At 43.2% G+C, this 70,134-nt stretch overlaps 5 protein-coding genes across 16 annotated transcripts; 3 read left to right on the forward strand and 2 right to left on the reverse strand.

The window, feature by feature from the left end:
• The first annotated feature begins 11,974 nt into the window (after positions 1 to 11,974).
• On the forward strand, positions 11,975 to 16,354 carry LOC123082366 (serine/threonine-protein kinase prp4). The gene is made up of 12 exons (XM_044504711.1): positions 11,975 to 12,523; positions 13,387 to 13,478; positions 13,563 to 13,729; positions 13,838 to 14,031; positions 14,117 to 14,185; positions 14,376 to 14,448; positions 14,536 to 14,692; positions 14,789 to 15,080; positions 15,250 to 15,364; positions 15,466 to 15,629; positions 15,783 to 15,857; positions 15,942 to 16,354. The coding sequence occupies exons 1-12, from the start codon at positions 12,032 to 12,034 to the stop codon at positions 16,128 to 16,130; spliced, it is 2,079 nt and encodes a 692-aa protein (XP_044360646.1). The 5' UTR covers positions 11,975 to 12,031; the 3' UTR covers positions 16,131 to 16,354.
• An 802-nt stretch (positions 16,355 to 17,156) lies between these two features.
• LOC123087118 (homologous-pairing protein 2 homolog) lies at positions 17,157 to 19,913 on the forward strand. The gene is made up of 6 exons (XM_044509018.1): positions 17,157 to 17,347; positions 17,519 to 17,544; positions 18,672 to 18,939; positions 19,029 to 19,099; positions 19,186 to 19,374; positions 19,571 to 19,913. Exons 1-6 carry the CDS (start codon positions 17,320 to 17,322, stop codon positions 19,670 to 19,672), a joined length of 684 nt encoding a protein of 227 aa, XP_044364953.1. The 5' UTR covers positions 17,157 to 17,319; the 3' UTR covers positions 19,673 to 19,913.
• Positions 19,914 to 19,942: 29 nt separating this feature from the next.
• LOC123087117 (uncharacterized) lies at positions 19,943 to 21,329 on the reverse strand. The gene has a single exon (XM_044509017.1). It carries the CDS (start codon positions 21,198 to 21,200, stop codon positions 20,136 to 20,138), a length of 1,065 nt encoding a protein of 354 aa, XP_044364952.1. The 5' UTR covers positions 21,201 to 21,329; the 3' UTR covers positions 19,943 to 20,135.
• Positions 21,330 to 22,089: 760 nt separating this feature from the next.
• On the reverse strand, positions 22,090 to 44,878 carry LOC123087119 (uncharacterized). Of its 9 annotated transcripts, none has more exons than XR_006441256.1 (31): positions 42,423 to 42,530; positions 42,116 to 42,300; positions 40,092 to 41,593; positions 39,209 to 39,325; positions 39,034 to 39,093; positions 38,842 to 38,886; positions 37,877 to 38,530; positions 37,634 to 37,774; positions 37,394 to 37,528; positions 37,063 to 37,276; positions 36,846 to 36,941; positions 35,329 to 35,602; positions 35,157 to 35,221; positions 34,745 to 34,843; positions 34,297 to 34,616; positions 34,015 to 34,185; positions 33,792 to 33,911; positions 33,389 to 33,520; positions 33,171 to 33,274; positions 32,850 to 33,039; positions 31,822 to 32,743; positions 31,680 to 31,729; positions 31,210 to 31,281; positions 28,960 to 29,046; positions 27,191 to 28,737; positions 25,567 to 27,127; positions 24,758 to 24,814; positions 24,519 to 24,681; positions 24,250 to 24,309; positions 22,780 to 22,876; positions 22,090 to 22,694 (listed from the first exon to the last, which is right to left on the reverse strand). XR_006441256.1 is itself a non-coding variant. In XM_044509023.1 (24 exons), exons 3-9 carry the CDS (start codon positions 43,185 to 43,187, stop codon positions 37,964 to 37,966), a joined length of 1,395 nt encoding a protein of 464 aa, XP_044364958.1. In that variant the 5' UTR covers position 43,188; positions 44,625 to 44,675; positions 44,818 to 44,877; the 3' UTR covers positions 32,439 to 32,743; positions 32,850 to 33,039; positions 33,171 to 33,274; positions 33,389 to 33,520; positions 33,792 to 33,911; positions 34,015 to 34,185; positions 34,297 to 34,616; positions 34,745 to 34,843; positions 35,157 to 35,221; positions 35,329 to 35,602; positions 36,703 to 36,746; positions 36,846 to 36,941; positions 37,063 to 37,276; positions 37,394 to 37,528; positions 37,634 to 37,774; positions 37,877 to 37,963. The 9 variants fall into 9 exon arrangements, 7 of the variants coding, with proteins under 7 accessions (XP_044364958.1, XP_044364955.1, XP_044364956.1 ...); XR_006441255.1 differs by having other exon boundaries at positions 35,329 to 36,746; XM_044509023.1 differs by lacking the exons at positions 22,090 to 22,694; positions 22,780 to 22,876; positions 24,250 to 24,309; ... (6 more) ...; positions 31,680 to 31,729; positions 40,092 to 41,593 and adding exons at positions 36,703 to 36,746; positions 43,074 to 43,188; positions 44,625 to 44,675; positions 44,818 to 44,877 and having other exon boundaries at positions 32,439 to 32,743; positions 42,423 to 42,729.
• Positions 22,534 to 27,953, forward strand: LOC123087121 (sodium/potassium/calcium exchanger 1). 4 transcript variants are annotated; one of them, XM_044509026.1, is made up of 6 exons: positions 22,534 to 22,811; positions 23,017 to 23,088; positions 23,711 to 23,782; positions 24,105 to 24,296; positions 24,389 to 27,472; positions 27,731 to 27,953. In XM_044509026.1, exons 4-5 carry the CDS (start codon positions 24,198 to 24,200, stop codon positions 25,286 to 25,288), a joined length of 999 nt encoding a protein of 332 aa, XP_044364961.1. In that variant the 5' UTR covers positions 22,534 to 22,811; positions 23,017 to 23,088; positions 23,711 to 23,782; positions 24,105 to 24,197; the 3' UTR covers positions 25,289 to 27,472; positions 27,731 to 27,953. The 4 variants fall into 4 exon arrangements, with proteins under 4 accessions (XP_044364961.1, XP_044364964.1, XP_044364963.1 ...); XM_044509029.1 differs by having other exon boundaries at positions 23,017 to 23,782; positions 24,395 to 27,472; XM_044509028.1 differs by lacking the exon at positions 27,731 to 27,953 and adding an exon at positions 27,562 to 27,591 and having other exon boundaries at positions 23,017 to 23,782.
• Positions 44,879 to 70,134: the final 25,256 nt, after the last annotated feature.

Below are 70,134 nucleotides of genomic sequence, written 5' to 3' on the forward strand. Positions count from 1 at the left end.
ATATGTTTCTCATATATGGAGGTGACAAAGAGCTCATCATAAAAGGTTACATTGATGCAAGCTTTGACACTGATCCGGACGATTCCAAATCGCAAACCGTATACGTGTTTACATTAAACGGTGGAGCTGTAAGTTGGTGCAGTTCTAAACAAAGCGTTGTAGCGGGATCTACATGTGAAGCGGAGTACATAGCTGCTTCGGAAGCAGCAAATGAAGGAGTCTGGATGAAGGAGTTCATATCCGATCTAGGTGTCATACCTAGTGCAGCGGGTCCAATGAAAATCTTTTGTGACAATACTGGTGCAATTGCCTTGGCAAAGGAATCCAGATTTCACAAGAGAACCAAGCACATCAAGAGAAGCTTCAATTCCATCCGGGATCTAGTCTAGGTGGGAGACATAGAGATTTGCAAGATACATACGGATCTGAATGTTGCAGACCCGTTGACTAAGCCTCTTCCACGAGCAAAACATGATCAGCACCAAGGCTCCATGGGTGTTAGAACCATTACTGTGTAATCTAGATTATTGACTCTAGTGCAAGTGGGAGACTGAAGGAAATATGCCCTAGAGGCAATAATAAAGTTATTATTTATTTCCTTATATCATGATAAATGTTTATTATTCATGCTAGAATTGTATTAACCGGAAACATAATACATGTGTGAATACATAGACAAACAGAGTGTCACTAGTATGCCTCTACTTGACTAGCTCGTTAATCAAAGATGGTTATGTTTCCTAACCATGAACAAAGAGTTGTTATTTGATTAACGGGATCACATCATTAGGTGAATGATTTGATTTACATGACCCATTCCATTAGCTTAGCACTCGATCGTTTAGTATGTTGCTATTGCTTTCTTCATGACTTATACATGTTCCTATGACTATGAGATTATGCAACTCCCGTTTGCCGGAGGAACACTTTATGTGATACCAAACGTCACAACGTAAATGGGTGATTATAAAGGTGCTCTACAGGTGTCTCCAAAGGTACATGTTGGGTTGGCGTATTTCGAGATTAGGATTTCTCACTCCGATTGTCGGAGAGGTATCTTTGGGCCCTCTCGGTAATACACATCACATAAGCCTTGCAAGCATTGCAACTAATGAGTTAGTTGCGAGATGATGTATTACGGAACGAGTAAAGAGACTTGCCGGTAACGAGATTGAACTAGGTATTGAGATACCAACGATCGAATCTCGGGCAAGTAACATACCGATGACAAAGGGAACAATGTATGTTGTTATGCGGTCTGACCGATAAAGATCTTCGTAGAATATGTAGGAGCCAATATGAGCATCCAGGTTCCGCTATTGGTTATTGACCGGAGACGTGTCTCGGTCATGTCTACATTGTTCTCGAACCCGTAGGGTCCGCACGCTTAAGGTTTCGATGACAGTTATATTATGAGTTTATGAGTTTTGATGTACCAAAGTTAGTTCTGAGTCCCGGATGTGATCACGGACATGACGAGGAGTCTCGAAATGGTCGAGACATAAAGATTGATATATTGGACGGCTATATTCGGACACCGGAAGTGTTCCGGGTGATTTCGGAGAAAACCGGAGAGCCGGAGGGTTACCGGAACCCCCGGGGAGAAGTAATGGGCCATATGGGCCTTAGTGGAGAGAGAGAGGGGCAGCCAGAGGTGGGCTGCGCGCCTCCTCCCCCCTGGTCCGAATTGGACTAGGAGAGGGGGGCGGCGCCCCCCCCCTTTCCCTCTCCCTCCCCACTTCTTTCCCCCTCCTAGTAGGAGTAGGACTCCTACTAGGAGGAGGACTCCTCCTGGCGCGCCTATAGGGGCCGGCCGGCCTCCTCCCCTTGCTCCTTTATATACGGGGACAGGGGGGCACCCCTAGACACACAAGTTGATCCGTGTGATCATATTCTTAGCCGTGTGCGGTGCCCCCCTCCACCATAGTCCTCGATAATATTGTAGCGGTGCTTAGGCGAAGCCCTGCGACGGTAGTGCATCAAGATCGTCACCACGCCGTCGTGCTGACAGAACTCTTCCCCGACACTTTGCTGGATCGGAGTCCGGGGATCGTCATCGAGCTGAACGTGTGCTAGAACTCGGAGGTGCCGTAGTTTCGGTGCTTGATCGGTCGGGCCGTGGAGACGTACGACTACATCAACCAAACTCTTCCGTTGTCGATCTACAAGGGTACGTAGATCACACTCTCCCCTCTCGTTGCTATGCATCACCATGATCTTTCGTGTGCGTAGGATTTTTTTTTGAAATTACTACGTTCCCCAACAGTTTGGAGTCCGGTCAGCTCTCCTTCTTTACCCCATGACAGGCTCGTCTCTTTCCAGGAGGTGAGCCGCATGGGGGGTCCGGATCGGAACTTGGGGGCTGCGACCCATTCAGGGTCGTGCGGCTCGGTGATGTAAAACCACCCCGATTGCCACCCCTTTAGGGACTCCACGAAGGAGCTCTCGAGCCATAGAACGTTGGGCATCTTGCCCACCATGGCGCCTCCGCACTCCGCCTGGGTGCCGCGCACCACCTTCGGCTTGACATTGAAAGTCTTGAGCCATAGGCCGAAATGGGGGCGGATGCATAAGAAAACCTCGCACACGACGATAAACGTCGAGATATTGAGGACAAAGTTCGGGGCCAGATCGTGGAAATCCAGGCCATAGTAGAACATGAGCCCCCGTACAAATGGGTGGAGAGGGAAGACCAGTCCGCGGAGGAAATGGGGGAGGAACACCACCCTCTCATGGGGCCTAGGGGTGGGGATGAGCTGCCCCTCTTCGAGAAGCCGGTGCGCAATGTTGTTAGACAAGTATCCGACCTTCCTCGGTTTTTTGATGTGTCCCTCCGTGACGGAGGAGACCATCCACTTGCCTCCCGCTCCAGACATGACTGGAGAAGGTTGAGGTGGGGTGTGCGGACTTGGACGCTGGAGCTCGAGTGCGCGGAAATGGATAGGCAAAGGAGGAAGAAGGCGTGGATGAAAAGGTGGATCCTTATCCCCTTATATGGGTGGACGCGACTATGCACCCCCACCAGCCTGGTAAAACTCGCTTATCTCTTAAGCGCCGTAATCAATGGCGCGGTTGGGTTACCCACACCCGTATTGATGAGAATCCCGGAATAAGGGGACACGATCTCTGCTTTGACAAGACGTGCCAAAGAAACCGCCTCGCTAAACGCGCTGAGGTGGGACAGTAAAACGATTCAAATAAAGACTTGGCCGTGGTGTGATGTCATGCTACGGAATACGTCAGCAGATTAGATTTGTGTAAATATTATTCTCTCTATGGCAATATGTGGAAACTTATTTTGCAGAGTCGGACACTACCTTTGTGTTCAAAATCTTCTATGAAGTACTTGGAGGAGGAACCCGCCTTGCAATGCCGAAGACAATCTGCGCGCCGGACTCGTCGTCATTGAAGCCTGGTTCAGGGGCTACTGAGGGAGTCCTGGATTAGGGGGTGTCCGAATAGCCGGACTATACCTTCGGCCGGACTCCTGGACTATGAAGATACAAGATTGAAGACTTCGTCCCGTGTCCGGAAGGGACTTTCCTTGGCGTGGAAGGCAAGCTTGGTGATACGGATATGTAGATCTCCTACCATTGTAACTGACTCTGTGTAACCCTAGCCCTCTCCGGTGTCTATATAAACCGGAAGGTCTTAGTCCGTAGGACGAACAACAATCATACCATAGGCTAGCTTCTAGGGTTTAGCCTCTCTGATCTCGTGGTAGATCTACTCTTGTACTACCCATATCATCAATATTAATCAAGCAGGACGTAGGGTTTTACCTCCATCAAGAGGGCCCGAACCTGGGTAAAACATTGTGTCCCCTGCCTCCTGTTACCATTCGCCTAGACGCACAGTTCGGGACCCCCTACCCGAGATCCACCGGTTTTGACACTGATGGTGTTTGACAAGGCGGGTCAGACAACTCCAAAATAAACTCAACCGGCTTCGTTCCCTGTCCATTGGTCATGGCCCATCGGAGGAGGAACAAAGCATAGTTATAAAGTTAAGGGAGGCACTGCATCTAGAAGAGGTGTGGTACCGCCAGCGGTCACGTGTACCTTGGCTACGGGAGGGAGATCGCAACACAAGTTATTTTCAGGCCCAAGCCAGTCAGCGCAGGAGGATGAACAAAATTCAAGGACTCAGACGATCTGATGGATTGGTTTGTGTGGATGAGAACGAGGATAAGGAATAAGTACAACAGTTCTACCAGAACTTGTACCAGTCTGAAGGTTTTCATTATCCAAGCGAGTTACTAGCTCATGTTCCCACCAAAATCTCAGATGCTATGAACATGGAGCTCACTAAACCCTACACTACAGAAGAGGTCAAAACTGCGCTATTCCAGATGGCTCCTTCAAAAGCTCCTGGTGTAGATGGGTTCACGGCGGGGTTTTATCAGCGACATTGGGATCTTCTCGGTGGAGAAGTTACTAATGCAGTTCTGGAATTTCTAAATGGCGGGGAGTTAGCTTCTGGCCTGAATGACACCTCCATTACTATAATCCCAAAGGTAAAACATCCTCGGTCCATTTCTCAGTATCGTCCAATTGCATTATGTCCTGTCTTGTATAAGATTGCGAGCAAAGCAATTACAAACCGTCTACGGTGCATAATGGATGAGGTTATCAGTGAGGAACAAAGCGCTTTTGTACCGGGGCGTCTTATTACTGATAATGTGCTTGTGGCATACGAGAGTGTGCACACAATGCAGAGGAGGAAAAAAGGAATAATTATTCTTGTGCGGTCAAGTTAGATATGATGAAAGCTTATGACCGTGTCGAGTGGCACTACCTCGAGGCAATTCTGTCCAAGCTGGGTTTTAGCATTGTCTTTGTCAGGCTGATCATGAAATGTGTATCTTCAGTTCGCTTTTCGGTTCGAGTTAATGGCGAGCTCCTGCCTTTCTTTACCCCTTCAAGAGGGCTTCGCTAGGGTGACCTTGCATCGCCATATCTATTTCTTATATGTGCGGAAGGCTTTTCCTCCTTATTGAAATTCTACAATGGAGGTATTATTGACAGAGGTCTGAGAGTAAGCTATAGATCACCGTGGATCTCTCATCTGCTCTTTGCAGACGACAGTCTCATTTTTATTGATGCAATAGATCAGAGTGCCCTCAGACTTAATGAGATCTTGAGAATCTATGGTGATGCCTCTGGACAGCGAGTAAATCAGGACAAAAGTTCTATCTTCTTCAGTACAAATATTTCTGACCAGGTGAAGCAAGGTATGAAAACATCGTTGAATATCCAAGTGGAAGCGTTCAATGAGAAATATCTAGGGTTACCAACGGCTGTGGGTCGCATCACAAGTGGTACTTTCGATCATACCAGTGAAAGATCTCGTGGCCATATGCAAGGGTGGTCAGAAAAGTTGCTTGCATGCGCTAGGCGTGAAACTCTTATTAAGTCAATAGCTCAAGCTATTCCAACCTACCCGATGAGTACATTCTTGTTCACAAAAAAGGTAAACAAGAGTCTGACCTCCCCTATGGCGAAATATTTGTGGAGCAGCTCTCTTGATAAGAAATTGATGCATTGATTGTCATGGGAGGAGATGACTAAACCAAAGTGCATGGGCGGAATGGGTTTTAGAGACCTACATTTGTTCAATCTTGCAATGCTAGGCAAACATGGGTGGCGGTTCATGACTAATCCCAACTCCTTGTGTGCAAGGGTTTTGAAAGGGCGATACTTCCCGGATGCAGATTTCATGCAAGCGTCGGTTCCAAGATCAGCATCGGCTACTTGGAAGGCCATCATTGCGGGACGAAAGGCTCTAAGTGTGGGGCTGATCGCACGGGTGGGAGATGGAACCACTATTTATGTGTGGCACCAAAAATGGATACAAGGCACTATCTCCATGATCCCGATCTCGAGAACATCTAATACAAACATCGAGAGAGTTTCCGAGCTCATCGATTCAGAGAATTGGTCCTGGAGACAAGATGTTGTTAGGGCAACCTTCATTGCCCCCGATGCAGATGCCATTCCTAATATCCCTATCTGGCGGGGGGTGGTGAGGACTCCTTTGCTTGGGCTTTCGAAAAAGCTGGTAACTACACTGTCAAGACGGCGTACCGAGCTCTCATGACTCAAAACGAGCGCTTGGCTCGAGAGGAAGGGACGGCTACCCAGACCACAGGGAACGATCAACAGTTGTGGAAGGCTTTATGGAAGCTCAATGTTATACCCAAAATGCGGGTCTTTTGGTGGAGAGTTCTCCATGGCATTCTCCCAGATGAAAGTACTCTCAAATATCATCATATTGCAATCATAGATCGATGCAAAGTATGCATGGCTATGAGTGAGGATTTGCAGCATGCACTGATACACTGCGCGCATGCTCGATGCTTTTGGGAAGGAGCGTATGCGTGGTTCGGTCTCCGGCTACCGCGACTCCACCCAGATTCATGGGCGCATGATATCATATGTGACACGAGGTTTTCTGATGATGACCGTGCAAAAATTACAACAATTATGTGGTCAATCTGACACTCCCGAAACCGCATCAAGCATGGGGAAGAAGGGCGTGATCCGGCAGCCACTATCCGATCTACTAAGGAGGCTATTGCACTCCTGAACCTTCCGCGCGAGGTAGCTGAGACCCTGCCAGGATTTGGATGGCGGCCACCTGAGGGAGAAGTGGTTAAAATCACCACAGATGGTGCGCTTAACTTTGAAGACGGTCGAGGTGGAGCAGGAGGGGTTGCTCGCTAGGTCAGGGCTCTACTAGGCTCCTGGTGCAAGCCTTACACGGGGATCTTGAATCCTCGTATCATCGAAGCTTTTTCACTGCGAGATGGAGTTCTGCTTGCTACCTTAAGGGGACTCTCGCATGTGATCATGGAAGTGGATTGCATGGAGCTGGTGATGCTCTGGAAAACCCGCCACAATTCTCGTTCAGTTGTGGCCCCTATCTTGCTAGAAATAGGAGAGCTTAGCAATAGTTTTACTTTATTTAATGTTCAACATGTAAACCGGTCGGCAAATCTTCCTACGCATCTCTGTGCTAAACATGCATGCACACTGAATGTAACAGATTGCTGGCTAGAGGACACTCCTAGCTTCCTTGTGACCAGTCTATTGGCTGATTGTCCGGAAAATGCTTTTCTCTGAATAAAGCTCTCTGAATTTGCCCACAAAAAAGGGAGGGCTTCCTCCACGACACGTTGGCGTCCCGCTAGCCAGACAAAAGGAAGAAGTGAGGGGGCCATTTGAGCAAGATTGACACCATCTATCCGCCAGTCAGTCAAGAAAAAGTGACCTAGCTAGAGTCATCTCCCAAGGTACACTTCAAGGATGATAAGAACACTCCACCGCCTCCGGAGAATCATTGGAAGCCTGGACCAAGGCTTGTCGTCGGCGATTCTGTCCATCCATCGCCAATGCATCCGTAGGGTCTGGCACATGAAACTTATACTACAGTCGAATGATTGTGCTCAATTGTGTAGTGAGTGTCCTAGTCATATTGAAATTGACTAATCCTTCCGTTCTTGCTAAACAGATTTATCCCAGTGCCTTCCATTCTCAAAGCGCCGCTAAATCATCACGCGCGATGACTGTAGTAACTACACACCCCATAACCGTTGTCAAGAACTGTATCAGCTTTTTTTGTTTCTTTCAGAAGAGTATGGACTTCTCAAGAGGGTGAAACTGAGCTCGGGAAGGAAGGTGATGCGCATGTGTGTATATATAAACAAAGACTATGTACTAACAAGAAGATGTCAAGGTAGATGGTAGTGTAGTGTTTGGTAGATGGAGTGGGATGAATATGCATTGGTAACGATTGACGGGGGCCACGGAGTTAGGGACCACCAATTAAGCAGGCAGTGAACAAAAAATGTGCTTCTTCATTTTTGTTCTTTCCGGAAACCGCTTCAAAGCTAATGTTCATGATTCAAAAGGAAAAATGTCGTCGAGGCATTTGTAGCTCCACTCACACGATGCAATTCCACATGTGTATATGTAAATGTATTGCTTTATATTTTCGTTGAGCAAAGAAAGGTTGTAATTATATGGTTATATCCGAAAACATATATTATGGATGGCCTAAAGCACTCGTGGTATGGCTATGAACGTGATTCTTCGAAGCCAAAGTAGAGTGTGGTTCGGAATCGGGGTTGAACTCTGAATGCTGCCTGATCTAGTCTGTTCCGAACCTCCTCATATACAAATGCGACCCCAACCTTTTTTATTTGCGTGATTTGGTTGGCTAAGTTTAACCTAAGAGGAAAATTAGTCATCGTGCTCATGCTCGTGGTGATAATATATCTACAAAGCATAAAATATTGATTGTTACTAGTGGATCGTTGTAATTGGCTAGCTCACATGACTTGCAAACTTATTACACTCGAAGGATTGTGCTCAATTGTGTGGTAAGTGTCCTAGTCATGTTCAAATTGACTGGACCTTCCTTTCCTGCTAAATAGATGTATCCCAGTGCCTTCCATTCTCAAAGCTCCGTTGACTCATAACATGTGATGACTTTAGCAAGTACTCATATCACATCATCCGCAAAAAAGAAGTACTCATATCCCATAACCGTGGCTGAGAACTATATCGGTTTTTGTGTTTCTTTCCAAAGAGTATGAACTTCTCAAGAGGGTGAAAGTGAGCTGAGGAATGAAGGTGATGCACACGTGTGTGTGTGTATATAGACGATAACTATGTATTGACAAGAAGATGTCACAGTAGATGGCAGTGTAGTACTTTGGTGGATGAAGTGACATGAATATGCATTGGTGATGAGGGACACGAAGATAGGGACCATAGCAGGCAGTGAACGGAAAATGCGCTTCTTCGTCTATGTTCTCTCTGGAAACCACTTTAAGGCTAACTTTTGATTCAAAAGCAAAAATTTCTTGGAGGCAGTTCTAGCTCCACGCACACGATGCAATGCCACGTGTGTATACCTAAATGTACTACTTTCTACTTTCATTGAGAAAAGAAAGGTTGTAATTATATGGTGAGATCCGAAAACATATCTTGTGGATGGCCTAAAACACTCGTGGTATGGCTATGAACGTGAGTCCCCGAACCCAAAGTAGAGTGTGGTTCAGAATCGGGGTTGAACTCTGAACGCTGTCGTCCTTCATGTTTGAACGCCTGTTCAGAATCGCCTTCGTAGTCCCCCCCCCCCCCCCCCCCTCGATGCCCCAACCAACCTAAAAGCACCCACGATCACCGGCGTGCACCATTCCTGAGTCTGCTCGAGCTTCGTCCGACGGCATCACATCCTATAGCCGCCCCTCCCGTCCACCCCACCAAACCCTATCCCCAGCAGTCGCCATGCATGGGTAGCGGAGAGGGCCTTGTCTCGCCGCGCTCAGCCTCCAGGCGCCACTGCCGGCCACCCGGTGATGACGCAGACGAGGCCTCCTCCCTGAAGCGCCATAAGTGTAGCCATCATTGTCATCACCACCGCCACAGCCACGGTCAAAGCCACGGGGATAGGGGAGATCAGCAGGCGGGCTCACGACCGTGGATGTCGGCGACGAAGCCGAGGGAGGGCGAGGTAGAGGAGGGTGAAATACTAGCCGTCGCCGCCTCAACGGGACCGGATGCCGACTTCGGCAAGGCGGGGTCGGTGTTCGGCGGTCTGGCACCTGCTCCGGTCTGCTTCGAACCCCCGTCCTTTGCGTCTCCATTTGGTATAGGTTATTTTCATTACCATTTTCCACTGATCCATGATAAGTTGTTGATTTATTGTGTGAATTTTGTTGGAGCTGGTGCGATGTTTTTTTTTCTTTTTTGTATGTTGTTGGCACACACAACATTATTTGGTACAATGGCAGAGGATTTACAAATTAACAAATAAAATCTGGTTTTAGTAACTTCTATAGGAAGGCGCGTTGTTAGCCAATAAGTGAAACTGAGTATTACATGGCGATTCCATTAATTTATTCAAAGTTCCAGTAGTGCTTATTTGGTTACTTGGAAGCACATATATTATACACCGGCACAAAAAGCAGCAGCTATTGTTTAGTTTCCTCTGAGATAATAAATCAAGGACAGCTTACTCTGATCTACGCATTTTGCTGCACAATAAAAAAGGAATATTGATGTACTACACTGCAGTAGAGCAAAGTTTATTTTTGAATATTGTAGTTCGACATTTTTTTTGACGGTATTATGCTCACAATCCTCGTGGGCAATGTCCCTTTAAAGATGCCTTTTCGTCCCTTATTTTTGTCTTTAAGTATAGACCATAAATATTAGTTGCTCTTAAATTATCACCCTTCACCAAATTTCTCAACTACACTGTGACACATACATGTGAGATTTTTTTTGTTGAAACTTTTGAAGCTTCAAAGCTAAAAATCAGATAAATGAAGTACATTTGACATGGTGTAAAAAATTAAAAAATTCCTTTGAGTTTCTTGCAAGAAGTACGTAAAGGTATTGTTCATGTGTTCATGAGTAATTTTCTATTGCATTTATGGGTTTGACTAGGTTTGTTTATTCACCACACATGTGTGACGCTCGACACCACAAATTTTTAATGAAAAATCCGAAAGTATAGAACTCACCTCTTCTTGCTTGTGAGAATTCACACCTACCTTACCTAACCACACTACAGCATTTCATACATAGTTGGGAGCCCATGTTATTTATTTATACGCCACTCCTTCCAATCTTCATTGCCTTGATTCCACAAATCTATGTTTTTTGCATGGCAATAACTCGTGTAATGAATACATGAATAATGAACTCTACAAAGTAATATCAAGAAGTTTAGGATAGGAGAAAACTCCTTTTTAATGATAAATTCTTGTCTAGCAGTATAGTAGTCAAATGTTCAGTGGGAGGAGGAGGAGTAGGAAAATACAAGTTTAATAAAGTACAAGTTTCATCAACGAAAGATATCACGAGGGATGACTCAACATGAAGATGTGCTAGTTTAGGGGATTGTCGTGGATGGAACGTAATGCACATAACACTACAGTTACCCTCTATACATCGTGACAACTTGCAACTTTGTAAGCATGAGGTTTCATAGTGTTTCATATATTAAACATAAATTCCATTATTGCATATGTTAAGTTGATAATTTTTTTGACATCGATGTATACTCAACAAGAGACAAATGTAACTGAAATAAACCCGGAACACTATATACAAATGAACACCCCCGGCCTTTACTCTATGATTTTGTTGCTTAACTGCAACCTAAGAGAAAATTGATCAGCGCGCTCATGCTCATGGTGATCCTATATTTACATAACACGGGATGATTGAGTGTCAGTGGTGGATCAAAGTAAAATGGCTAGCTGGCACATGAAATGCAAACTTGCTGCACTCGAAAGAGGAGTGCGCTCAATTGTATGGTGCGTGTCACAGTCATGTTCAAACTTACTTCGACTTCATCCATCGCTCAATAGTTTTATCCCGGTGCCTTCTATTCTCAAAGCTTTGTTAACCATCACATGCGATGACTTTACGAAGCATAAATCTCTTCTCATATCCCATAACAGTTGTTGAGACCTATATCAAAATTCTCGTTTCTTCGGAAGAGTATGAACTTCTCAAGAGGGTGAAAGTAAGATGAGGAAGGAAGGTGATGCATATATGTGTTTATATAGACGCTAACTGCGACAAGAAGATGTCATGGTAGATAATATTGTAGTACTTGGGTTGATGAGATGACATGAATACGCATTGGTGACGAGGGCCACACAGACAGGGACCATAAATCAAGCAGGCAGAACGAGAAATGCGCTCTTCATTCATGTTCTCCCAGAAAATAAGTTTTTCATGATTCGAAAGCAAAATGATGGTGAGGCGTTTGCAGCTCCACTCAGACGATGTAATTCCACATGTGTATACTAAATGTACCGCTTTCTACTTTCATTGATTGAGCAAAAAAGAGTTATAATTATATGATATGGCAAACATAACCTGTGGATGGCCTAAAGCACTCATGGTATGGCTATGAACGTGCATCCCCGAAGTCAAAGTAGAGCGTGCCTCGGAATCGGGGTTGAACTCTGAAGGGCATCGTCTCCGCTCACGCTGCCGCCCTGATGTTCGAACGTTCGTTCAGAATCGCCTTCGTGGTTCCCCCTCGGCGACCTCGCCCCAACCGACCCAGAACACCCGCCGTCACCGGCGCGCACCGTTCCCGAGTCCGATCGAGCTTCGTTCCAAGGCATCGCCCGTATAGCCGCCAAACCCTAACCCCAGCCCGCTCCCGCGGTCGCAAACTCGCAATGGGCATCGAAGACGGGCCGATCTCGCCGCGCTCCACCTCCAGGCGCCACCGCCGGCCGCCCGGCGACGACGCCTCCTCCCCGAAGCGCCAGAAGCGCAGCCATCATCGTCACCGCCACCGCCACGGCCACGGGGACAGGGGAGACCAGGAGTCGGGCTCGCGGCCGCGGGTGTCGGGGGCGAGGCCGGGGGAGCGCGAGGTAGAGAATGGTGAGATAGTAGACGACGCCACCGCCGCCTCCAGGGGACCAGATGCCGACTTGGGCAAGGCGGGGTCGGTGTTCGGCCGTCTGGCACCTGCTCCGGTCTGTTCCGAACCCCCGCCCTTTGCGTTCCCGTTCGGTATAGGTTATTTTCGTTACCCTTTTCCATTGATCCATAATTAGTTGCTGATTTATCGTTTGAATTTTGCTGGAGCTAGTTGGCAGAGGATTTGCAGATCAACAGAATAAAATCTGGTTTTAACTTGAGAAGTCAAGCCTCTTAGTTTTGTTAGCTGTTAAGTGAAACTAAGTATTACATGGCAATCCATTAATAATTTATCAAAAGTTCTAGTGTTTACTTGGTTATTCAGAAGCACGTTTATTAACCACTGGCACAAAAAGCAGCAGCTATTGTTTAGCTCCCTCTGAGATAATATCAAGGACAGCTTACTCTGTTCTATGCTTTGCTGCACACAACAAAAGGAATTAAAGAGTTTCGTATCTCTGCCTTGAAGTAATTTTGTTCAAACAATCAAACACCCTGGGAAAAGCTAAAATAAGTATTTTAATTTATTTATTTGTAATAATCAAAAACAAACATAAGCTTTTAAATATTATTCTTATAGGTTTCTGATGAAGGAACTATTCTTTGTTACCTATTTATTATATATTCTAATAACTGACAAGATTATTTGCATACTCTTGAGATGTAAGCTGTTTAACCATTACATAGATTTCACTTGATAAGTAGTGCAATAAACTGGGTCAAGCTTACTCACATAGAGCTGCAGGCTTTCCCACATAGTCTAGTGTTTCATGTTTTTCTGGTCATGTTTTTATTTTACAAAAAGGTGTTTCATGTTTTTCTGGTCATGTTTTTATTTTACAAAAAGGCTTTTAGTCATGCTTGCTTTTCTACTTTTTGGTGAATTCCTGAACTCACTTTGAAACTGATTTAACTGTAGGGATGTGATGACAAATTTGATGCAAACGAGAAGTGTAGAGAGGCCAACCACAAAAGAAAGAGATCTGAGGAAATCAAGGAAGAATCTTGCAAGTAAGGTTTCTCATATATGGTTAACTCATTCTCATGTTATATGTTCTAATTTATCTTTTAATTAATGTTGTGTGATGGTGTCAGGGAGGAAGATCAAGGTGACTTCGAAAACTTTGCAAAGCAAGAAGAAGATGATCTTAAAAAAACTAAGGAGGAAGCAAGAAAGAGGATGGATGCTATTCTGGAGAAGCACCGGCAACTCCAGTTTCAGAAGGAACACCAGGGACCTGTGCCTTGCCATGATAGTACAGGTAACCTGTTTTTATTAAAAACTGAACCATATTCTGTGTGACATATTCTTTTGTTATGTAAAAGTTAAGTTTAAACATATTTTAGTAACTGAGCTTCGTCATTGGCAGAAGTAACATCACTGGATAGAGATGCTGCTACCACTGAAGTAAAAGATGCCAATTCAGTCACTGTAATTGTTGATGAAAAATCCTACACTATGGGGAAGACTCCTCCTATCCAGCCTAACATTTCAATCAACTCGGGGATATCTGGTGATCAAAGGACGGCATGTGTTTCAGGAGTTCAAGAGGGCATTCCCATGGTAATAAATCCTTTTGATGCAGTTGATTGTTCACTTACCATTTTCTCAGCTAGGGTTCTCACTTGACATCTTTGAAATTTTACAGGGTGAAAGATCTTCAGATATACTTTGCGATGATATTTTTGGAGTATCTCCTATTAGAGTTCAGAAATCGGTATGTTTTCTATTATTCTTCAACTGAACTATTATTTCTACTGAAATTTCTTACTTCAATGTTTTGCTATGTTCTTTTTGCTCAGAACAATCTTGGTAATCCACTGGCAGTTTTATCTTTTACTCTATTGGTAGGAAGCTCTCGGCAGTATATTATTTTCTGCACACCTATTGATTGTTGTGTTGTGTAGGGTAATCTAGAAGGTATGCATGTGAGAAAAAATTCGCTTCGTGACAACTGGGATGATGAGCATGGATATTACAGTAAGCTCTATCAATCTTTCCTTTCCATTTCATTGTCTACTTTTCAGTTACTCCTTTATAATTCAAGTTTTTTTGCATTTTATACAGAGTACCACTTAGGGGAAGTGCTAGATGGCCATTACAGAATTACAGCAGGCTCTGGGAAGGGAGTTTTCTCAACAGTTGTCCAGGCAAAGGATCTAAAAGCTGGGGAAAATGATCCTGAAGAAGTAGCTATCAAAATTATCTGCAATGAAAAAGAAAGGTAAGCTGAGTTCATTACAACTTCTTCCCTTTTGAGGTCATATATGCAATAGGGAAAATAACATTTGACCCTGTAAATTGCATTTTGATTGTACAGGTACAAATCTGGTAAGAGGGAGGTTTCTGTATTGGAAAAGTTGTCAAGTGCAGATTGTGAAGACAAACGACACTGTGTCCGGTTTATTTCTAGTCTCATGTATCGGGATCATCTCTGTTTAGTTCTTGAATCCCTTCATATGAATCTTCGTGAGGTTATAAAGAAATTTGGTCGTGATATAGGGCTGAAGCTTACTGCTGTAAGGACGTACTCAAAACAGCTTTTCATCGCGCTGAAGCACCTAAAGGATTGCAGTATCCTCCATTGTGATATTAAACCAGATAATATACTGGTATGTCCACTTTCCAAGTATCTTAATTATCTTCGGTAGAGCTTGTAGTTGCAGAACTTTTTTTAAGCTTTAAGAAAAACCTAAAAAATGACTTACAGACCAAATGGTTACCCCTTGTGTTAATTGTATGCTGGAATATACAAGTTTCTCTAGCTGCATCATTTTGTAGGTAAATGGGTCTAAAAACTTGTTGAAACTGTGTGATTTTGGTAGTGCTTTGCCTGCCGGAATAAATGATATCACACCAATTCTTGTGAGCCGCTTCTACCGAGCACCTGAGATAAGTAAGTTGTTTACTTGACGTGTACAATCATTTCATTAGATTTTCTTTAAGTTTATTTTTTTTACCTGCATGCTAACATAGTAATTTGTTATCCTCCTGCAGTTCTTGGATTGCCGTACGATCATTCATTGGATATGTGGTCAGTTGGCTGTTGCCTATATGAACTTTACACAGGAAAAATCTTATTTCCTGGGGGGACGAACAATGGCATGCTTTGGCTTCACATGCAATTGAAGGGTCCATTCCCTAAGAAGATGCTTCGAAAGGTGAGATATGATGATGATATATTAGTTCATACGATGTACTTATCTCTTCTGTGTATTCTAGTGAACAAAACAAAAATCTATTGTAGTTTTTGTGTTCATGTTCGTATTACCTAGTCTTCCCTCTAACAGAATTGAATGTTCCGAATTATACAGGGAGCCTTTACAACTCAACACTTCGACCAGGACCTTAATTTCCATGCCACTGATGAGAATCTGATGAAGAAGAAGGTATGCTGATTATTCCTTGATGAACTGATGATATACTGTGCTCTAGTGTTTTCTGAAAATTGAATCGACGCTTTTTTCTGGCAGGCGGTGAATAAATTGTGCATGAACGTTAAACCAAGTGGTGTTGGTCGCAAAATATCAAGCTTACCAGGCGAGGATCAGAAAATGCTGTCCAGGTTTAAAGATCTCCTGGAAAAAATGTTTGTGCTAGATCCACAGGAGAGGCTCACTGTGTCACAAGCGCTTAGCCATCCATTTATCACTGGCAAGTGAAATAAAGACAAACATACTTCTCACTTGTAACATATTGAGATTAGCTTCATTTTTCTGAACTAAATTACATGCCTAACCGACGTGCGGCTATGCCATTTCGTTGTTGAGGTTTTAGCTTTGAGATGTTTGATACCAGAACGAAGCATGGGAGAGATGGCTATATTGTCTTGAGCCACTCCTGTAATGGCAGGTGTATTTGGTAACTGTTATTATTATACTATATATTAGCCTCAAAGATGCAGGGTTTCTTGTGTTTCACACTGTTTGATAGTATAAGTGAAACAAAAACACGCAAAGTAATCTGTCGTATGAACAGATACATCTTGTTTGTCATCCATATTCAGTTACTTATGCGGAAGTTTCTTGAAATTGCACTTAATGTGAATGTGTTCGTTTTGTGATTAAGCCCTACTTGTGTGCGTCAAATGCTTGATGCTCCCTTTGTTCCTAAATATAAGCATTTTTTTAGAGATTTCAATATGAACTACACATACGGAGCAAAATGAGTGAATCTACGCTCTGAAATAAGTTTATATACATCCGTATGTAGTTCAATATTGTTGAATCTCTAAAAGGTCTTATATAAAATGAGTGAATCTACGCTCTAAAATAAGTCTATATACTCACTCCGTTCGAAAAAACTTGTCTTAAGCTTGTCCCTTAAATGGATGTATTTGGCACTAACTTGGTGCTAGATATATTCATTTAAGGGACAAACTTTTTTGGACGGAAGGAGTACGTCGTAGTTCGTATTGTAATCTCTAAAAGGGCTTATAATTCAGAAACGGAGGGAGTATATCTTTTTTTTCCAAACATAGCATATCAACATCGTATTGCGTCTGGTCGAGGCAACGGGCCTTTCCCAGTCTCGTGGTGTTGAGCCTTCCTAGAATTCCGCTATCTGTGGGCTTTTATGGCGCCAGCAAAGGGGACACGGCCCACGCCCGTGCCGCGCACCGCGCACGCCGGGGGTTTTGGCGGGAAACCCACACGTCACTAAGCGCTGCGGGCCCGCGGTGTCAGTGACCCACATCACAGTGGAGGCCAGACCCTTCTCCCCCCTTCCCGTCTTCTCCCCCCGTTTTCCCCACCTCCTTTTCCCCTTCGTCTCGCTCAAACCGCGAACAGCATCGACTCGGCGGCGGCGGGCGGCGGCGAAGCAGGCGGAGGAAGCGCCGGAGAGCACGCAATGCCGCCTAAATCGGACAGCGTCGAAGGTAACGCCCCTAGTCTCTCCAGCCCCCACATCCAGCCCCACCCCCAAGCTCCCGATTTGACCTCCCCCCGCTCGATTCCGCCCCCAATTCCACCAGTCGTTTGCTCAGTCTTGTGTGTGGGCGTATCCGACCGTCCTGTTTCTGACCTTCTTGTCTCGGTTTCCTGTGCAGGAATCGTCCTCAACTTCGTCAACGAGGTAACGACCCCCCTCCGTCAAAACCCTCGAACCCAGATTGCCTGCCTCCGCTTAGGGGGTCAACCTTGCGCTTGCCGCCGCGCTTGCAGGGCAAGCGTTGGTGTTTTGTCCCGTGTCGGAATGTTTGTGAACTTTAGCAGGGATGCGTCGTTCTGTAGTCTGTACCAAACGATGCTAGGTAGGTTCTACCTCAGTACCTGTTAAACATCTTCAATGTTAGGAGCGTGTATTGGCTTACCCTCCTTTTGGCGGGACAAGCGGCATATGAAGGCGATGATTAGTCGTGGGGAGGTTCGTCGTGACAGCATGCTGTTTGTTTTTTTATGCTGGCTGTCATCTGTAGTTGCTTTGTGAGAGGCGACTTGAACAATTCTGAGCTATGTTAAAAAAAACATAGTTGTCAGTCCAGATAATCGGTCTATGCGCATTCCATTACTTTGTTTATCGTAGGGTTGACAGAATCCAAAGGACTGAAGCTGTTTCATTCTTCAGTTCACACCTGTCTTTGGAATTTTGGTGGTGGTTCCTAAGATTGAATAGTTGTCTCAACTCAAGAAAATGTTTCTTTTCAGCGTGTCTTGCATTCTGGTCTGCGGATGTTTTGATGTAGTCAACAATACTTCATTAACTTCTGTCTTGAACTGTCTCCCATCTGCTTAACTATACTCTCCATAGAAGTATCCGTCTGTGATTTTGTATGACAAGTATCCTCTAAGGCTGATTGTGACTGGAAGTCAAGTGCTTACAAATGGATACACTAGTATTTCCAGATAAATTTTGCACTCTTCAGTTCAGGCTGTTTTTATATAAGCAGTATAGGTTATTTTATTTTGGTATCTTAAAGGTGTTGCGATTATATGCACCTGAAGCATTACTGTATTACCGCATGAGTTATCATTATCATCGTTAGTTTCACGCTGATGTTTCCTTTCAGACACTGTTCTTACATCAGTTTGGTTAGAACCAATCATCATGCAAAGTTAGAACATTATTTGTAAAAGAAGTTGTATACTGTGCGTGAACTTTATGCAAAATATCAAGAGATGATTTAAGATTATTCCGTCTTCGCTCCAGTCTTTACCATACTAGGCAATAATGATGAGTGGACTATTGCTATGATTATGCAGCAAAATAGGCCATTGAATTCTCAGAATGTGGCTGATGCACTACAGAAGTTTAGTCTTAAGAAGACTGCAGTGCAAAAAGGACTGGATGCATTGGCTGACAGTGGTCAAATATCCTTCAAGGAGTATGGCAAGCAGAAAATCTACCTTGCTCGGCAAGACCAGTTCGACATTCCAAATGGGGAGGAACTTGAGGAGATGAAGAAAGCAAATAGCAAACTACAGGAAGAACTCGCAGAACAAAAGAAAATTACTAGTGAGGTCGAATCTGGTAAGCTCTGTTTGGTGCCATGGTCTTTGTGCTCTTTCTCAATGCAGTAAGCAACTATTAGTGGTAGCTAAGTACAAATCCTATCGCAGAGATAAAGGGTCTACAGTCAAACTTGACACTGGAAGAGATTAGGTCAAAGGAGGCCAGATTACAAAGTGAGGTATGTGTGCATGTTAATATGCTTCTTAGTGCACATGAGTGTGTTTGTTCAACCAAGTTTTAGCGGCAGAGCTCATGTTTATGCAGGTCCAGGAAATGGAAGAAAAATTAAAGAAATTGCAGAGTGGTGTGATCTTGGTGAAACCTGAAGACAAGAAGATAATTGAGGAGACCTTCTCTGAGAAAGCTAACCAGTGGAGAAAGCGAAAGAGGATGTTCAAGGAGCTATGGGATAACATCACTGAGAATAGCCCCAAAGACCAGAAGGAATTTAAGGTTCTTGTTTCCCCTTCTTGTTTTGCCTTTGACACTTGATTAATGGATATATGTTTTTTTCTATTTGGGCACTTGAATGGCCGGCTGTAACTGGTAGTTGTTTAGTTCATTTGTTCTCACCGCCTCTTGTGAGTTAACTTTCTATTGCTGTCACCCTGCTAGCCATCGTATTGCTGAATAATATTTGTGTGTGCAGGAAGAACTTGGTCTTGAGTATGATGAAGATGTCGATGTGAACTTCCAACCGTACAGTGAAATGCTGGCGAGTCTCAACAAAAGGAGAAAAGTTTCTCGCTGAGGATGTAGAGGGGCATGGGAGTATCTCAGATCAGATGTATGTTATCAGCCAAACAGCTCCATGATTTTGCTAGTTTCTTAGTCAGGGTGTTGTAGTTTGTCCAAACAGATGGTCTGCTCCGAGAACTCTAGCTGGTAGCGTCAGTAGTAGTTTATCTGAGGTTTGCAACATGTTTTGAACCAGTTGTGTAATATAACTTTTTCACCATCTTAAATTATATCGAGGAGCCTATAACTGACAACATCAGCTCATGGTTTTTGCTCTCTGTTCTTCGGTGAAAAATCGGAATCATATTAATATTTATTTACTCTCCCAATTCTCTATTTACATCGCATACACAAAATTTAGTAATGAATGATCTGCAATATATAGCTGCAAAAGTCCAACTGCTATCAATCAATACAACTAAATCAAGAAACCATCTCTGCTATAGGCATATGACTGCAGCTAATCTGCTACTCTGCTAGAGTCTTCTGTTGGTCCTGACTGAAGCCGGCCTGCTCCTGGGCGTATCCTGCTCTTCTCCACGTTTCTTCTCCGGCAGATCCTCTCCATCTGATTCTGAGCTGTAGTTCCGAACATGTCCAATCCTCTCGAAGGTCTTGCGATCGGCTAGATCCTCGCCGCCGTGGAAAGCCTCATCGTCGTCGGCATGCGCCCTTCCTGGGTTCCTCCTGTGCCTGTCGTCGGTGCTGCCGGACCCTGCTCGCGAGAGCTCTATGGCAGCCTTGGCTGCGGCCGCCGCCGTGGCCGCCGATTCAAACGCGGCCTGCGCCGCCTCTTCCACGTCTTTGAACGTCAGCTTCGTGGCGGCCTTGTCTCCCTCCGGCTCGTCGGCCCGCGGCGTCGCGTGCCGCCGCTCGTCGTCGTCGTCGTCGTCGAGCCTCTTCTTCCTGTGGCCATGGCCATGGCCATGGTGGGAGCGGCCGGCCGGATCCTCGTATGAGTCGGCGGCGTGGCCGTGAAGGCGCACGGGGATGTCCTTGTCGGCGCCGATCTCGAGGAGCACCATCTGGCGGCTCTCGAGGCTGGGCAGGGCCGTGGAGAGCCGCTGCACGAGCTTGGCGTTGACGCCGCAGCCGGCGCGGAGCTCGGCTGCGGCCGACGCGAAGCCCCGGCCGAACCTGGCGGCGAGGAGGGCGCGGGCCTCCTGCAGCTCGGGCAGGTCCCCGCAGCGCGCCGCCGCGTAGCAGAGCCCCGCCGCGGCCTCCCGCAGCTCGTCGGGGCAGCCCCGGTGCGCGTCGTCGAGCAGCGCGGAGCGGTCGGCGAGGAGCGCGCAGTAGGCGTCGAGCAGGAGGAGGGCGTCGAGCGTGTCCCGCTCCCGGATGACCTGCTCGGCGCGGAGCAGGGCGCGGTCCGGGTGGCCCTGCCGCAGCAGCTGCTCCACGTCCCCCCGCGCCTGCGCGCACCGCACCTCCCGGTGCGCCCGCACCACGGCGATCCGCTTCGTGGCGAGGTGCAGGAGGGACTTGAGGCGCGCCGTCTGCTTGGTGGTTCGGCCCAGCAGCACGTCCAGCGTCCTCCCCATCGCCGGCCGAGTCGAGTCGGTCGGCGAGCGAAGCTCCGGTGGCCTGAGAGCTGACGGTTTGGAGGATGGCCGGAGCGGGGGGTGCGTGGTGATGAGGCGGTTTTGCGTCGGTGTTTTATACCCCCGTGCGGCGCGGGGTGGCGGGGGGAAAAGGTGTGAGTCGGAAGGAGAAGATTAATTAATTCGGACGCGGGAAGGATCGGACGGCCAGGAAGGAGGAGGTGAGGTGATCGGCGGTTGCTTGCGGGGATGGTTTGCTTTGTGGCCAAGGCGTTGTCGAGGGCGGCGAGGCCGACGTGCATTCAGACGCCCTCCTTTCCCGGTCGACTGAGTCGACGCGTGTGCTCACGAGCGAGCTGAGACCGTTTCCGCTCGTTCGGCCGGGCCGCACTGGGCCAGAAGGACCAACGACACGGACCGATCGGCCGTGCGACCGGAGAAGGGTCCATCCGCACGTACGATCATCCTCAGGAAGTGGCGTGCGTGGTGCGTTCTTCTTCTTCTTCTCTGTTGATGGGCAACCAACCGTGACTTCGTGGTTTTGGGGGCGTTTGCGGGGAAAACGACGGCGGGTGGAGACGTGAACCGGTTCCAGGGGATAGCCAGATGTTCCAGGTGGGTAGAGTCCGTCAAGGATTTTGCACATCATTTGCTGCTGCTGTGCTTCCGTTCGTACGGACCACAGCACTGTCTTGGTCCGTGCTGTTATGCCTGAGCGAAGAACGTTTCGCCTAGATAGATTGGGACCGACGCCGACGGGACCCCGGTTGCTACGGCGAAGGCGTGTGTTTTTCCTCCCGGGCATGCATCTTTGTCTTGTGTTCATGGCTTTACATCCATGGCCGTTTCCGCGGCTAACAACAACCAAAATGTCGTGCCATATATTTCAGGAAAGAAAAGTAGTTGCAAATCGTATTCTCATTTCAAACGTTCATAGCTTTAGTATTGTTATTACTAGTAGGGTTCAAAGTATGGCAAAAGCTTTCCTACAAAAGAAAAAAAATCTTTCGCAAAAGCTAGCGAGAACTACACCTAGTCTGGCTCGGGAATGGCTATAGATCAATCGACTGACACAACAAAGAGGTCAGTCGATTGGTACAAATGTGATCAAACCGGCAAAGCAGAACAAAATCGACTGACAGAAGAAAGAGGTCAGTCAGATTTTCTTTCTGTTTCTGTTTCAGTTTAGCCCAACCGAAAACAACAAGCTGAGGCCTTTCTGTTTCTGTCCCGGGCCTGACCCGGTAAGCTAAAGATCCTTTCTCTGCCTGTTTTCTGTATTTAGCCCAGAAAAAGAAAACGGGCCTGGACCCGGTAAGCTAAATAAGTAACACGTCACTAGGTCTTCCTCCTCCCGACTCCCACACAGCCGCCATGGGAGGGGAACCATACCTCAGATATTCTGCTTTCTTCTGAGACTTCTGATGAAGTTTCCCAGACAATTGTTCCTCTAAGCATACTTCTCCTCCAATCCCCAGGGTTTCTTTGTCAGATCTGGAAGCAAAAATGGATGATCCCCAAATTGAGACCCAGATCTCAGATCTGTCAGCAGGAAGAACAAAACCAAAAAGGAAGAAACCTGGTGATAAAAGTCCTTGTGGTCAGGCAAAGGTATGTGATATACTCCATTTCGTATGCAAGTTTTCATTTCATTTTGTTGAATTTTTTGCATTGTTCTGCAAAAAAAATAGACAAACCATAAGAAGACACAGATGATCAGAAGTAACAAGAAACAAAAACAAGATGCATCATGAAGCTAAAAAAGTGGAGATGATTTACAGCAGTACTGACACATTCAGTTAATTTGCAATTTCAGGTACCTAAAATTGCACATCATTCTCAGCGGCAAGAATACATGTATATTGGAGATACAAGTCATGACAACAAGGTAAAAAGGCACAAAATTTTTATAAGACTGCTATTAATGGATGTTGTCAAAGCAATTTGCATACAAAAAATTGCAGTAGAACAAAAAGTTTTAGTACTGCATCATCACAGTTCAAGAACCTAAAAATTGCACATCTATATTTGCATACTAACAGAACTGAATTTGCAGTTGCATTTCATAAAGCATCATCACACTTCAAGAACCTAAAAATTGCACATCTATATATTGCAATTTCAGCAGCAAGAATACATAAATTTTATAAGACATCTATTAATGGATGCTGTCAAAACAATTTGCATACAAAAATTGCAGGCATGCAAAAATTTCGCACAGGATCTATATTTGCATACTAACATAACTAAATTTGCAGTTGCATTTTAAAAAACATCATCACAGTTCAAACTGCTCATGCTTTATAAAAAGAAAATACAAATGATTTCGTCATTGCTCAAACATTGAGTTAATTTGCATTTTCACGAATCTAAAATTGCACATCATTCTCAACAGCAACAATATTTACAGATTGCAGATAGAAGTCATGACAACAAGGTAAAAGACATCCGAACTTAATAACACTTTTATTTAAGAATGTTGTTAAACAATTTGCATGCCAAAATTGCAGGTGCTCAAAATTTTGAATCAGGGCAACACACACATGCAGCCACATATACAAACGTTCAATGAGATTTCTGAGGTTAGTTTGTGTATTTTCCTATAATTGTCTGTTTGATGAGAGAACGAAATAACAAATTGATAGTTAGTGACAGGATGCATTTTGACACTACCCCAAAGCATATAAATCCAAAAGCATTTCATTGAAAAAGTTCACAAAGACTAGAATCACCAGGAGCAACAGACACTATTTTATTTGATATGTTTGAGACTGAAAATACACAAAACTAGAAGAAAAGCAAATTTCATACAAAAAACATCACTACCATTTGATAAAAGATATTTTAGGTTAAGTTTCAAGAAATAACATTTATGCATAGACAACATTCTTTTGTTTCTTGCAGGAATCAGATTTGTTCATCCTAGGAAAGCAAAAAATGCATACAAGCAATATCATGCTAGAACCACCAAGAGCATGACAGTCTTACACATAGCTAATGCAACAAATGACAGTAATGAGTCATCTACAAAGTGATAACATGGCAATACCTATAACAAGTTTCACATCATTCTTGACTGCTGGCATAAGCTCTGAGGTATGTTGAACTACTGCAACCAAAAGTTTCTAAAATGTTAGAAATTAACTTACATACATTAGTAAATAGAATCTGACACAAAAAAACTTAAGTTTCAGCATCAAGCAGCAGGACCAAGTGCAGGCAACAATGGGCAACAACTTAAGTTTCAGCATCAAGCAGCAGGACCAAGTGCAGGCAACAATGGGCAGCAACTTAATGATTGGTTACAATATTCTTTACCTTTAGACCAAGAGCATGAAGATGACGATGATGGTAACAACAATGAAGAAGCAAATGTCAGTGAGAGTGAATCTGATGGTGAGCATGAAGATGATTATGATGGTAATAATGAAGGTGAAGCAACTCGCAGTGAGACTGAATCTGATGGTGAGCATGAATTTAACTGCAACAATGATGCAAATGAAGATTACGTAGAGTGCAATAGTGATCAAAATGAAACTGATGTAGAGGAACAATACCTGGAACAAATTATGTTATCATCTAATCAGTTGCTTGAGGAACAACATCATTCAGAACTGCAACAGTTGGAACAAAGATGGAATCATCACGATTCAGTGTTTGAGGTACAAATGATAACAACTGATCAACAAGTGAGAGCAACGAGCTCTGAAGCAGCTTTGCAAGGCCCTGATTATGCAGAAACCACTGCTACAGATGGCACTAGTGGAAGCGATGATTCAGAGTTTGAAAAGGAACAGAAAGAAGATCAGGAACAAGAAACAGAAATTTATGAAGTGGATGGCAGTGGTGGTTTTGAACAGTCAGATGAACAGGATCAGGATGAGAGTACTGGTGCATCAGGTGTGGAAAAAATGGCAGGTACTAATAAGGAGCAGAACAAAGTTGAAGAAAAATTATCTCAGGAAGATATAGAATACTTCCTTGAGAATGACAGCATAGAAAAGGCAATAAAATTGAGCCAAGAAGATGAAAAAAGGCACATGCCAAGTCTTGGAATGACATTTGAAAGTGATGCTCATGCACACTGATTCTATAATGAATATTCAGCTATTGCTGGGTTTTCAATTCAGAAAGCTGCGAACTATCATTGCCAGAAGAAAGATGCACACAACAACAAAGTGACAAGGCTTACTATGAAGTGCAATAGATCTGGTAAACCTAGGATAAGGACAAAACCAACAGCAGCAGGAGGAAAAAGGAGAAAATATAAGACTGAGAAGAATGCACCCACTGAACTAGAAAATACTACTAACAGAAGAAGGAACTATACCATTAAAACAGGGTGTCAAGCTCAGATGGTTGTTACCTGGAAATTTGATATATCACAGTGGATGGTGACAAGGCTTATCATTGAGCACAACCATGATCTGCATCCTCCAGGCGAAGTCAGGTTCCTCAGGTCACACAAATTCATCACTGATCAAGAAAAGGAATTAACCAGAACTTGCAAACGAGTGAACATACCAACAAGAAAAATAATGGCAATAATGGCATTCTTTCGAGGAAGAGGGCTTTCTTCGTTGCCATACACAGCAAAACAGATTAGCAACATGGGCACGAAAATGAGAATAGATAATGGCTTGAATGACATGATGCAAGTTGTCTCATTCTTTGAACAGAAAAAATCAGAAGATCCTCTGTTTTACTACTCATTCAAAACAGATCCAGCTAAGAATGTCATGCATATATTTTGGGCAGATGGTACAGGTATAAGGAACTATCAGCAATATGGTGATTTCCTAAGTTTTGACACAACTTACAAAACAAACAAGTACAATCTGAAGTTTGCTCCATTTGTGGGTGTAAATGGACATGGAGACAACTGCCTCTTTGCATGTGGTTTCATACAAGATGAGAAGAAGGAAACTTTTGAGTGGTTATACAAAACTTTTCTGAAGTGCATGGGAGGGAAAGCTCCAAAATCTGTATAACAGATCAAGATGTAGCAATGAAAAAGGCAGTGCCTAAGTGTTTCCCTAATTGCACGCACAGGAACTGTTTGTTTCACATTCTAAAAAAAGCGCAAAACAAAGCAAGAAGAACATTTGCAAGGAATCAGCATTTGAACGCTCAATTTCATGACATAATCCTAAACTCACAAACAGTTGAGGAGTTTGAGCAGCTCTGGCCACAAATGACAGAGGAGTACAAAGTTCAACATATCGAGTACTTCGGAATTATGTGGAAAAACAGAAAGAGATTTGTACCTGCGTTCTTCAAGAATGACTTTTTCCCATTCATCCAATCAACAGCAAGAAGTGAAGGAACAAATGTTGTATTCAAAGCAAATGTAGGGTCAAGTCACAGTGTGATTGCTTTCATGACAGAGTTTGACAGGATATCACAAAGTATTGAAGAAAAAAGAAAAGAAAATGATTCAGTAACAAGGAGAACATCTCCAACTATGTGGAGTGACTGGGCATTGGAAAAACAAGCTGCAGAACTATATAACAGAGGCATATTCTACAAATTTCAGCAATAGTTGATGAATTCAACAAAATTTCACATGATGGAAGTGGAAAAGAACAAACAATATGAGGTGTACAAATCACCAACTCAAGCACTCCTTGACTATAACCCGAGAACATTCACAGTGATTGTTGACACAGAGTCAGAAACTATTTCATATGTGTGTGGGAAATTTGAGAAGGATGGCATTCTGTGTTGTCATGCACTCAAAGTCATTCAAGCATTGAACGTAGATGAGTTGCCACAAAAGTTTTTCATTGATAGATGGAGACCTAAGGAAAAGAGAGTATTTCAAGGTAATGAAGAAAATGCAAACCTTGAGGATTTGGACGAGCAAATGGCATTCTTCTTATTTTCAAGAAGGCTAGTTCAACTAGCTTCTGAGGCATCAAAAAATCCTGCAAGGAGGAAAATGTTAAACGAGCAGATAGGGAATCTGGAGAAGTTAATTTTAGACATACCTTGCATGCCAGAAATGGAGCGACCAAAATGTTCTGCTTCAGATTTAACAGCTATCACAGGAGAAATATTGACTTCAGATAGCAAGGGGGAGAAAAAACTAAACGATCCAGTATACATCAAACCAAAAGGAAGAATCAAGAAAACATGGAGGCGGAAAAGTATAGTAGATGAAATCATATCAAAGCCTAAGGTGACATGTTCGGGGTGCCAGAAGCAAGGACACAATATTACAGGTTGCAAGCAAATAGAACAAGAGTCACCACAAAAACCTACAAAGACAGGTAAAAGAACGATCATTGTTTCAAATTGTTACTGCAATTTACAGATACAATTTAGTTTTTATTTTGAATCTGTACATTTCTATGTTCAGCCAAAAGAAAGCATGCAAAGCAAACTAAAAGAGGAGAGCACGAAAAAAGAGAGGGAAAATGTTAGAAAAAATATCTGCAAGAAATTTCATTTCACAAACTTATCCTGGTAAGAAAAATATATATTCATTTGTACTGATTGCATTCTCTTTTTTTGTTTATGAAAAAAAGGCAAGGAGTAATCATTATTCATGCAACGTGGAAGAAGAAGGGATGGTCACTGTCTGAAGAACAGCAATGCTAAAGCAAAAAAAAAGGATATGGGTGAAAAGAAGATCAACAATAGGAGTTTTTGTTAAAATTGCACAAAACTTTGCATAATTTTTGTATGAAATGATGGACATGTATTTTACTTGACTGAGGATGACAGAAAAATGAAGAATTATAATGAGTATAAAATGGTATATGAAATCAAAATATAGTACAGGAAACATAACTAGTAATTAATAATATAAACAGTACATTAGTGATATCACAAAGGAAATCCTTGAAATTTGATGATACACCTATATAGAAGGATGACTAAATGAAACCAAACCACAAAGATGAAACACAAAAGCAACCTAAATTAACTATATTAAACTAAAATTGCAGACAGGATGCACGATTCATCAACTAAAAGTAACACTAGATGCATCCACCATTCATTCCACTTTAATGAGCATTCATGCAGCAGCAACGCTTGCGCCAACACCACCTCCAGCATCACCATCCCCTCCTGATCCACCAGAGAAACCACCACCAAAGGAATCATAATCACCCTTGGGAAAAACAACTTCATCCTCTTCATTATCTACATCTTCATCTTGGGTTGCTTCAGGTGCAATGATGATGTTCCTTTGGAAGTAGCTATCCCAATCAGGAATGCACTGCTCAATCCTAGAAACTCGACGAATAGTCATCAGAGCTTCAGGACCACACCGAATGTCATTTCCAGCTGCAATCAGCACGTCGAAATAATCCTTGAAAGCAACTAGCACTGTATCCTTAATGTAGTGGTCGGCAATAGTAAAATTCCTATGACCCAACATGTCAAAAAGTGCATGTCCAACGCAGAAAGCAGCAGAATGAGTGTTTCTAGTTACTATGCAGTACACTACTCTGTCAGTGTCTCCAAAAGGAATATTCAGCTGAGCTCTTGTGACAGCTGAAATCTTCATTGTGTTGCGACTGAAATCCTTTAAAATTGAAAATGCATTCAAAAAATAAGGTATTTGAAAAAGTAAAACGCAGCAGTATAGTGTACACAGAAAAGAATAGTGAAAAGTAAAAAAATGATGCAGAGCAACACGTTCATAATAAAACGCACTACTATGAAAAAACCATGCTACAAACTTAGTATACATTAAAAGTTGCATTATCATGACCTTGAAAAATGCATTAAAATGTATAAAAAATACCTTTGTGGGAACCATCTTTTTGGAACTCGAAGAATCCTTAGCTTCAAAATTGCGCTTGGAGACATGTGATCCACCTGGCACCGTGACCTAAAAACAAGCAGTTACACTAGGTTAGAACAATCAAACACAAAAAATTTCACATAGGATCTAAAACTTGCATACTCACAAAACTAAACTTGCAAATGCACTTCAATAGCAAAAATACAGTAAGAACCATACTAGATTTTTTCATTTTCACCGAAGTGAAATTGCAAACACATATTCAGATAAAAAATTGGCTTGCAAAAATGAAGTTTATAAAGCACGATTCCAGTATTGAAAAACACAAATTGCATTATTCAAAACTTGCAAAACACCAACCTAGAACAAAAACAAAAAAAATCATTTTTGTGATCTAAATTTGCATACTCAAGAAACTGATCTTGCACATGCAGTTCACAACTAACACAAAAAAAGAACCATACTACATTTTGCATTTTCACAAGACTAAAATTTTAGTTTTGAAAAAATGTAGGTTGAAGAGCAAACATAAAAACAAACATTGAAAAAGAAATGAAAAAAATACAAATTGCAATATTGGAAAATCTATAAAGAAGGAAAAACCTAAAATTTGCATATGTATATTCGCAAATCTTAAAAAGGTATTTAAAAAGTGAGAGAAGCTAAAATTTGCATGGACAGGACACTAAAACTTGCGGTTGGGATCTCAAAATTTGCACACAGGAATAACTAAACTTGCGCTACTAATTTAGGAGCAAAAATCAACAAATTTACATAACACGTAAAAAAATGAATCTAAAGTTGCACTACTAAAGTAGCAGTAGCTGAAATAGAAGCAAGACATAATACAAACAATTTTTTAACCTCAACTTGTTTCTTAAATATGCAAATTAGAATAACTAAAGTTGCACTACTTATTCAGGAACAAAAATCAACAAAACATTCTTTACTGGAAAAGCACCTTATCATGATTGTAGATCAAAAAAATTGTGAAACAACAAGATAGAACAAAAAATCCACCATCAAATGCAGAGAATTTAAAGAAAATATATACAAGCAAATTTGCATACTCAAGAAACTGATCTTGCACATGCAGTTCACAACTACATTTTGCATTTTCACAAGACTAAAATTTTAGTTTTGAAAAATGTAGGTTGAAGAGCAAACATAAAAACAAACATTATAAAAATAATGAAAAAATACAAATTGCAATATTGGAAAATCTATAAAGAAGGAAAAACCTAAAATTTGCATATGTATATTCGCAAATCTTAAAAAGGTATTTAAAAAGTGAGAGAAGCTAAATTTGCATGGACAGGACACTAAAACTTGCGGTTGGGATCTCAAAATTTGCACACAGGAATAACTAAACTTGCGCTACTAATTCAGGAGCAAAAATCAACAAAAACATTCTTTACTGGAAAGCACCTTATCATGATTGTAGATCAAAAAAATTGTTAAACAACAAGATAGAACAAAAAATCCACCATCAAATGCAGAGAATTTAAAGAAAATATATACAAGCAAATTTGCATACTCAAGAAACTGATCTTGCACATGCAGTTCACAGCTAACACAAAAAAAAAAGAACCATACTACATTTTGCATTTTCACAAGACTAAAATTTTAGTTTTGAAAAATGTAGGTTGAAGAGCAAACATAAAAACAAACATTGTAAAAATAATGAAAAATACAAATTGCAATAATGGAAAATCTATAAAGAAGGAAAAACCTAAAAATTGCATATGTATATTCGCAAATCTTAAAAAGGTATTTAAAAAGTGAGAGAAGCTAAATTTGCATGGACAGGACACTAAAACTTGCGGTTGGGATCTCAAAATTTGCACACAGGAATAACTAAACTTGCGCTACTAATTCAGGAGCAAAAATCAACAAATTTACATAACACGTAAAAAATGAATCTAAAGTTGCACTACTAAAGTAGCAGTAGCTGAAATAGAAGCAAGACATAATACAAACATTTTTTTAACCTCAACTTGTTTCTTAAATATGCAAATTAGAATAACAAAAGTTGCACTACTTATTCAGGAACAAAAATCAACAAAACATTCTTTACTGGAAAGCACCTTATCATGATTGTAGATCAAAAAAATTGTTAAACAACAAGATAGAACAAAAAATCCACCATCAAATGCAGAGAATTTAAAGAAAATATATACAAGCACCTAAAATTGCATATTCACAAAACTAAAATTGCAGAAGCTCTTGATGTGCAAGATATAATACGACCTTTTCCTTACTGGCATCAGCAACCTTCTTACAAGCACCCCTATCTTTTTTGGAAGCATCCTCTTGACCCATCTAAAAATGAATAATAAAATATCTAAGAGAACAATAAACCAACTCTGACAAAACAAAAATTGATTAAAAACACAACTTGCATGCATTACAAAAGTCAAGCTTGCATGCTAATTTGAACTTCATAAAACTCAAGTTACACACGCTACAAAGTCGTATGGTTTGCTTTAAAAAAATGAAAAGAGTTGGATATTTGTGGTTTTATCTTTTAACAACGAAATTGACAAAATGATCAGAAAGAGGTTAAAGGAAACAATTTGTAGAAATTTAGTTGCAACTTAAAAGCTAGAAAACAGAACACAAAAATTGAACATTTCACCGTCAAACAACAAAAAGATGCATTCCTATGGAACTAAAACTTCTGTAGAAAGTTGTTTTTGTAAAGAATACTGTGAGCATACCTTTTTCTCTTTCAAGCTTCAACCCACTTCAGTACCTTGAACCTACAACTCTGAAGAAATTGAAGAACAATATAGGTAAGAAGATGCAAGAAGTAAGATCAGCTATAAGAACACACGCAACAAAGTATATACAAAGCCCTACCTTCAAAGCGCAAAAGAATGTATCCTGAGAGGAAGGGAAGTGATTTCGAAGAGAGGCAAAACACAAGAGCATACAGATGGCATTTATATAGGGGTAATGGGGGTAGTCCGGTAGAGGGATAGTGGTAATGGGGGTAGTGCGGTAGAGGGTGGGGTTGCTAGTCGGTTATTTGGTGAACGTGGTAGTAGTGGCCTTAATGGGCAGTTGAGGTGGTTATGTTGCATGCAACACAAATGGCATTTCAGAAAAAAAAAGGGAAAGAAAAAGATCAGTCTGGAAACAAAACAAAATCTAGAACTAATGAGGTGTTGAGGTGTGAAGTGTCAACGTGTCAACTAGTATGAAACACACATGGCAACAATTTCTTGACGCAAAGAAAAAAAGAACTAAAGGTAAATGAAAAAAAGTTGTTTGTTCAAAAAGGGAATAACTGGGGAAAGAAGCAAAAAATAAATGAAGAATAAAACAAAAAAAGAAAAATTTGAAACAAGAGAAAAGAATGTGTATGTAGGATCAGAACATAGTTACTGTTGCTTGTTCAATATGAAAACCAAACAACATAACATGATCCATTAAAATTTGGAAAAAGAATAGATAGGATGGAAATTATTACGCCATGAAAAAGAACTCATTTTACAATATTCAAAATTCAAATTTACATCCAAACATCTTACAACATACAAAACACCCACGGTTGACATGCAAACATATCAAAAGCATTGCACATTACAGTAAGTGTCAACAGAAAAATTCACTTGTACATCGCACATTACATTTCAAAATATTCCTAAGAATTTATCTTCTTTAATACATGTCCGAAGCTACAAGCAAAAAAAGCCTATGTATCTTCCAGCACCATTTCTGTTGCTACCTAAAAGCAAACTCCACCACAGCTGCTTCTTCTCCATTACCAACCTCAGTTCTGCAGAAAAAAAATGCAATAAACGTTTAAATAATGAAGAAAAATGCACAGAAAGTGATTTGTGATTGAACAACACAGTCATAATAAAGAAACACGAGCGACTTACTCAACAGCATGACTAGAACTCAAGAACCAACTTTTTATGGTCATTTTTGATATTATGGTCAGTGAACATCATTTCATTCGCCATTCTTATTCGGATGTTTGCGATATCTTCATCCTTCACTATATCATGCATCAATATCCTGGGCTTCCAATGCTTCAGAAAGAGTGTTGTATATATGCCACAATCAAGCCTACAAAATATAAAAACCAATAGGAATAGAATAGACATATGTGAATATGCATAAATTTGGTATGAGCAGCATGAAAAAAAAATATAACAGCAAAGTAAAATTTGTATGGAAAAAAAGGAAAAATAACTTACTCATTGCTTTGTTTAGGTACATCAATAAAGTGCATGGTCCAATTTCTCCAGTTAAGATTTCTTGAGCTCCCATACATGTCCCAAACCCTTTTGAAATTTGGTATCTGAAAGAAGTAGACAGAAAACCAGAGAAAGTCACACAATTAACGCAAAAATTTAGTGTGTAAAAAAACAATATCAAATTGCAGAAAAAATTGAGGGAAAAATCTATAATTTACCAGAATATTGAACACATGCTGGTGAAAATCACTCTCTCCATCAAATGCTGAGTCTAGAATTACAAACATTTCATGTTTAAACAAGACAACAAAATCGAACCAATGCTTTCTATGCAAAGTTGGCAAGTGAACCTACACAAAAAATACAGAAGAATCATCAAGATGAACAAACAAGCATTATACAACAAATGTGCAAATGAATTAAATTGTCCAGTACTCTATAACACATTACAATAGTGATGGTGAAGTTGCACAACAAGAAGTACTATTACACAAATTTAATAAAAAAATCACAAAAGAAAACCTATTTTCATCATCATCATGAAAGTTGCTTAACTAACAAAGCATCACAAAAACAAAAAAAGCAGTAAAATTAAAAATGGATACATTTTACTATATTTACCTCATCGCAAGTATGGATTAGCCTTGCACCGTTAGCTAGCTGAAAACATCTCTGAACCATACTGGACTTCTGTTCATACAATTCCTGAGTTTCATATGAGTCCATCAATAGTAGATGTTCCTGTTGTGGACAAAACAATTTCAACATTTTCACTAACCTCAAAAAAACTAACGCCAACAAAATAGTAAAAAAGAAGTAATGTCAGAAATGAAATTGCACTCACAGAGATAAGGTGAAAAAATGGTGAACTTTAGACTCCTTTGGCCTATTATCTAGAGACAATTTGTGACACCAAGCATTTATAGTATACGTGTCAACAAGGCCATTAGTTGCAAAAGAAGTACCAACGGAAAAGTATGTCACTGTAACTTTGCCATAGTCTATGCATGTTTTGCTGCAAAACAGAAAGATAACAAAAATAATTAAACTACACGGACACAAAAAACAAAAAAAAACAAAACAAACACACATCAAGAGAACATGCACTAAATGAATCAACACTTACTATTTGTAATCTTCATCAAGAGACAAAGTGACAATAGCATCATGTAATTGAATCATTCTTGTTGTAACAGGGTATCTCGATGATTTCTGGTTGACATAAGGAGAAGCATTATATTTGCTAGGGTTAAGAATCCTCTTTGGTCCATACCTACTGAGCTCTCTTCCAGATTTACTAGCAGAATGACTGTTGATTTTGTCATTATAAATCACATCAGAAGTAGCTATGAAGTTGTTCAATCTGTCGTCTTTCTTGACTTCATATAATATCTCAACATCAGGGGACTTCCCAGGGCTAGACAGTCCACGAGAATCTAAATCAATCTGGCATAAAAGAAAAAAGAGGAAAAATATCAAGAGATAATTGCACACAATATGTATGTAAAATTGAACAAACGTGCAAAAAGTTCTTGAAAAATTAAAAATAAAAGTGAGAATGAAAAATAACAAACCTTAGTGACAGGACCACCAGGCTGTGAAGTTTCACCTAGAAAATCAGTGCGATTTGGAGAATTTGCATTTGCCCATGGCCTTGGAGTGCCATCAGACTTCTACAGAAAAACATAATTATTAAAACAAAAAAATTAAACTAACTAATGAAAAGAAATAAATGATTTGCAAAATTGTAATAAGCTGAAGTTATTTGTATGTGAATACAAATATGAATGAACTACTTGATTGAATGAACTATTTGTCATACAATGAGGAGTAAAAGGGATTGTTTCTATGTGAATAGGAGTTTGATATTGGGAACCCTGTTTTATCACATGAATGCAAAGTCTTTATCAAATTGGAAACATAAACACATGCAAAAAAAATGAAAAAATTACATTTAATACAAAAAGAATGTAAATAGAAAAACACCTCATCACGCAGTTGAAAATGACCTTGGCTTGGTGCCATGATTTGATTGTTCAATGATTTTTCACCTACCAAAAAAATTCATCAGCTAACAAATCACACACAACAGTTTCATAAAATTCAGAAAAATTGAACTGTGGGGACAAAACAGGAACACAAACAACAAAAACAATACCATTCATTGTAGATTTCAACCTTAGCTTCTCAGGGAAAAATTATTTCTTCGTAACACTCATGACCTTGTTCAGTGTGGTCTGCGTATAACGAACTTTTGGATTAGTTCAAACTGGAGGATCTGTATTCGCGAAATGCTTGAAACTCATGCTTTTTTCCTTGTCAATCGATTCGGTGATTGTGGTAGACTTTGGTCGAATTAGTTTCTTCATTAGTTCAGGAACAGACTCGAGTTGCTTCTCAACTTGACTGAAATCAAGCTTTCTTCCTTCCTCCTAATGCAGAAAAAATAACTTGTCACAGGCAGAAAATTACAAAAAGATTATGACCCAGAAAAAGCACCTTGCATAAAAAATGAAACTAATAAAGTTTGATATATAGAATCCAAAACTAAACCTGAATGCTAAAAAGGCATTTCACTTCATTACAAAAAAAGCTAAGTAAATTCACAATTACAAGTACACAAAACAAAAACTAATACATAAAATTTGTATGCTTGAAAATACCATAATAAACTTGCATGCTTGGAATACTAAAATTCCACTATCATCATACTAAAGTTGCAGACATTTTACAACAGCAATAGTGATATTAGTTTTATTTATATACATATTTTGGTATTACTGGAGGTATACTAATGAAGTTCATGGAGGAAAACAAGAAGTAAAGCCACAAAAACTAGAAATTTCACAAAAATATAACTTGTATACTCATCATACTAGACTTGCGGACACTTCAACAGATCGCAAAAATTCATTAAACCAATAAAACAAATAATAGTTTGAAAAATGCAAACTGCTCTACATAACAATCAAATACTCAATCAAATACTAAGCTTAAACAAATGTAGAAATTTATACACTAGTTTCAGGTATAATATTATTAACTGTTACTTTTATAATATTATTAACGATACTCTGAATGAACATTCATGATCAAAATTACTCAAAAAGCACATGAATCATAGTAAACTTGCAAACATTAAACAAGAGCAATACTCTACTGAAGTTAGAGTCTACTCATGGCATTGACATTAAGAACGGACATAAAAGAAGGAATATATGGCTCAGCATACCATATGTAAACAGCAAAAGCTAAAATGCACACAGTTGAAAATAAAAAGATGCAGAAGAAGTTAGTATGCATAAGTATAAACTTCGACTCGTTGTACTACTAGTTGTCAAACTACAAGCAGGGGCAGAACACCTCACTAACTGGAGAATTTAAGAATTACATAAAACATCTACACTAAACTTGCATTCCTCAAATGCCATAAATAACTGAAAGTACAATTCTATTTACAACTCGCAACTAGAACTTTGTCAGGCCTTTGTAGTTTATGAGGTCTTGTATTAACAAAGGAACTGTCTACTACATTAACTGGAGATGCACTTTTCCTTTTACTCCCTGAATGTGTACCTGTTGACATACGAAAATATAGGAAAATTATAAACGTGAATATGCTGGTAGCTTTGCTTGAAATAAAGATAATAAATTCTACACAAAACAAATGCAAACCTGCAGTATCATGCAAATCCACATTTGCATTGGTAACATTTGGAGAATGTTGAACAGGTGGAGATACATTGATATTGGAAGAATGATCATTGCATCCTAAATATAAAAAATGCACAAACATCAAATCAGCATGACAAAAAGAATAAAAACATGCATTTTCATTAAATGAACCCAAAGAAAGATTAAAAATTCAAGTAATGAGTAAGTGGTGCATTACCATGACTCCTAAGCACTGATTTATCACTACTTGCCATACTATTGCTTGTATTTCTTCTTGAATTCGTGTCAGATTGATTTGGTTCATCATCTGAACCGCTAGCTAGAACAATGCAATTCAGAGAATCTAGCAGCATATTCTGAGCTCCTTCGATAGACTTTTCATCAACAGTATCACAAAAACGCCTAGCTATCAAAGATAATTGGTCTTTCACCTGAACATAAAAATGAACAAAACAACATGAAAACATTGAATTCATTTGCAAAAAACAAAAAAGCAGATAAAATAAGAAAAAAAATTCAAAAATTGTGAGGAGAAGTAAGATATGTACCGAGGAAGGTAGTAAACCGCCAACAGTTTTATCAAGCGCAGATCTAAACTTAACAGATTCATGAGAAGAATCTTCATGTAAATGGCAACAACCAACGCAACCCATGGAATAGACAGTTTGAGATATCAACTTCACCTGTTAAAGAACACAAAAATAAAAATCACTACTCCTCACAAAAACATTAGAAACAAAACTTAACAAAGATATGGAAAATTATATAAAAGAAAATAGAAAACATACAGGACGTAGGCCATATTCCCTTGGACCTTTGCAATCCAAATTTGCAAACTCTTTGACTAACGAATTTTTCCAGGCCTTTACTCTTGGAATCCCAGGAGGCACTCGGCGTAACCCAAAATCCAGAAAATCTAAGTAATAGCACTACATAGAAAAGAGCATAAAACATTAAAAAAATGCATTTCAAACTCCTAATCATGGAAAACATCTACTAGTAAAAAAAGAACAAAACATAAAAAAACTTACACAAAGCCCGTAAATGCAGCCACCAAGTGTTGTTAGTCCATCCTCTTTTGTAGGTTTCTTTGGCTATTTTTGATATTTCCTTATGTATTACATAAGCCAATCGAAAACAAATTTTGACAAGTCATAGTTGGTAACTCGAGTTGGATCAATTAGAATCCCTAGATATTTTGTGCTGGGATAGATATTTGAGTTGGGGCACAAAACAGTTGCAAATGCAACTAGAAGGAAACACCTCAAAAAATCAATATCAGATATATCAGGCTTCAGCACTCTCAAACCAAACCACTTGATAGAAGGAAGTGTAGGTTCACCAATAATGTTGAGGAATGCTGCTTTGGTCACCTCACTGTCAAATAAAACTGATGTGCCACCTAATGGAAGACCAAGCAGAAGATGAAAGGATTCGGGGCTCATTGGAATGACTTTGTTATCGAGAACTATGTCACCAGTAGGTGGATTTACTTTCCCTGCTATCCATTGTGCAAACCCTCTTGGAACAAAATTGCAGTCAAAATCAAGAATAAAAGAGCAACCATAATTTTTAATGACATCTAATCTTGATGGTGGAATTTTCTTCAGCAGGTCACTAAAATACCCATGATTGCACCTGCTCGTTGCCTTCTTCGGAGGAAGTGGGGCACGCTGACCAACAAACTAAAACAAATGAAAAATAGCAACTAAAAAACATAGCAAGAACTATCAAACACTATAACAATTGATCATCTAGAAATGATCTCTAGTGAAAGAAGTTGTCAAACATTTGTTGCAGTTTGAAATTACATTATAATCAGATAAATAATTAAACATATACTAGAACACACAAAACTATGGAAAGCTTGCATACTGATATATATAATAGTAAAAAAGGCACAATGAATAGCTAAAATGACAGAAAACATGATTAACTTATTATGCACATTCATATAAATCATTGTCAAGAAAAATTTGCTATGAAAAAGACTTACACACGGATTCTTAGAATAATTGGCATTCTCATTTGATGAGTAGAACTGTAACGAATCACAAAAGAAAAACTATTAGTAAGTTACCAAAGTTCTGTACATTGAAGATTACGAACAACCATGAACACATATTCAAAATTAACATCATCTATATACACACAATGTAGAAAATCAAAGTTACATCAAGGAAATTACCAAGTTCCGCAGATTGTTCAGAAAATTCTTGACATCAAACTGCGGGTCACCACCACCAACCTGGAAACAAGTAGAAAAGAATGTTGGTTATACTGCTTTCACAAGATACGACAAACACTACTAACTGTGAACCTTGTAGTCAGAAATATAAACATTAAAAAAAATAAAAACATACGTTGAGTGAGTGTGTCTGTCCTTCAAACTGGCTTTGCGAAGCAAAAGTTTCATCTAAATCATCGTCACGGTACATCACTTCGCTGTCTTCCAAATCATTGGTGTCGCTAGCCATTTTCTGCAGTAGAGTAAATGAATTCATGAAATCAAAACCACAAAGGTGAAGTATACATTGCATCTCAAAAGAAAAAACATTAAATGATTTATTGCAAACTGTAAATCATCTGACAATCACATATAAAGCATCTGACAAGACATATGGAAAGCATAACTATGGTCTAAGCAACCTGAGCAAACCAAAATTTAAGGTGTTGAGCACTCTAACATGACACATCAGAATTTCTACATAATAGAAATGTAAACATTGCAACTGACTGATAGGAAAATGACCAGCTCTAAGTTCATTAATCATAGGGCAAAGACCAGCAGAACAAAATTTCAAGCTATATCACAATATAAAGGGACCTGCACTCAGGCGAAAATCAAACTACACACTCAGATGTAACTACAAAAATCACGCATGGGATTTCAAAAGGGGTTGCGCTCAGGACACAAGCTGAGACAAAAATGAAATTCAGAAACTATAACTCATCTAATCAGCAGTGCGATTTGAAAAATCACCTTGCCAAACCACCCTAATACATCTGAATCTAACAGATCTCTAACTCAATCATGCAATCCCTATGGTCAAAAATGAAATTCAGAAAGTGTAACTCATCTAATCAGCAGTGCGATTTGAAAAATCACCTGGCCAAACCACCCTAATACATATGAATCTAACAGATCTCGAACTCAATCATGCAATCCCTAGGGTTTTTTTGGGGGGAGGGGGAGGGATCATGAAATTAAAGGCAAAAGGTGAAAGGCAGGCGGGGGAAACGAACCTGAGATAGATGCAGAAGGAGGCGCGCTCTCGGATGTTGCGAGCAGAGCACCAATTTCCCGGAGCAACGACGCAGGAACGGTGGTAGCATCGCCGGAGACGAAGGAGAGGAGAGGAGAACGCGGCCGAGGAGACGAGCACCCCCGCAGAAAGGGGACGTGCTGGTGATTTTGAAATAGCGCTGACGTCACCAGTCGTGCAAGACGCCAGTCATGAAGCTAAAAACAGTCGCGAAATGGGCCAAACGTGCACACTAAGAAAACAAGAAACTTAACACGAATCTCAAAGCAGTGAACGAACGGCCTGCTTTCAAAACTGATTCAACGGGACTCTTTGGCTATCGATATTAACATAGAAAAAATACAGGAATCTCACAGCACTAATTATTATCACAAAATCCATAAATAAAATGCAGTATTGCTTATAAAAGATGCACATAATTAAATTACAGAAAAAAATTGAAAAGTTATGAAGTTATGAACGAAAATAGATTCATTTTGGGAAAAAAATTAAAACACTTTTAAAACCAAAACTCGGATGCTAAAATGCTCAACACACATTAAATTTTTTAAAAATAATTAATAAACTTACAAAAAAATGTTGAAAAAAAAATTAAGCGAGACTTGTTAATAAAATCAATAAGACACCAAAAAGAAGTTTCACTATGATTCACAAGGGAAAAATCAATCATATTAAAGAAGTTTCAGCATAGGAAAAAATTCATTTCATAAATAAAAAAGGAAAAAAAATAATTTTATCGGGTGACTTTGAATCAACAATTGATATGATCTATGAAATGAAAAGATCAATCAAAGAAATTGTTGATCACCCAGGCTGGAAAATGAAAATTCAAACTCACAACACAACTACAAAGATATAGAAAAATTCAAAAATCTCAAATATAAAACATTACAGCAAAAGATACACAAGCATTATAACATAAACACAAATGGAAAAAGACTGATAACAACTTAATTAAAAGACAAATTAGAAACAGCATAAACGATAACCAATCTTTCCTTCAGTCCTCGACTTAACTACATACTAACAATCGAAACTTTTCAGTCTTCAACTTAACTACACGAAACTTAATGTCTTAACTGCTTTCAACCCAAAAGGCAAAAAAATGCCAACACATAAGCCACCATAAGTTCCATCCTACGAATATAAAAGGACGCTCTATGGCGACTACTTTCCCAAACTAAACTGCATGGCCATTGCTTCCACCTACAGAAGGCGCTGGAACACAATTGAGACTGAACGATCATAAGTTGACTCGTCAAAAGTGATGAGCACAACATTGTCTTTCTCATATTCAGTGACTGAGATGAACTCGCTGAAACTGGTCTTCTCAATCACCATCCTCCCATCTTGCTTGCACAGCTTGAAAGATGATGGCATGATAACATGCGTATCTCCCAGGTAAGCTTCCAGAGAGATTCCAGCACTAGTTGGTATGTCAACAAACCTCCTCAAGCTAGACACAACAAACTTTGGGATTTTCTATTGAAATAAAAATGAAAAATTATATAAATCAATAATTAAGATGATTGTAAAATGTTCTACAAAATAAACACAATACTGACCTAAACTATACAGATTGACATGTACTGAAAATGAAGAAAATATAACCCTTAAATCTCAATTTTATCAGGGGTAAAAACTAGAATCTAAAAGGCTAATTACTAAAATTGAAATACTAAAATAAAAATACCTAACTCAAAACTAAAAGAATATACTACATTTCACAATAGCAGAACATACAAATTAGTCTCAGTGCTATCAAAGGTAAGACTAGAATATAAAAACACAAACAACCTAAAAAGCATGCATGTATTATGATATCAAAAATAGTAACCATAGAATCTGAAAAGCTAATTCCTAAAATTCAACTACTGAAAATTTAAAAGTTGCACATTCATGAAACTCAAACTTGCAATGATTATGCAACAGCAAAAAGATTATAAAAACAGAAATAAAAACAAGATAAAAGTAAAAAATGAAGGAGTAAAGTGCAAAACTTACCATGGTGAACTTCATAGTATTTGTGGCAGTCATTACATGGACGAACGGAGTGCAACGTACACAGCTTGACGTCCGGAAGAGTGAGTGTACAAGCAAGCGATTGTTGTGGTAGTTGAACTCCAATCCACGGGGCATCACAGCAGAGCAAACTAGTTCATACCTTGCATTACTGAGGTTTTCAAAAGCTACAAAAACCAAACACATACAAATATAAAAATGAGTAATCATCTATCAAAACAATGCAACTGAAAAGTAGAAATAAACAAAATATGATAAAAGTAACACATACAAAAGAACAGAAACTCACCAACAGAAGGTAAAGGAAGAATCCTTTCACCATCACGGAAAGTCTCTACTTTTAGGTCAAAGCATGAGTTGTCCAGGGTAAAGACCAACCGATCTTCAGCACGAAGGGCATAATCATTGCTGAACTCAAACCAAGCACTGCCACAAAACTTTGAGTAGTTGCCTCGATGCTTAAATTCTGAAGCATAGGACCTACTCTCATAAATGAGTATAGCAGGCTCAGTTCTCTTGTGCTTGTAAGTAGTTGCAATATGCCTGTGCTCTGCAATATAATCGGCTAAGAAACCCCTCACATTGCATGGGATATACTGAAAAAAACAAAAAGATGAAACAAAAGAAAACAAATTAAAAATAAATCAAGAAAAGGAAAATTGCATGCTAAAAAATTACATATTAAATAAAAACAGCAAAGGTTTTACAAAATGTAGTGAAAATATCATTATTGATACTTTTAGATCGATGAACCAAAATTGCATGTGTTACTGGAAGTAGATACATGAAGGAAAATGAAAAGTGAATTGACAAACTATAACAACAGCAATACATATAATAGTAAAAAATGTATACACTTTACAAACATCAACTACTCATAATAACATTGCTATTATCATATTTTAAAGAAAACTAAGGTGAATTTGTTGGATCGACTCACCGTCCTCCTAAAGCAATACTCATCAAGAACAACATAAAAAACTTCCAGTACTTCATCGGTTGGCACAAATGGAAGGCATGCGGCACCAGGGCAACGACAAACTGGACAAACCATACTGAAAAAAGGAAAAAGGAAAATAATTATTCTACATTAATAACTTCTAAGAAAAGATGTTATTCTCAATCAATGTGAAAAATAAATACAAAATATAAAATAATATTCTACATTCCACAGCAGCAAAAGATTTAAAATCAACCTCAGTGCTACCAAGTGTAAACCTATAATCTAAAAGGGTAAATCATAAAATTGAAATACTAAAATTAAAAAAAGTTGCACTTTCATGATACTAAAAATTGCACTGATTATGCAACAGCAAAAAAGATTCATATACAAGTATTGACATTACGATCCTGAACATTTTGTAAGCACAAAAATCAACAATAACAGTCACCTGGACTATAAAAGATTGACATGAACAATACAATTTAAACTGCAAGTAAATATAGAACATCAAATTTTGCAGCTTCAAAAAAGCTAAAATTTACATCAGACAACTAAACTTGCACACCAGAAAAGAACGAGAAACTGAAAAACAGAACAACTAAAAGCACTAAGTAACCTATAAATCTTATAGAAACTACATTTGCATCTTAAGACATCTAACCGTGCACTTCAGTTATGTAGAGTGCTAAAACCTTGCACAATTGCATGATTCAAAGATCTAGATATGCTTTGACACAAGAAACAATTAGAACAGTATAAAAAACTGAACAATCAGAAAACTAATAATCACATAAAGTAGGGAAATCTTGATTAGTTCTTTAAGCTCAACTTTTAAGAATAAAACAACTAAAAGCACTTAGTCATGCATAACTACAAAGTATTCTAAGGAACTCACACATCAAAAACCTATAAAAACTATAGATTGGACACAAAGAAGCTCCAAATAGATTCTAAGTAACTTGCGCAACAACAAACTATACAACATCACACGCCCCGTACATATCTAGTCAACATGCATCCTCATATTGGTCTGTTACTAGGCCTGTAAACTTGTGCAGAAAAAGGAACGTGCTTTCAAATCATAAGCCCTCAAAAAGAAACTTATAGATTAAATCTCTATGTATATGACCTATAATCTGCATCATAATAACAAATATAGAAAAAAAGATTGCATCTTTCGACACATACAAGACACGCATAATATCAAATATAGATCTACTCACATCGTGTACATCAGAACCCTCAAAACCTACTCACATTCCATGCTCTGTTCCTCCCATTCATAACTTAAAATAGTAATAACGAAATAAAAAGATAAAAACCCTAAACCAAACCCGAGATTGGAACAAAACCTAACAAACGCATCTAATTAAACCGAGAACAAACCTATGAACTACTACTAAAACAACAACAAAAACCTGGAAAACCAAGATCTGACCACTAAAAAACAGATAAACAAACAGGATTTGAATCAGAGATATGAGCAAAAACAAACCCTAAATAAGACACGAAAACAACACAAAAACAAGAACCAAGAAGCACAAATACCTCGAAAGGACTAGATACAGCACCGCAATCCGTCAGCAACGAAGCCCTCACCTGCAAACACACAGTACAGAACAACAACAAAACACCCAAGCAATCAGATACAGAGGAGGAAAGGAGTAAATGAAGCAATAAAACGAAAATCAGATGAGAAACAATCCACAGATGGAGCAGATCGAGCAAGAACACCACTAACCCTAGCTCTGGTCAGGAAGGGGGAAAGACAGAACAGAGACTGAAGCGGAGCAGTCGGGGGGGGGGGGGGGGGGGGAGAGTGACTGACAGATACAGAGACACGAAGGGATAAGAAGACAAGCCGCCGACGCTCGGGATTGCTCAAGCGGGCTGCGCGCTGGGCTCCAAGGCCTGTTAACGGGCGCGCACAACTCATAACGGGCACCCGCAGCGCAGAAACGAGCCCAATCACACGAATCGACTGACCCAGAAGCAGTTTCAGTCGATTTTGAACAGCACCAAACGCAGCAAAGGAAAAAACTCAATTACGAATCTCAAAGCACAAAACAACAGCCAGAAAATCGACTGAACCAAAATCAAAAAATCAGCTGACTGAAAAGTAGCTAATTCGGTCTGGCTCAGTCTGTAGGATTGACATTACATGGTGAGCGTGGTGTGACAACTCCCTCAGGCCTCAGATGCCATTGCATTCTAGTGATAACTAGCACCCCTTTTCATGCATATCGTTTTCACGGTTGAAAAAATGGACCAACGGTAGTTAACACCTGGACATCGACTGATTGATTGATCCGTACTACTACGAAGCTTCGGTGCATGAGCATGAAGAAAACGGTGTAGCACGCGTGTAGAACATTTTTCTTTTCTTCAACTTCTCATGGCAACGCACGAGTCATGCATCTGAAGCCTCGCTCGCACAATATCACAAGTGTACGCGGTCGTCCGGCGCTGGAATCACCAAATCAACACCCGCGCTTTACGTACAAGTGGCAGGTAGGACTATTCCGGTGCGCCTGATGGCTGTTGCTGGTAACAAGAGAGGTGTTGTACCATTTGGAGCGTTGATCCGGTCCAGACCCCAGTAGCCGAAAACCTTCGGTCACAAGTCAAACTTCTCGAACAGAAACGGTCATAAGTCCTGACAAGTCTTTCTCAGGTTTGCCTAAGTTTACGCCATCTAGAGTACTAGTGGTAACACAAGCAATGTAATGTTAAGTCATTTGTGCGTTTTTTCGGTTGGTCCCTTGTGGGTTGACTGAAACTTGTACCCTGAACTTTGTGTGTTGATCTTCATGGTCCGAAAAGTTACTATAGTGTGTTCAAAGAAAAGCTTAGGCGTACAGTAGTGTTCCCAACGTGAGGTCCACTTGATTCGAGAGAAAAAAAATTGTGTATTTCACTTGCCGTTTATCAGTCAGCCACAGCCCACAGGCGATCAACCATGCAGCTGATCAGTCTGTCCCGGCACAGCACCGTGCCGCGCTACTGGCTCGCTTGTTATCTTATACTTTCTTAATGGGAAACCAGTAGTGTTAGAATTAAGGAAGTTCATCAGCTAGCTGTTCAAACCTTTGACATATGGAAGTCAGAGGTGCAGCATTGCTATCTTTGGAGACTTGATCTGTTTTTGCTGCTAATTGATCCTTCTTATTTTTGGTGACTTGCATGAACAAGTGCGCTTGCAGTTAGTGGTCGCAGTACGTAAGCATAGATGAATAAATGAATGGATAAATAGGCATGTGGATTAGGGACAGCAAAAGATTTAGTGCAGGGCTAATATCGGTCGAAGAATTGGTCACATGAGAAGAGCATAACAAACCACAAAAAACTAGAAAAGACGCAATTATTAGACTCAAAGTAAACAAGTAGGACGGCTTTTCTTTAGTCAAGCACACTCTTTCATAAATTGTGGGCAGAAATATCTTGGACCAAGCCTTTCCTGTACACAACTTGTCTTTTCCAATAGATTACACAATACTAATAACTAATTCTCAAACACAACAAAGTTATGTACTTAGGCCCTTTTCAACGCTCCACGATGTGCAGATGCTAAGAATGCCACGTAGGCAAAAGAACTGATTTGGTAAAGCAATTAATGAGGAGAGATAGCTCCCCGCAAAAAAGGAGAGATAGCACTTCGATGACCTCAGAATCGATGTCAAGCGCACAGACCTATGCAAAATGTCTACCAAACAATCCATCAATGAGTTTGGTTACTAAACAATTAATGAAGGGAGCTTAGCTATAACACCAAGCACATATGCATTGGAGAGACGTTGTTTTTTTAGAACAAGGAGACATTAGTTGTTAAGCCTTTTAATTCACTTAGCCCCTTACCTAAGAGCCGGTGCATTAGAAAAAGGTCTTACTAGATACTCCCTCCATCCAAATATATAAGGCGTAATACAGTTTTCAAGATCACATTTGACCACGACTTGTAGTCCGCTACTCTTCTCTTTCCTCTCCCTTATCCGCCAACAAGGCACAAATCTGATATGGCATCTCTTATAAAAACAAGGAACGGGAAAAAAACCTGGGTAAAAACAACTTAAATGAAAAGGAAGAGAAAGGAATTGAAGCTTCCATAAGCTTCTAAAAACCGGGCTTGGAAGCTTCCGTAATGTGGAGGAGCTTCCGACGCGTACGATACACTGGATGGGCCGGTCTAGTAACAAATCGATCGAGGGAGGTGTGTGCCACGTACGAATTACAATGTATTTAAGCGCCAAATAGGATTCACATGGCATGACAGGCGATGCCGAAAAGGCGATTGGTTGGTTTCTTTTAATCCTTGCATGCATCAATTTAATGCACCTTGAAATATGAACATGTGGTGGAAAGAAGTAAAAAAAGACTTATAATCTGGAAAACCCAAGAAAATGAGATGAGCCCAATAAGCTAGAAAGGAGGGAGTATATAAGTAACTCATTTACATCCCACCAAATCCCAATGCTACCTGTGAGGAAGAAGTTCTTGGCCTAAGCAGACCCATAGGTCTTCAGACGACCTGTCATGTGTGCACCTGAAACATCGCTTACCCGTCACTCGTCAGCCGCCGAACAAGCGAAGAAATGGAAAAAAAATAAGGTGTAGAATAACAGGGAATTCGGTTTTTTTTTTGAAAGCACGACTTACCAGATCAGCAGCAGAAGCCGAAGAGTAGGTTGAACAGAAAGATGATGCCACACACGAATGCGGGCAAAATGTCAGCGATCATGTTCGCGCGCGCCTGGTGGCAGGCCGTCCCCTCATCGTCCCCATGTTGGCGGCATTTGTGCGCCAGGTATTTGAAGAGTATTCAGAGACAAAGTAGGAGTGCCAAGAACGATGACAATGATCTTCCAGACGCGATACGTGGAGAGGAAGCCTGCAGTTGTTAAGTTAGATAAAAATATAGTGAGTTCTTTCTGGTGTCGATCGCCGACTGATGCAAAGTAAAGGTCGACGTACCTGTATCAGTCGAAGGCGGCAGATGTGACGAGCGGCGGAGGATGGAAAAAAATAGGTGGGGCGTATTCTAAAGGAAGTAGGGGGCTTATGCCCCCCCCCCTTCCTATGGAAATCAAAGTAGTCCATACACACTAAAATGCACTCAAATGTTTTTACGTAGTGGATGCACGAGCAGAGCTCCTCGCGTAGAAGACGCGTCAAGGCCGAAGGTGTGAGGAATGCGAGAAGCACGAGCAAGATTGCAGGCTTGTGGAGCGTCGTGATTGAGCTTGTTGGGTTGCTGCATGGTGTTGGGCGGCTTCTCTCTGTCTCGCCGGCTTAAACGCCCCGGCGCTTACGGATCTAAAGCGAGCGTGGCATCATGTTGTCTCCATTCCATGAAAGAAAATACCTTCATGACCAATCCGAAGCTCTTTATCTTTCATGGGAGGAAGAAGATACCTTCATGAGAGGAAGAAGAAGCTTAATGTGGTAATTGGGCTTTAGAGGCTTTGGGAGTTAGGGCCGGGAACTAGTGGTGAGGGCAAAAGTGGGGAAGTGCGACATGGTTAGAGGGTGACTAGAACATTTCCAATGTTTCTATCGAGAAGAAGGGTTGGTCTTCTATATGGTCCTTGCAGGTCCCGTCGAAGCTCAAGGCTTTTACCTAGCGTCTTGCGCAACATTCGTTGCCAACGGGCGATGTACTTCACCACCGGAATATGTCGCCGACTCATGTTTGTGAACACCTCCATGGTTTTGCTAGTTTCTTAGTCAGGGTGTTTGTTGTAGTTTGTCCAGACAGATGATGTTCATCCACTGATGATAATATATATGTCTGCTCCGAGAACTCGCTGGTAGCTTTAGTAGTAGATTATCTGAGTTTTGCAGAATGTTTTGAACCAGTCATGTAATATAACTTCTTCACCAAGATCATGGTAATGCATAGCAACGAGAGGGGAGAGTGTGTCCACGTACCCTCGTAGACCGGAAGCGGAAGCGTTAACACAACGCGGTTGATGTAGTCGTATGTCTTCACGATCCGACCGATCAAGTACGAATGCACGGCACCTCCGAGTTTTGCACACGTTCAACTCGATGACGTCCCTCGAACTCCGATCCAGCCGAGTGTTGATGGAGAGTTTCGTCAGCACGACGGCGTGGTGACGATGATGATGTTCTACCGACACAGGGCTTCGCCTAAGCACCGCTACGATATGATCGAGGTGGATTATGGTGGAGGAGGGCACCACACACGACTAAGAGATCAAGAGATCAATTGTTGTGTCTATGGGGTGCCCCCTTCCTCCGTATATAAAAGGGGGAGGAGGAGAGGGCCGGCCAAGGGGGTGGCGCGCCCTAGGAGGGGGAAACCTACTCCAAGTAGGTTTGCCCCTCCCTTTCCTAGTCTAAGAAGGAGGGGGAGGAAGGAGTGGGAGAGGGGAAAGGCAAGGGGGGGCGCCCCCCCTTTCATTGTCCTATTCGGAGTCAAGGGGAGGGGGCGCGCCTCTTGCCCTGGCCGGCCCCTCTCTCTCCACTAAGGCCCAACAAGGCCCATTAGTTCTCGGGGGGGGGGGGGGGGCGTTCTGGTAACCCCTGGTACTCCGATTAATGTCCGAAACCTTTCCGGTGTCCAAACATAGTTGTCCAATATATTGATCTTTACATCTCGACCATTTCGAGACTCCTCGTCATGTCCGTGATCACATCCGAGACTCTAAACTACCTTCGGTACATCAAAACATATAAACTCATAATATAACCGTCATCTAACTTTAAGCATGCGGACCCTACGGGTTCGAGAACTATGTAGACATGACCGAGACACGTCTCCGGTCAATAACCAATAGCGGAACCTGGATGCTCATATTGGCTCCTACATATTCTACGAAGATCTTTATCGGTCAAACCGCATAACAACATACGTTGTTCCCTTTGTCATCGGTATGTTACTTGCCCATGATTCGATCGTCGGTATCTCAATACCTAGTTCCATCTCGTTACCGGCAAGTCTCTTTACTCGTTCCGTAATACATCATCCCGCAACTAACTCATTAGTTGCATTGCTTGCAAGGCTTATAGTGATGTGCATTACCGAGTGGGCCCAGAGATACCTCTCCGACAATCGGAGTGACAAATCCTAATCTCGAAATACACCAATTCAACAAGTACCTTTGGAGACACTTGTAGAGCACCTTTATAATCACCCAGTTACGTTGTGACGTTTGGTAGCACACAAAGTGTTCCTTCGATAAACGGGAGTTGCATAATCTCATAGTCATAGGAACATGTATAAGTCATGAAGAAAGCAATAGCAATAAACTAAACGATCAAGTGCTAAGCTAACGGAATGGGTCAAGTCAATCACATCATTCTCCTAATGATGTGATCCCGTTAATCAAATGACAACTCATGTCTATGGTTAGGAAACATAATCATCTTTGATCAACGAGCTAGTTGATACGTCTCCAACGTATCTATAATTTTTGATTGCTCCATATGCTATATTATCTACTGTTTTGGACTATATTGGGCTTTATTTTCCACTTTTATATTATTTTTGGGACTAACCTATTAACCGGAGGCCCAGCCTAGAATTGTTGTTTTTTGCCTATTTCAGTGTTTCGAAGAAACAGAATATCAAACGGAGTCCAAACAGAAAAATCCTTTTTGGAACGTGATTTTCTTCTCGGATAAGACCCAGGAGACTTGGACCCTACTCCAAGAAGTACCGGAGGCGGTCACGAGGGTAGGGGGCGCGCCACCCCCCTACAAGGCGTGCCCCCTGCCTCGTGGGCCCCTCGGTGCTCCACCGACGTACTCCTTCCTCCTATATATACCCACGTACCCCCAAACGATCAGAACAGGAGTCAAAAACCTATTTCCACCGCCGCAACTTTCTGTATCCACGAGATCCCATCTTGGGGCCTGTTCCGGAGCTCCGCCGGAGAGGGCCGTCATCACGGAGGGCTTCTACATCATCATAGCCTCTCCGATGAAGTGTGAGTAGTTTACCTCAGACCTTCGGGTCCATAGTTAGTAGCTAGATGGCTTCTTCTCTCTTTTTGGATCTCAATACAATGTTCTCCCCCTCTCTTGTGGAGATCTATTCGATGTAATCTTCTTCTTTTGCGGTGTGTTTGTTGAGACCGATGAATTGTGAGTTTATGATCAAGTCTATCTATGAACAATATTTGAATCTTCTCTGAATTCTTTTATGTAAGATTGGTTACCTTCGCAAGTCTCTTCGAATTATCCGTTTGGTTTGGTCAACTAGATTGGTAGTTCTTGCCATGGGAGAAGTGCTTAGCTTTGGGTTCGATCTTGCGGTGTTCTTTCCCAGTGACAGAAGGGGCAGCAAGACACGTATTGTATCGTTGCCATCGAGGATAACAAGATGGGGTTTATTTCATATTGCATGAATTTATCTCTCTACATCATGTCATCTTGCTTAAAGCGTTACTCTGTTTTTAACTTAATACTCTAGATGCATGCTGGATAGCGGTCGATGAGTGGAGTAATAGTAGTAGATGCAGAATCGTTTCGATCTACTTGTCACGGACGTGATGCCTATATACATGATCATGCTTAGATATTCTCATAACTATGCTCAATTCTGTCAATTGCTCAACAGTAATTTGTTCACCCACCGTAGAAAACTTATGCTCTTGAGAGAAGCCACTAGTGAAACCTATGGCCCCCGGGTCTATTCTCATCATATCAATCTCCATCACTTTTATATTGTTTTGCTATTTACTTTGCTTTTACTTTTTAATTTGCATCTTTATATCAAAAATACCAAAAATATTCTATCTATCAGATCTCACTCTCGTAAGTGACCCTGAAGGGCTTGACAACGCCTAATCGCGTTGGTTGCGAGTAGCTATCGCTTTGTGCAGGTACGAGGGACTTGAGAGTGGGCTCCTACTGGATTGATACATTGGTTCTCAAAAACTGAGGGAAATACTTACGCTACTCTGCTGCATCATCCCTTCCTCTTTGGGGAAAACCAACGCAAGCTCAAGACGTAGCACTAGTCAAGTAGAGGCATACTAGTGACACTCTGTTTGTGTATGTATTCACACGTGTATTATTGTCTTTGCTCGTGCTCAAGTAGAGGCAACGAGTTAATCAAATCACCCAGTTTCTAAGCTCGTGCTCAGATGCTCCCTATATCACAGCCGCTCATACACATTAGGCTTCGAGGCTTCACATGTACTAATTATAAGTCCTATCCACACCGTATGGTAGGGAAATAAAGAATACAACCCAGTCATTATGAAAAATGTTACTAATGTCTTTGAAAAATGCTTGACATTATTCAAAAATGCACGTCATGAATTAGACAAAATATTCAGTGTCTGTTTTTAAAGGTGTCCGTGTATATTGTAGAAAAATTTAACATCATTTACAAAAATTTCAAAATACTAAGAAAATCATCATGTATTAAAACAAAGATTTCTGACTGCTGCAGAATATTCCAATATAATTCTAAATGTACACATATTACTAATTTGAAAAAAAACTATTCCACAGTCATAAAAGAGTTAATTGTGTATTTAAAAGTATATCAATCATTATTACATTTGCAATAATTATTTTAAAACACCATAATACCAATTTATTAATACACTCTATATATTTGTTAAATGTGTGATCAATATTTTTACATACATAACATCTTGTAAATACCCCATGAACTTTTTGAATATATATCTTATAAAAATTTAAAGATTTTGAATTGTTTTGAAATATGCGGAGAATATTTATAACAACCTTGACAGTTATTTTTTTATGCGATAAACATCATCCAAATGCATGTTGAAATTTTTTGGATAAACACAATGATTGTTTTTAAATATACAATGGACCATACACTGTGGACATTTTTTAAAGTCTCCATGGATAAAATAGTTAAAACTGAAACAAAATTGTACAAATTAATAAGGAAAGATAATAAAAATTACTAGAAATTATTAAAGAAACAAAGGAGAAAGTAAAATAAAAAGGAGACAGGCTCTCGAAGAAAAACCTGCTTGTTTACGGAAAACAGATTAGCTAGTAGGCCCTCGGCCCGGGAAGACCTGTGTCTGATGCCCATGGCCTACTTATGGCATCTTCACTTCAGGAGGACGGCTCTAGGCAGAAGCAACACCCTCGCCCGTGCGCGAGCTCGACCTCACGCTAATTTATATTTCCTTATTTTCGTTAATTATGAAAATGAATATATTTAGAAATTGTAATTTTATTACAAAAATGTTAATCATTTAGATGCTAAATGTTAAACATATATAAGAAAATGTTTCTGATGCATACGAAAAATGTGCAATCTGTCTAGAAAAGTAGACATCAAAATATATGTCTGAAAAAATGTAATTATGTATTTGGAAAATTTTAAACATGTATAACACAAAAAAAATCATGAATATACAGAAAATGTGAAATCTGTTTGAAAAAGTGAACATAAAAAAGATAACTTAAAAAATGTTAAACATGTATTTGAATTTTTTAAATAAGTATAAAAAATATTCCCACTGTATACAAAAAATGTAAAATATGTACAAAGAAAGATCTCAGAATATGTTTTTGAAAAGTGTTAACCATGAATTTAAAAAAAATTATAAACCTATATAGAAAATGTTCGTACTGCATACGAAAATGAGTAACATACATTAAAATTTATAAGTATAAACATATATTTACAAAATGTTAAATATGTGTATATAAATGTTTCTGATGTATACAAAAAATGTACATTGTGTATGAACAAATTTTTATTGGCATAAACAATGGTCACCGTGTATTTTTAAAAATGTTGAGCATGTATTAAAAAAGGTGTACAAAACATGTATTTAATATGAAAAAAGTGCTTCAAGTATTGTTTAAAAATTAGCATGTATGAACAAAATATTTGAAGTGCATGCTTAAAATGTACATTGTGTAATGAAAGAAGTAGACATGTGTGTAAAAAATAGTAACCAATGAAAAGCGATAAAGAAGCAATGAGAAACAAAGAAAAGCAATGACAATTGGAAAACAAACAATAAAATTAGAAAAGGAAACCAATCAAAAAGATTAGAAACAAGAGCAATATAAAGAAAAGCAAAGAAAACCAACAAATAAATAAAAAACCAAAGATACAAAAAAGTATGAAAAAAACAGTGAAAACCGAGAAAGAAACAAAGAACCAAAGAAATCGTAGAATAAAAGAAAGAATAGAGAAAACCCCGATGAAAACCGAGAATACCGGTGAAAGCGGCAAAGAAAACAGAAAAAACCAAAGAAAACCAAAAGAAGACAGCAAAAAGAAGCAGAAGAAAATTGACCAAACAATGAACAACACACGATCGATCGAGATAATACAAGCAAACGAACGAAAAAATAGTACCCAAGTGGGACGGCCAGAAACAACAGGGAAAGAAAACCTTCGGGCGGTATGAGAGCTATACCGATATAGCTCTCACGCGCTACATCGACCTTGCAATATGTGATATTTAGCTTTTGCCGGCACACCAAGCTTGTATGCATGATTTTCCAATTTTATATCGGTCGGGGTACACCCCCAACATATTTAATCGATCGCGATAATTGTGGCCTCACTATTTTTTTTTCCCTTCCATTTAGCCCTGCCACATGGGCAAGTCACCCATGTAATCATAAGTTACATCTTCTGCAATAATTTATCCATGTAAGCATGCCAACAAAAATTTTGTGTGGTCATGGGTCATATACGTGTTGGACGCTTCGAGCAAATCTATATAGCTCGTGCATATTTTTGTTAAACAAATGGTATTCCGTTAACTTCAACCCCAACAAAAATCTCCTTTTGTATATTATTTATCACATGATTCATGTATTTTGATTAAAATGTATAACGAGAATACTATTACATTTGCTTTTGCATTAGTTTTAGTTATTACTGTACCACCTTATTTATGCATGGCATCATCTAGTTATAAAATATCCACTCAAGTAAAAATGGAAATATTTATGTACTTACAGAAGTTGTTCATCTATTCTTTTTAAAGATTGATCATGTATTATTCTTGAATTGAAAAATTGTAAGTATTTTTTAAAAGGCTGGCTCAACTAGAAAATTTTGTATGTATTTTATAAAAATGTTTGTGCAATTTTTAAAAGTGCTCATGTATTTTATATAAAAACAATCATATAATTTTAAAAGTGTTCATACATTTTACGAAATGCTCATTTAATTTTGTATGTGTTAAGACTTAAGACATTAAAAAATCCTGGGTGGTCAGCGGCGTAGTCCAAGGCGGGCAGGCGGGTTGATGGGGTCTGCGGACTTTTGAGGATGCCCGGGCAACGTCGGCGGCGGATGATGAGGGTCTGGATGAAGAAATGGGGAAGCAGGGGAGAGTGGGAGAAAAGGGGCCAGAGGTTTTTTTTTCTCGGATGGGCCACGGGTGTCGGAGTCGTACGTGGATGGAATCCGGACTCTGCAAAGCCCCCGAGTCTGCCTCCACTTTGCTGAAAAACAGAGGTCAGGACTGGTCCGCGAACGAATGGGACACTGCATTGGATGGTGAAACACGTCCGAACAGTTACGTTCGGATGGATGCGGGTGGTTTTTGGGTCAGCGTTCATGCCCTTAGTTTTGTCGTGTCTCAACCGAACAAGTGACGTTTGCTAGCGCTCGAGTTTCCTCACGTGATCAAAAAAATTAACAAGTACAGACGCAGACACTCATACATACGTGCATACAGTCATTCCTATGAATACATGCACGCATATCCTACCCATATGAATAGACTGATCCGTCACATCATCTTGAGATTGACAAAGTCAACATGGACGTCACATTTTCTCCCACTGAACGCACACCGCCGAAAGGCTTAAAATAGATTTACAAAATACGAGCATCATCAGTATCTTAAGTTCAGAATTTGTGCCCGGTGGGTTGGAATATCACTCTTCTTCTAATGATTCAGTCAGAGGTTTTGACGCGTGATCTGATTCATGACGCATGGCCCTACTCGCAACAACCCCACGCGATCGTACTAGGAGGAGTAGCCAACACAAGTTTTCAATCGCTATGCATCGCGCTCCACGGCAAGCAAACTGGCGAAGCATCACGCACGTGTACGATGATCGGGGCGCTCGCAAGCACGCTCCGTGCACCCCCCCTCTTCCCCGGTGACGCACACCGTCACATCACACACGGTCACACCGAACCCTCTCCACTACCGATGGCTCGCTCGCCTGCGCGGTGGCATGATTGCGTCGCGTCCTCTTCCCCATGTTCCATGGACAAAAGCCGACGACGAGCCGGCGACCCGCGCGGGCACGGCCATCCGGCTCGACTTGACATGCCCCCTGCCTCCACCACCCTCCCGGCTGGCCTGGGTAGTGCGCGGTCGAGATCGGCTGATCGACGTGTACTATGGGGGTGGCGTGCGTGCGTGGGTCGTGGTTGGTCGTTCGCGGATGTTGAGCGAGGTGGAACTATGTGGAGCGCTGGCTCGCTAGTGCCAGGGAGCTGGAAGCGTCTCACTGATTCCTGTGTGTTCGGTGGTAGTTGAGGCCTGTACGTGGTATAGCACATTCTTTTAGCAGAGGCCACTAATCCTATCGTACTCGTAGCTTGAATGATGTGTGAGATTGGCTCGAGGCATTGCACGTTACAATTTTCTTTTTTGCAAACTTAGGACTCTTTATTATTCAACAAAAGCTCATCTCAAAATCATGCAAAAAAAGCTCATCTCAAAAAAAAAATATTATTCAACAAAAGCAGACCTAGCACGGTCAGCCATCAGACTGTGGTGTAGGAAAGGAGGTACTTAATCATGCCAACTCGGTCACCTCTAACGAACAAGCTCGTTTGGCGCACAGGTGTGCTAGAAGATTGGATGAGAATGAGATACATGCTGAATAGAAAAAGAACTAAAATTTGAAGATAAGGGCATCTCATATGCTACCTCTAAAACGGACACGCTATCCTTCCATGATGTTATATCTCAAACGTTATGAGATGCCCAAGTTATATCTCAAATGTCGGGTCATCCAACGTTATATCTCAAATGTCCACTCAATTAACTCAACAAGAATTACTCGCATTTATTTGTTCGTGTGACTTCCGTCAAAACACACGACTCGCTACCTTGATTCCGCCAAAACACATAGCTCGCTACCTTGCTTCCGCCAAAATACACAGCTTGCTTCAAGGAGTCCTGGTTTAGGAGGTCCTTTGGTGTCCGGGCTGTGTAATATGGGCCGGACTGATGGGCCGTGAAGATATAAGGTAGAAGACCTTCTCCCGTGTCCGGATAAGACTCTCCTATGCGTGGATAGAATGGTTGGTGTTCGGATGTATAATTTCCTTCTTCTGCAAGCCGACTCTGTACAACCCTAGGCTCCTCCGGTGTCTATATAAACCGAAGGGTTTAGTCCGTAGAGGGCATCTGAATTCATATAAGCTAGACATCTAGGGTTCTAGCCATTACGATCTCGAGGTAGATCGACTTTTGTAACCCCTATACTCATCAAATACAATCAAGCAGGACGTAGAGTTTTACCTCCATTAAGAGGGTCCGAACCTAGGTAAACATCGTGTTCCCTGTGTCCCTTGTTACCTTCGATCCTCAGACGCACAGTTCGGGACCCCCTATCCGAGATCGGCCAATTTTGACACCGACATTGGTGCTTTCATTGAGAGTTTCACTGTGTCATCGGCAGAAGGTTCGATGGCTCGTTCGGTTGACAACAACAATGCTGTCTCCAAGGAAAGTTTTCTCCCTGGTCAGCTTTTCGTGTTTGGCGGCTTTACTCTGTGGGCCAATTTGATTGGTCACCTCGAACAGACTGATAGCTACGCCCCTGGTCATCAGATCAGATTCGGGAGCCTGAATTACGTCGCTGATATCCGAGGAGACTTGATCTTCGAAGGGTTCACGGCCTCGGCCGCTACTCCCCATTTGCAAGAAGGAAACCCATCGGATCCATCATCAGGCACCGTTCAAAGACCAACTATCATCTCTGCCCTGGCCGCAGATCCAGGGCAGGCCACCTCATCCGAAGATGGTAATTTTATACCCACCGGACTCTCTTCAACTATGGAGCTCCTTGCCGGAGACCCAGAGGCGACCTTATCTTCGGCAAGCCTGTAATCAAGCAAGACTCTCCCTACCATCGGAGAGCCGAACCCGCCCCTGGAGGCTAGCTCCGAACTGTCAAGATCTGCACACATTGAGCATGGTCGGGTGTCATGTACCACACCCAGCTCCACAGGACCTCAGTTCCTCGTCCGGCCTTTGCTTTTAAACGAAGCCCTGGACTTAATGCGATATCTCCCCATTATAGACGCATCACCTCCGAACTACGCCCAGCCCGGACTAGGGGTTGAGAGTGGGAAATTTTACTTCCCACCCACCACCCACTTAATAGCCGCTGTCAAAGACTTAACCGACATGCTAGATTACGCCTCTGAAGACATCGATGGTATGCACGACGATACCGGAGACAAACCAGGCCAAGAGCCGCCATTTACCGGGCGCTGGACGGCCACCTCCACATATGATGTGTATATGGTGGATACACCTAAAAAGGATGATGACGCTGTGAAGGATCCAAGCGAGGACAAGCCCGTTGAGGCACCACCAAAACATCGACGTCAGCGGCACCGCTCAAAATCGCGTCGCGAAAAGGACAATAATACCGGCACTGGAGACAATAACACTCCGGATGATGCCGAAGATCCCGAAGACCTCGCCGAGCCTGCGTCTGAGTAGGATGAGTGGGGGGAGGGACAATTCAACCCCGACAAGCCTGTCGGGAATGAGGATTCGGAGGATAGTAACTATCTATCGGTCTCCGAGGAGGACGTCAGCCTCGGCAACGGAGACTTCATCGTGCCAGAGGAGCCCCTCGAGCAAGAACGCTTTAAGCGACAGCTAATCGCAACTGCGAGGAGCCTAAAAAAGAAATAGAAATAGCTTCAGGCCGAACATGACATGCTCAACGACAGATGGACCCAGGTCCTAGCTGCCGAAGAATATGGCCTCGAGCGCCCAACAAAGAGCTATCCAAAGCGCCGGCTACTGCCACAATTCGATGACGAGGCCCTTGAGCCAATACCGTCAAGATATAATTATGCTAATGAACCAGACCGACCACCACGTGGGTGAGACAAGACGACAGCGCATGCCGAACACCAGCCCGCACCACCTCGCCGTCGAGGCAAGGAGGTAGCGGCTCCGGGCTACACCTATGACTTACGCCACGACCTGGACAATAGAGCTGGTCAGGTCAGGTCAATCTATGGATCAAGGGGGCATGCTCCAACACGAGACGACGCCCAACAAGCCTGACGCGATAAGCATAACCTCACCCGGGCTGAAAACCGAACACGGATGTCGTCCGAACACCGTCGTGACATCGCCCGATACAGAGGCGCCGCACACCCCCTATGCTATACCAATGAGGTAATGCAACACCAGTTTCCAGAAGTGTTTAAACCTGTAAACATTGAAGCATACGATGGAACAACAGATCCCGCAGTATGGATTGAAGATTTTCTTCTCCATATTCGCATGGCTCACGGTGACGATTTCCACGCCATTAAATACCTCCCCCTAAAGCTAAAAGGATCAGCACGGCACTGGCTAAACAACCTCCCAAAGAACTCTATTATCAGCTGGGAAGATTTGGAGGACGCATTCTGAGACAACTTCCAAGGTACTTATGTCCGGCCACCGGACACCGATGACCTTAGTCACGTAGTCCAACAACCCGGAGAGTCAGCCCGGAAACTCTGGACTTGGTTCTTAATCAAGAAGAACCGAATCGTCGACTATCCGGACGTTGAAGCCCTAGCGGCCTTTAAATATAACGCCCGCGACGAATGGCTTGCCCGACACTTCGGCCAAGAAAAGCTGAAGTCTATGGCAGCTCTTACCACACTCATGACCCGCTTTTGCACGGGAGAAGACAGCTTGTTAGCTCGTAGAAGCAACAGTACTAGCGACCCCGGCACTTCCGAAGCCAGGGATGGCAACGGACGGCCGCGATGTAACAAGCATAAGCGTCAGAACAACAATGAAGAAATTGAAGACACAACGGTCAATGCTGGATTCAGCGGCTCTAAACCCGGTCAGCGGAAGAAGCCATTCAAAAGGAATAGGGATGGCCCATCCATTTAGACAAAATACTCGATCGGCCTTGCCAGATTCATGGTACCCCCGACAAGCCTGCAAATCATTCCAACAGAAACTGTTGGGTCTTCAAGTAGGCCGGTAAGTCAAATACCGAACATAAGGGAAAAGGGTCGTCAAGCGAGGATGATGATGAGCCCCGCCCACCGAACACAGGGGGGCAGAAGAAATTCCCCTCGGGGTAAAAACAGTGAATATGATATACGTCACTCATATCCCCAAGAGGGAGCGCGAACATGCGCTAAGGGACGTCTACACCGTAGAACCGGTCGCCCCAAAATTCAATCCTTGGTCGGCTTGTCTGATCACCTTCGATCGTAGGGACCACCCGACCAGTATCCATCATGGAGGTTTGGCAGCCCTGGTCCTCGATCCAATCATCGATGGATTCCACCTCACTTAAGTCCTTATGGACGGCGGCAACAGTCTTAACTTGATTTATCAAGACACTGTCCGCAAAATGGGTATCGACCCGTCAAGAATCAATCCTAGTAACACCACCTTTAAAGGAGTGATACCCGGCGTCGAGGCCCGCTGCACGGGTTCCTTAACATTGGAAGTAGTCTTTGGTTCACCAGATAACTTCCGAAGCGAAGACTTGATCTTCGACATTGTCCCCTTTTGCAGTGGTTATCACGCACTGCTCGGACGAACTTCCTTCGCCCACTTCAATGCAGTCCCGCACTATGCTTACTTAAAGCTCAAGATGCCCGGACCGCGCGGAGTTATCATAGTCAATGGAAACATGGAACGCTCCCTCCGTACTAAGGAGCATACCGCGGCCCTGGCTAAGGTACCTCTCCGATACTTGGAGTGACAAATCCTAATCTCGATCTATGCAAACCCAACAAACACCATCGGAGATACCTGTAGAGCATCTTTATAATCACCCAGTTACGTTGTGACGTTTGATAGCACACAAGGTATTCCTCCGGTATTTGGGAGTTGCATAATATCATAGTCGAAGGAATATGTATTTGACATGAAGAAAGCAATAGCAATAAAACTTAACGATTAATATGCTAAGCTAACGGATGGGTCTTGTCCATCACATCATTCTCCTAATGATGTGATCATGTTCATCAAATGACAACACATGTCTATGGTTAGGAAACTTAACCATCTTTGATTAACGAGCTAGTCTAGTAGAAGCTCACTAGGAACACAGTGTTTTGTCTATGTATCCACACATGTATCAAGTTTCCGGTCAATACAATTCTAGCATGAATAATAAACATTTATCGTGATATAAGGAAATATAAAATAACAACTTTATTATTGCCTCTAGGGCATATTTCCTTCACTGGCGCCGCGGGGTTCGGTGATGTAGAACCACTCCTGCTGCCACACCTTGACGGTCTTCACGAAGGCCCCTTTAGGCCATGTGGTGTTGGGGAGCTTGCTCACCATGGCGCTGCCGCAGTCCGCATGCTGCCCATCGACCACCTTCAGCTTCACATTGAAGACTTTTAGCCATAGGCCGAAGTGTGGGGGGATGCGGAGTAGCGCCTCGCACACGAAATGAACGCCGAGATGTTGAGGATAGAATTTGGAGCTAGATCATGGAAATCTAGCCCGTAGTAGAACATGAGGCCGCGGACAAACGGGTGGAGGGAAAACCCTAGTCCGCGGAGGAAGTGGGGGATGAACACAACCCTTTTGCCAGGCTCCGGGGTTGGGATAACCTGCTTCTTGGCAGGGGGCCTATGTGCGATGTCTGCTGACAGGTACCCCGCCTCCCGGAGCTCCTTGACGTCCTTTCTCCGTGACGGAGGAGGTCTCCCACTTCCCTTCGAGCCGGATCCAGACATGGCTGGAGAGGTTGGTGGCGGTGGGAAAGATTGAAGCTTGGGCGCTGGAGCTTGAGGATGGGAAACGAGAGAAGGAAGAAGGCGTGGGGAGGAAAAGAGGGGTCTTTATCCACTTATATAGGCAGTGAATATCAAGCGCCCCCACCTCGAGCCTTAAAACTCGCCTGTTCCCAAGGGGTCATGCGATTGGCACGATTTGATTATCCACACCCATATTGATGAGGATCCCGTGATAAGCGAACATGATCTCTGTTTTGACAAGATGTGTCATTAGAGGCCGCGCCTCGAAACATGAAGCGGGAGGCGAAAAATGGTTCAAAATGTTAAAGAGGCCAAATGCGGCGTTTCACCGAAAATTTGTTAGTTGACAGGCATTATTTTGATTAAATATTTTTGCCTTCATGGTTGAGGGTTCTGACTGTCATGTAGAGCCAGATATAGTTCTTTTATTCAGAAAATTGGTTTGAAGTATTCGGAAGGAGGAACCGGCCTTGCAATGCCGAAAACAAGATGTGTACCGAACATATCGTCATTGAAGACTGGTTCAGGGGCTACTGAGGGAGTCCTGGATTAGGGGGTCCTCGGGTGTCCGGGCTGTGTAATATGGGCCGGACTGATGAGTCGTGAAGATACAAGGTAGAAGACCTTCCCCCGTGTCCCGATAGGACTCTCCTATGCGTGGATAGCAAGATTGTTGTCCGGATGTATAATTTCCTTATTCTGCAAGCCGACTCTGTACAACCCTAGGCCCCTCTGGTGTTTATATAAACAGGAGGGTTTAGTTTGTAGAGGGCATCATAATTCATATAAGCTAGACATCTAGGGTTCTAGCCATTACGATCTCGAGGTAGATCGACTCTTGTAACCCCTATACTCATCAAATACAATCAAGCAGGACGTAGGGTTTTACCTCCATTAAGAGGGCCCGTGTTGGGTTTCATAGTAATTTCAAAAAATTTCCTACGCTCACGCAAGATCATAGTGATGCATAGCAACGAGAGGGGAGAGTATGATCTACATACCCTTGTAGATCGACAACGGAAGCGTTTGGTTGATGTAGTCGTACGTCTCCACGGCCCGACCGATCAAGCACCGAAACTACGACACCTCCAAGTTCTAGCACACGTTCAGCTCGATGACGATCCCCGGACTCCGATCCAGCAAAGTGTCGGGGAAGAGTTCCGTCAGCACGACGGCGTGGTGACGATCTTGATGTACTACTGCAGCAGGGCTTCGCCTAAGCACCACTACAATATTATCGAGGACTATGGTGGAAGGGGGCACCGCACACGGCTAAGAATATGATCACGTGGATCAACTTTTTGTTTTTCTGGGGTGCCCCTGCCTCCGTATATAAAGGCTCAAGGGGGGTGCGGCCGGCCTAGGAGAGGCGCGCCAGGAGGAGTCCTACTCCCTCTGGGAGTAGGATCCCCCCCCCCAATCCTAGTTGGAATAGGATTCGCGGAGGGGGGGAAAAGAGAGAGGGGGCCGGCCCCCTCTCCTTGTCCTATTCGGACCAAGGGAGGGGAGGGGCGCGCGGCCCATCTTGGGCTGCTCCTTCTCTTTTCTACTAAGGCCCACTTAGGCCCATATAGCTCCCGGGGGTTTCGGTAACCTCCCGGTACTCCGGTAAAATCCCGATTTCACCCGGAACACTCCCGATATCCAAACATAGGCTTCCAATATATCAATCTTTATGTATCGACCATTTCGAGACTCCTCGTCATGTCCATGATCACATCCAGGACTCCGAACAACCTTCGGTACATCAAAATGCATAAACTCATAATATAACTGTCATCGTAACCTTAAGCGTGCGGACCCTACGTGCCGGGGGACTAATCCACGAGCACCTATGGGACCGGCGGACCGAGTCCCTTTCGGTTCGGCGGGGGCGAGGGTCGCACGAAGAGCGGATCGAGGCGAAGCACACGAGCAGTTTACCCAGGTTCGGGCTGCACGGATGCGTAAAACCCTACTCCTGCTTTGTGGTTTGTATTGAGTTCTTGCTCGGGAGCGCGGAGTGCTACAGTACACCCCAGCAGCTAACGAGACCGAGCGTGAGTGTTCTCTTTTTTCTTCCCCCCCCCCCCTTCCACGTTGCGCATGGGCCTCCTTTTATATGCTCAAGGGGTCACCGACAGGTGGCAACGTAGACAAGGGTAAAAATGGAAAGGTGTTGCGGTTGGTACAACTACCTGCTACAGTGTATCATACCTAACCCTGACGGCAGGGGACAAGGGCATTAAATGCCCGTCTGCGTCGCCTAAATAGTGCAAAAGGGACCATCAGGGACACCACCGCTCGCCATGATGGCAATCTTGTCAGCGCCGCCTGCCACCGCGCACCGCTAGCTGCACAGCCTCCCGCCACGTACGCCTGGAAGGGTCCCAGAGCGACACGTTGGTGGATGTGCTGGAGCGCGAGCATAGAGTGGTGGCTTGCCGCGGCAAGCGCCTTGCCGCGGTCGTTGTCTTGTCGCGTCCGGGAGCTTGTCGCTCACCGGGCCTTGCAGGGACGCGTGGCGCGTCGCGGCAAGTTCCTTGAGATGCCTTGGTTGGCCTTCCCGGCAAGCTCCTCTTGTCGGGGTCTTGTCTCCTTGGCTTGGATACTTTGTCCTTGAATGGCTCCAAAGGAACCTCGGAGGACCTTGGCGGTCACCCGGCAAGCCTTGCCGCAGGATGCTGCGACTGCCCGTGCACAAGTTCGGGATACTAGGGTACCCCTACTCTAGTACACCGACAGGAGCCCCCGGGCCTGGGCCATACACGGTGCCGAGCGCTGTTGGGCCAGGCCCAAAACAGGGCACGGGCACGCGCGGCCTGGGTTACGCCGTATCTCTCCCCGTATCCACCGCGCCCTCCCCGAATGGCACGCGTTGAATGCGGCGTCGTGGGAGAGATCGTGGGGGGTTTCTTTATTCGGAAAGGCGGAACGTCCGCCCCCTCCCTCTTTATAAGCAGGGGAAACAGGGGTAGTTCGCCCATTCGCCGGTTGCTACTCCAATCTCGGAAATCTCCGCCGCTCCCTCGTCTTCCCAAAGCTGAAAGAGAGCAGCGCCCCGCCCCCCATCGCCACCAGCACCACCAACGCCGTCGACCTCCTCCACCACTTCCGCCATGGCTCCAAGAGCCGACAAGGGGAAGGTTGTGAAGTCGACCGAGGCGCAGCGGCTTGCGGCGCTGCGAAAGGAGCGGGCAGTCTTCCCCCCCAAGCTCGCCACGAGGGAGTTGAGGGAGAACTACTACCTCTTCTGGTCGACGGAGACGCGAGCGCACCCGCGCACGAAGGTACTTCCAGCCGCCGCTTGGAAGACGGCTCCAAATGGATATCCTTTCTTCGCCTTGTTCTTCTACTGCGGGCTCTGCCCGCCCTTCTCTGAGTTCTTCTGCGATATTATGAACACCTACAAGTTCCACCTCCTTGATTTCACCCCCAATGCTGTTCTGACCATGGCAGTTTTCGCACATCTCTGTGAAAACTTTGTCGGAGTCCATCCCAATGTAGCCCTTTTTCGCCACTTCTTTATGCCTCGAGTATAGAGAGGAGAGCCTTTATCCGGCGGAATCGCCTGGATCTCGAGGGCCGGCAAGAAGGACACTTATCTGGAGGGAGAGTTCTGTGGTAAGTGGGAGGAATGGAGAGCAGACTGGTGCTGGATTGACGAAGGGAACCCGCAGCCATTTACCGCCCGGCGCCAAGCCCCAGTAGCACGCGGCAGCGATTGGAGTGACGTGGCCCCGGAAGACGATAGGCTGAAGATTGCCGTCACCCGGATCCTACGCCTCAGGCTTGCCGGGCTCACTGTAGGCGCTGTTGGCGCAGATTTTCTTCGTCGCCGCATCGCCCCCCTGCAGGAACGGGGGAGACCCGCCTGGGAATTCAAGAATGCGGCGGATATCATGAGGCTGCGGCCGGGCCTCAACTTCAACTTCACTGTTATGGAGCTTAAGGCGATGCTCCAGGAGCTGTTCAAGTATGACCCTCAACATCCCGAAGTGTTCAGGTTGTCAGGGGGTGTCGTTCCGCTGTGCAACAACTCCGCGCTCGACCACATCCGTGCAATGATGCCGCTGTGCGATTCGCATGGAATTGTCCCAACTTGGCAAGAGCCTGCAGACGACGTCGTGCGGGAGTTCTTTCACGGCTTGGTAGAAGTGCCGATCCGCTCCGACGAAAAGGATAGCCTCACCCGCGACACCACCGATGCGGAGATGCACGCATCGCCACTAGGCTGGAAGGGGCGGCGGCAGCCGCAGCCACGGGCAAATTTGGATTCACCGTGGAGGAGGCAGAGGCAGCAGAGGCGGCAAGCCGTGCCGAGCGAGAGGAGCCCGTCGGCGAGAAAGAGCTTGCCGGGCATGACATCGAGCCGAGCGAGCCCGCCGAGGATACGAGCGGCTCGCTGGAGATCAACTCCTCTTCCTCCTCATCTTCAGGCAGCTCGCCGCAAGCAGAGCCTCCATCTTCACCAAGAAGGCGTCTCCGCAAGGCCGGGGACGTAGTGGGGCAGCGGGCAAGTGAACAGCCGTCGCGCCACGTGACACGCTTCACCGTGGCAAGCACTGTTGCCGCGGGAGCACCTCACGCTGCTGCGGCAACTAGAGCGGGGTCCACCCGGACCACCGCTTCTGCTCCGGCCGCTTCTCACGCTGCGGCGGCAGCAAGAGCGGGGTCGTCTCATACCACCGCCACTGTTCCCGCCAAGCAGCCAAGGGAAACACTCCTCCGCCTCGTCGCGCCGGACGTGAGCCAGACTTCGACTTCTCCGCGTTCAGCTCCGACGAGGAAGAAGAAGAGTAAGATTCTCTTGTTGTACTTGTAGTTCTTCAATTCTTACTGTTTTGTCTTGTATCTCACTTACTTTACTCTGAACTTATTCCTTTTTAGGACTCTGGCCCAGAGAGCAGCGAAGAGAGTCAAGGTCCCGGTGATTGTCATCGAGGACGAACCCACCTTGCCGGACCCGGCAACTGTTCTCCAGAGCAGCCCACAGCGTAAGTATATGGTTCACTTTCCGTTGTTAGGCGCGCATGGATACTCTTTCTTTGCTGCCATCTGACTGTTGGTTTGTGTAGGAGCAGAGCAGCCCCAGCAGGAGCGCCCGGAGGCCGCCCCCGAAGTGCCAAGGGAGAGTCCTCCGGCAAGGGACAGCACCGGCGTCCCCCCGGCGGCGGAGACTACGACTGCTGAACCCAGTACAGGTAATCCTCTCGCTTCAAAACTTCCCTTGGGTTCTTCTTCTTTTTTGGATATTTGCTTGACTCTTCTCCCTTTTCCGGCCATCAGACCCATCTGCTGCGGAGCCGATGGAGACCGAGGTTGCCGCTGACGACGCTGCTGCCACCGAAGAAGCAGCCGGTGCTGACGATCCCGCCGGCGCAGAGGCCGCCAAAGCTGCCGTCGCAGAAACAGGCGGGGGGTCTGGCGATCGCACTGACGGCCCTGAGGCCGCAGGAGCGCCAGGCGCTACGTCAACCGCCGACCCGTCCGCCGCTGCCGCAGCGCCAGGCTCCGAAGAGCCCCAGCCAGGCGTCTACTTGAAGGCCGGCGATGGCGTCTTCATCAACCTCCCCTGGGCGTCAAGCTCCAGGGTGCCGGTCGAGGGAGAGAGCTTCGACGGAGAGGTGCTCGCCTCCGCTGAGCTGACGCTGGTTGACGTGCCAAGCAGCAGCAGCGGCGAGCCTGAGGAGGAGCGGCTGCTGCAGAAGCTGTTGTCGCTCTACCGCGCGCGGCAAGCCAAGCTGGAATCCCGCGAGGCGCTTGTCGCGAAGGCGGGAGCGGACATTGAGAAGCGCGCGGAGGAGCTCCGGGGTCTCAACCAGGAAGCTCTCCGGTCCCTGGCGGAGGAGCGGGAGCAACTCGCCGAAGAGCAGAAGGCCTTCTTCCTCGAGAAGGCCGAAGTTGAAGAGCAACAGCGGCTTGCCGCTGAGAAGCTGTCTCCGCGGGAGGGCGAGCTAGCGCAGCGGAAAGTTAACCTCGACAGCCACGAGGAGGAGCTTGCCGCGCGTGAGCAACAATTCGGCGGAGCCCTTAAGCAAGCAGAGGATGCTGCCGCTGTTGTCGAGGCCACCAAGAAGGAGCTGGAGACGAAGGTGGCGCAGCTGGAGGCCGATCTCAAGGCGAGTGGTGAAGAGCTTGCCGCGCTCAAGCGTGAGCGGGAGAAGGATGCCCACAGCAACTCAGAGCTGCAGGTTCGTCTCGCCGAGAAGGGCAAAGAGCTTAGCGCCACCAAGGACTCCAATGCAGATCTTGAGTTGAAGCTGACCACTTTGACCAAGACGCTGGATGGCGCCAGGGAGCAGGAGGCGGCCTTGAAGGAGGAGATCAAGGCCGACAAGGGGCTGCTGGCGAGTGCTGCCGCCGCCCAGAATGCTTTTAGGAAAATGTGGAGCACTGGATGGGGGGTCTCGTGAATGCTGCTGCAGATATCGACAGGGAGCTGGCGCAGCTGGGGGTGGAGGATCTCGGTATCCATCTGATGAGAACCTCCAACCCAGCGCCAAGCTCACCTTGTTCTTCAAAGGCGTGGCGACGGCCCTCCAGCGGCTCCGGGAGAAGATCCCAAAGCAGCTGGCCGACGAGTCGCGCAAGATCTGTGCGGGAGCTCTTCAAAAGGTGTTGATGAAGGTGGCCTTCCGCAACCCGGGCCTCAACCTCACCAACGTCCTCAAGACCCTGCCGCCGGATGCTGATCTGGAGGCGCTCAAGACCCTTGTCACACCCATTATGGACAAGGTGAGCGGGATCAAGAGGATTGAGGGCGATCGCGTAGACTAGGCCGCCCATTTTCTTCTTTTCTTGTCGCTGCTGGTCATGTTATGAGAACAATCTGATAGAGCCGCGACAAGCTACCTTGTACTATAACTCTATTCTGGGTAATGATTGCAATGTTATTCCCTTTACTTGATTCCTCCCTTTGTATGTTTTTGCCCTACGCTTTTAGGGAACTTGCCGGTGCAGGCACCTTAGCCGCGAGCGCTGGGTGCGGAACGTCAGCAGCCTGCTGGCGGTGCCGCTACCGACAAGAAACCTTGTCACAACTAGTCGCAGCTCACTTAAGTTGTTGAGCGGACTCGAAACAAAATAAAGGCGCAACTAGCTACGAGTTGGTTCCTCCGCGCACAGGTTTTCCATACAAAGTGCGGTCGTTCAAGGGAGATAACTTAAAAATTTAAAAATCTGATTGCTCAAACTTTGGCAACTTAGCTTTTCTGTTGTTTGCTTCCCGGTAAGGCGAAACTTTCTTGAACGACGCCTGGTCCATACCATTATCTTCTCCTTTCCCCCCCGGCAAACTTGTGGGCGAGGGAACCTTCCTTTCCTTGAGAAAAAAGAAAGAAGAGAAAATAAAGATATGGAGCCTTACGGCTCGTTATTGCTTACCGGGGAGTAGGTGCTGCACAAAGTGTCAGATCACATATGCAAAAAATAGAAAGCATGAAATTGACAAGATGTGCGGAGCATATGAGCTTTACTTATGCACGGGGTCTGCGCCCGGCTTTGTACAAAGGATTACATGCAACAGCGGCAAGACTTGTACAAAAGGTGGTTGCCGGAACAGGTTCCGGCAACCGCGCCTTACGGGTAAAACTTACGAAGATGCTCAATGTTCCAGGAATTGCTCACCGGAATGCTATCTTCGGTCTCAAGGCGGACAGCGCCAGGCCTAGTGACTCGTTTCACCCGGTAAGGGCCTTCCCACTTCGGCGTCAACTTGTTGGAATTCTTGGCGGACTGAACACGCCGAAGAACAAGGTCGCCTTCCTCGAGACTTCTGGCGTTAACTTTGCGGCTATGGTAGCGGCGCAAAGCTTGCTGGTAGCGAGCAGCTCGTACAGCAGCCTGAAGACGGTCTTCCTCAAGGAGTAGCGCGTCATCTTGTCGCAGCTGCTCTTGCTCAAGCTCATCATAAGCGAGCACTCGAGGTGACCCGTATACGAGTTCCGTGGGGAGAACTGCCTCTGCTCCATAGACTAGAGCGAAAGGTGTCTGGCCAGTGGCTCGATTTGGCGTCGTCCTGATCGACCAAAGAACCACCGGCAGCTCCTCGATCCAGTTTCTTCCGCACTTGTGCAGCCTGTCGAAAGTTCTGGTCTTGAGCCCACGCAGCACTTCAGCATTTGCCCT

Source organism: Triticum aestivum, chromosome 4A (genome assembly GCF_018294505.1).
Source record: "Triticum aestivum cultivar Chinese Spring chromosome 4A, IWGSC CS RefSeq v2.1, whole genome shotgun sequence".
In the NCBI taxonomy this organism is placed as follows: Eukaryota; Viridiplantae; Streptophyta; class Magnoliopsida; order Poales; family Poaceae; genus Triticum; species Triticum aestivum.

What these genes read in the sequence shown, in the direction of transcription:
- LOC123082366 (XM_044504711.1), top strand. Translation starts at nt 12,032, where the DNA reads ATGTTCGAACGTTCGTTCAGAATCGCCTTCGTGGTTCCCCCTCGGCGA. An exon ending in TTAAACCAGATAATATACTG is followed by an intron (nt 15,081 to 15,249) that starts GTATGTCCACTT and finishes ATCATTTTGTAG; the next exon opens with GTAAATGGGTCTAAAAACTT. An exon ending in CTAAGAAGATGCTTCGAAAG is followed by an intron (nt 15,630 to 15,782) that starts GTGAGATATGAT and finishes CGAATTATACAG; the next exon opens with GGAGCCTTTACAACTCAACA.
- LOC123087118 (XM_044509018.1), top strand. Translation starts at nt 17,320, where the DNA reads ATGCCGCCTAAATCGGACAGCGTCGAAG. An exon ending in TAAATCGGACAGCGTCGAAG is followed by an intron (nt 17,348 to 17,518) that starts GTAACGCCCCTA and finishes TTTCCTGTGCAG; the next exon opens with GAATCGTCCTCAACTTCGTC. An exon ending in AGGCCAGATTACAAAGTGAG is followed by an intron (nt 19,100 to 19,185) that starts GTATGTGTGCAT and finishes ATGTTTATGCAG; the next exon opens with GTCCAGGAAATGGAAGAAAA.
- LOC123087117 (XM_044509017.1), bottom strand. Translation starts at nt 21,200, where the DNA reads ATGGGGAGGACGCTGGACGTGCTGCTGGGCCGAACCACCAAGCAGACG.
- LOC123087121 (XM_044509026.1), top strand. Translation starts at nt 24,198, where the DNA reads ATGCAACAAATGACAGTAATGAGTCATCTACAAAGTGATAACATGGCA. An exon ending in CTGCTGGCATAAGCTCTGAG is followed by an intron (nt 24,297 to 24,388) that starts GTATGTTGAACT and finishes AAAAAACTTAAG; the next exon opens with TTTCAGCATCAAGCAGCAGG.
- LOC123087119 (XM_044509019.1), bottom strand. Translation starts at nt 43,187, where the DNA reads ATGGTTTGTCCAGTTTGTCGTTGCCCTGGTGCCGCATGCCTTCCATTT. An exon ending in ATACTATGAAGTTCACCATG is followed by an intron (nt 39,326 to 42,115) that starts GTAAGTTTTGCA and finishes ACTCTACTGCAG; the next exon opens with AAAATGGCTAGCGACACCAA. An exon ending in TGAACAATCTGCGGAACTTG is followed by an intron (nt 38,887 to 39,033) that starts GTAATTTCCTTG and finishes GATTCGTTACAG; the next exon opens with TTCTACTCATCAAATGAGAA.